The sequence below is a fragment of the Camelina sativa genome, chromosome 18 (assembly GCF_000633955.1).
Source record: "Camelina sativa cultivar DH55 chromosome 18, Cs, whole genome shotgun sequence".
Lineage (NCBI taxonomy): Eukaryota > Viridiplantae > Streptophyta > Magnoliopsida > Brassicales > Brassicaceae > Camelina > Camelina sativa.
In genome coordinates this window covers 6192844-6264577 of record NC_025702.1, presented here as the reverse complement: position 1 = coordinate 6264577, position 71734 = coordinate 6192844, and the positions used below count along the sequence as shown (strand labels likewise).

General features: G+C 35.1%; 7 protein-coding genes, 2 long non-coding RNA genes and 1 pseudogene across 15 annotated transcripts in view; 3 read left to right on the top strand and 7 right to left on the bottom strand.

Moving 5' to 3' along the window:
- Positions 13971 to 16375, bottom strand: LOC104760702. The gene is made up of 3 exons (XR_762993.2): positions 15333 to 16375; positions 14770 to 15249; positions 13971 to 14556 (listed from the first exon to the last, which is right to left on the bottom strand). It is a non-coding gene; the product is annotated as an uncharacterized LOC104760702 (long non-coding RNA).
- Positions 26567 to 27850, bottom strand: LOC104763180 (dirigent protein 2-like). Its single transcript, XM_010486588.1, has 2 exons — positions 27694 to 27850; positions 26567 to 27514 (listed from the first exon to the last, which is right to left on the bottom strand). The coding sequence occupies exons 1-2, from the start codon at positions 27848 to 27850 to the stop codon at positions 27144 to 27146; spliced, it is 528 nt and encodes a 175-aa protein (XP_010484890.1). The 3' UTR covers positions 26567 to 27143.
- LOC104760701 (dirigent protein 2-like) lies at positions 27581 to 29360 on the bottom strand. The gene is made up of 2 exons (XM_010483668.2): positions 29242 to 29360; positions 27581 to 29153 (listed from the first exon to the last, which is right to left on the bottom strand). Exon 2 carries the CDS (start codon positions 28583 to 28585, stop codon positions 28013 to 28015), a length of 573 nt encoding a protein of 190 aa, XP_010481970.1. The 5' UTR covers positions 28586 to 29153; positions 29242 to 29360; the 3' UTR covers positions 27581 to 28012.
- Positions 29816 to 31170, bottom strand: LOC104760700 (annotated as a pseudogene).
- Positions 36576 to 39855, bottom strand: LOC104760699. 2 transcript variants are annotated; one of them, XR_762991.1, is made up of 6 exons: positions 39667 to 39855; positions 39509 to 39560; positions 39294 to 39418; positions 39130 to 39197; positions 37714 to 37779; positions 36576 to 36870 (listed from the first exon to the last, which is right to left on the bottom strand). It is a non-coding gene; the product is annotated as an uncharacterized LOC104760699 (long non-coding RNA). The 2 variants fall into 2 exon arrangements; XR_762992.1 differs by having other exon boundaries at positions 39144 to 39197.
- LOC104760698 lies at positions 40907 to 43691 on the top strand. Of its 4 annotated transcripts, XR_762989.2 has the most exons (10): positions 40908 to 41028; positions 41238 to 41344; positions 41433 to 41502; positions 41629 to 41870; positions 42169 to 42285; positions 42550 to 42598; positions 42707 to 43008; positions 43167 to 43219; positions 43300 to 43405; positions 43499 to 43691. XR_762989.2 is itself a non-coding variant. In XM_010483666.2 (8 exons), the coding sequence occupies exons 2-7, from the start codon at positions 41252 to 41254 to the stop codon at positions 43003 to 43005; spliced, it is 870 nt and encodes a 289-aa protein (XP_010481968.1). In that variant the 5' UTR covers positions 40907 to 41028; positions 41238 to 41251; the 3' UTR covers positions 43006 to 43008; positions 43300 to 43484. The 4 variants fall into 4 exon arrangements, 1 of the variants encoding a protein (XP_010481968.1); XR_762988.2 differs by lacking the exon at positions 43499 to 43691 and having other exon boundaries at positions 43300 to 43484; XR_762990.2 differs by lacking the exon at positions 43499 to 43691 and having other exon boundaries at positions 40908 to 41083; positions 43300 to 43484.
- On the top strand, positions 46688 to 47794 carry LOC104763179 (protein MIZU-KUSSEI 1-like). The gene has a single exon (XM_010486587.2). It carries the CDS (start codon positions 46934 to 46936, stop codon positions 47648 to 47650), a length of 717 nt encoding a protein of 238 aa, XP_010484889.1. The 5' UTR covers positions 46688 to 46933; the 3' UTR covers positions 47651 to 47794.
- LOC104760697 lies at positions 50391 to 53672 on the bottom strand. Its single transcript, XM_010483663.2, has 12 exons — positions 53395 to 53672; positions 53184 to 53320; positions 52768 to 52851; positions 52571 to 52687; positions 52265 to 52502; positions 52070 to 52185; positions 51653 to 51975; positions 51464 to 51566; positions 51326 to 51382; positions 51141 to 51224; positions 50917 to 51033; positions 50391 to 50832 (listed from the first exon to the last, which is right to left on the bottom strand). Exons 2-12 carry the CDS (start codon positions 53292 to 53294, stop codon positions 50533 to 50535), a joined length of 1650 nt encoding a protein of 549 aa, XP_010481965.1. The 5' UTR covers positions 53295 to 53320; positions 53395 to 53672; the 3' UTR covers positions 50391 to 50532.
- On the bottom strand, positions 59312 to 62430 carry LOC104760696 (polyadenylate-binding protein RBP47C). The gene is made up of 6 exons (XM_010483662.2): positions 61932 to 62430; positions 60501 to 60969; positions 60266 to 60324; positions 60044 to 60174; positions 59846 to 59942; positions 59312 to 59718 (listed from the first exon to the last, which is right to left on the bottom strand). The coding sequence occupies exons 1-6, from the start codon at positions 62307 to 62309 to the stop codon at positions 59548 to 59550; spliced, it is 1305 nt and encodes a 434-aa protein (XP_010481964.1). The 5' UTR covers positions 62310 to 62430; the 3' UTR covers positions 59312 to 59547.
- The window catches only part of LOC104760694 (B3 domain-containing protein At5g42700-like), a 1884-nt gene continuing 1601 nt past the window's right edge, over positions 71452 to 71734 (top strand). For all 3 annotated transcript variants that reach the window (XM_010483661.2, XM_010483660.2, XM_010483659.2), the window contains exon 1: positions 71452 to 71734. This exon is cut by the window's right edge and continues 20 nt beyond it. In XM_010483661.2, the coding sequence (XP_010481963.1) occupies positions 71620 to 71734 (115 nt within the window). In that variant the 5' untranslated portion in view covers positions 71452 to 71619.

The window sequence follows — 71734 nt, the reverse complement described above, 5'->3', positions numbered from 1 at the left end:
AACAAACATAAGTATGAATGATCAGAATGTAATGCAAGGTGTTTCAATTCCCTTATGATGTTGTAGCATAAAGGATGTCAATCCATAAAGAGTGTGATATGTAAGCAGTCAAGATGTGATCAATGCATTCAAGTTAAGCCAAATATCAAGTTGATTTGTTTCTAACAACCTAATGACAATAATGAAATGCAATGAACTAAGGCAACTTAAGACAATACTAATGCTGAATTAAACTGTAGAACAAGTGCAATAAACAAGATTAAGCAGAATTAACTAATAAGCAGAAGAAAACATGAACAGAACAATGCATAAGCAAGAAAGTAAAATGGAGCTCGACCTAGCACTCGGTCGTGTGCATGGTCGAGTGGGAGGTCGAGTTTACAAGCGAATGAACAGAAACAAAGCAAATACTGAAAAAAGAGCAAACAACAAGCAATTAACAATACTTAAACAGGGAAATCAATAAATAAAGAAGGTCCTTAGGATGGATTCATGGGATGGACTCAAGCTATGGCTATCTAAATTGGTCAACAAACCTCAATCAACAATGAGCTATCTCTAGACAATGATCTTCTAATACATGTTAATCCATTCTCATGACAATAACAATCAAGCCAAGATACTTCTTAGACCTAGTTCTCACTAGCTATTACATATCAAAGCAGGCATTAAAACCCAGATCATCAATGTCAAAAATCACTTTAAACATCTAATCTCTTAGCATGCTTCATGATAATCTCTAGCATTAGCCTTATCTAACAACTTAGACATTGGTGTGATGCTAAGAAGCTTAAGATCTATCCTTACCCTCTAATTATAAGAATAGCATAGAGCATATCTAATTTAGAAGAGATGTATAAAAATAAAGCTTGATCAATCTAAACAACCATAACCCTTGTCCAGTCTAATCCATCCCTAAGATCCTAAGCCACTAATAAGATCTAAAATTCATCATGAAGAACACAAACCCAGAAATTAATGAAACTATCATGATTAGAAAGATGAGATAAAGATAAACAATTTAATACAAAGAAGTGAAAGCAAATATTCAACAGATTCAAAGTTATGAAGGTTACAAATCTATGAAAATCTAGAGAAAAGATAAGAGATGATGCAATAAAGTAAAAGAAGCTAAAAAAATGGCAAAAACTAGGTTATGAGGTGTCTACATGATCTCCATGGTCTCTCTCTTCGGCCACAAGTGCCAATACACATATATATATATATATAGTAAAGAGAGAGAAGCCCTAGTTAGCTAGAGGATAAAACAGAGAGGTGGCGGTCAGCTTGACCATGTGCTCGGTCGAGTGCATGGTCGAGTGGTTGGTCCGTCACGTAGCTCGAGTCTTCGATCTGGGATGATATCCGTTCAGTAAAATCTGAATAACTCTTGTACTACACCTCTGATTGCCTTTAAACCACTGGCATTAGAAAGTTATCTCAATTTTCTACAACTCTCATGAAGGATGCGGAAGCTGAATCGCAACGGAAGATCTTCATGTGGATCGATCTTTGAGGAGCTCGTTATGAATTCGACCGAGTACTCGACCATGTGCCTGCTCGAGTGCTGTGGTCGAGTTGCCTTGCGAATCCACTTCCTGATACTATCAGTCCTCTTGTTTAGCTCCAGAAATAACACCAAGTCCTTCCTTACCCTTTTAGAGCTCCATAACACCTAATAATACTCCAAATGCACAAATGTATGCAATGCATGCTTCTAAACATCCTAAGTGTATATTTGGACATAAATGGCTATAAAACCTAAGGAATCATTTCTATATGATGCAAAACATGAACTAAACAAGGCCTTAAATATGGTAAAATATAGTAACATCATCGACGATATCCTTGTATACTCCCAAGGTCCTGAGGAGCATGTGGTGCATCTGAGAGAAGTTATGGAGAAGCTGCGGGAGCAGAAGTTGTTGGCTAAGCTGAGTAAGTGCAGTTTTGGCAGCGGAAGACGGGATTCTTGGGTTACATTGTTTCTGTAGAGAGAGTTTCAGTGGACCCATAGCCGATTTAGGCCATTAGAGAGTGACCAAGACCGCAGTGTGCTACTAAGATCAGGAGTTTTCTGGGGTTGGCGGGATACTACAGGAGGTTCTTATCGGGTTTTGCGAGTATGGAACAGCCGATGACCGAACTTATAGGGAAGGAGGTTCCATTTGTGTGGTCACCGGAGTGTGAGGCGAGTTTTGTAAGCATTAAGCAGATGCTGACTACCACGCTGGTGTTGGCACTGCTAGAGCAGAATGAGCCTTACGTTGTGTATATATATGCTTACAGAGTTGGGTTGGGATGTGTGCTAATGCAGCAAGGGAATATTATTGCCTATGCTTCGTGGCAGTTGCAAAAGCATGAGGCCAACTACCCTACCAATGATTTGGTGATTCCGGCGGTGGTCTTCACCTTGAAGATTTGGAGATCCTATCTTTATGGCGGAAAGGTATAGGTATTTACAGATCATAAGAGCTTGAAGTACATCTTCACTCAGCCCGAGCTGAATTTGAGGTAGAGGTGATGGATGGAGTTGGTAACGGACTATGATCTGGAGATAGCTTACCACCCTGGTAAAGCTAAACTGGTTGTAGATGCTTTGAGTCGGAAGTGGGCAGCTTAGGGTCAGGATCATGACATGGAGGCATTAGTGGGGGAGACATTGAGGCTATGAACTATCTCACAGGAGCCTTTGGGCTTGGAGGCAGCTAATCGAGCAGACTTGTTGAGCAGTGTGCGGTTAGCTCAAGAGAGTGATGTAGGGCTGGTGAATGCCTCTAAGGCTAAGGGTTCAAAGTATCAAGTCTCTGCTAATGGACTATTTTTGTGCATGGTCGGATTTGTGTACCCAGGGACGAGGGTCTGAGACAGGAGATACTGAGAGGGGCTCATTGGAGCAAGTTCTCTATTCATCCAGGAGCAACAAAGATGTATTGTGACCTCAAATGGTATTATTACTGGATCAGGATGAAGAAGGATGTAGCCAACTGAGTTGCGAAGTGCGACACTTTCCAGCTAGTGAAGGATGACCATCAGGTTCCAAGTGGTTTATTGCAGAGTATACCCATTCCAGAGTGGAAGTGGGATATGATCACAATGGACTTCATGGTATGACTGTCAGTGTTGCGGACGTATGATGCAATTTGGATCATCGTAGACCAACTAACTAAGTTTGCACATTTTCTGGCCATCAAAAAAAACGATGGAGCAGCAGTTTTGGCTAGGAAGTATGTCAGGGAGATAGTCAGATTGCATGGTGTGCTTGCGAGTATCGTGTATGACAGAGATTCCAAGTTCGCTTCGGTGTTCTGGAGAGCGTTTCAGGCAGAGATGTGCACGAAGGAGCATATGAGTACAACGTATCATCCTCAGACGGACAGTCAGTCGGTGAGGAAGATCCATACTTTGGAGAATTTTCTGAGGATGTGTGTTCTGGATTGGAGTGGCCATTGGGCAGATCACTTGAGCTTGGTGCAGTTTGCTTACAACAACAGTTATGGAGTATTTATTATTGGAATTATTTCATGGATTATTGGTGGTGTTTATGTTATTCGCTGTTGGTGAATGATGCTAGGTTGTTAGTCAGTATGAGACCATTATAGATTTAGATTATAAAAACAAAAAAAATGGAGGTTTTGGATTTAAGAAATAGGACCCATTCAGGTATATTTAAATTTTAGGTTCAATTAGGGTATATTCATTGGGTTTAGATATTTTTGGAGTACAGTAGAACCTCTATAAATTAATACTCGGTAAATTAATAACCTCTATAAATTAATAAATTTCTCCGGTCCCAAGTTGGGACTATTGTAATTTTGGACATTATTCGATAAAATAATAAATTAATAATTTTTTAAAAAATCTCATGTAAAAATATGGTCCCATCAATATCATAAATTAGTAATCAAATAAGCTAGTATATATATATATATATATATATATATATATCTAAGAATATTTAGTGAAATATGAATATATTGTTGTTTGTTTGTTCTTGAATTTGTATTCTTGTTGGAGAGCATCTCTAATCTTTCTGACTGCATCAAAAACTTCTGGTGTTGTCTTCTCAAATCGCATCCAAAAATTGTAGAGAATTCTTGACGCGATAATTGCTTCTTTATGTGTAACTAGTTCTAAAGGTATAGTCATATCTTCTTCAACTTCATCATCACCTTGAAAAATAGTAGCAGCAATTTCTTCTAAACTCTGAATTTCTGATAAAAAATCCTTTTCATAAATTAATATTTTATTAATTTATCGATAAATTAAAACCTCTATAAATTAATAAAATTCCATGGTCCTGACCTTCTTAATTTATAGAGGTTCTACTGTATACTCGAAACCTTAAAATATATTTCGGGTTGGCATAAGGTTTGATTTTTTATCCGAACCAAAGTAAAAAACTTAAAATCATTCTGAATTCAATAAAAAAAAAAAAAACTCCATATTCATTAAAAGAAATACAAATCACATACCAAACCAAATAAAATGATTGTAATCATTAATTTCGAACACCATAAAAAACCATTCTGAAAATATCAAAGTAAACTGAATTCAGGAAAAAAAAAAAAACAATTCGAACACCGAAACACCAAGTTTAAGGTATTTAGTGTTACGATTAGAAAATCAATGAATACAAAAGAAAGAAAAAATTGGATGGTAGAGAGTATCTAAATTAGATTACAAAATTAAATAAAAAATTGAAACCAATAGGAAAAGGGTCTTAAATGATGTCTTTATGTTTTGTATAAGACATTTTCTTCTTCTCTCTCTTTAAAGATGTCTTACCGTTATATTAAAAAGGTATTACCGTATATGCGATGGAGATGGTCTCGTGATTTGAGATAAATAAATTTGGATGATTAGATAAAAGCATCCGATTGGATATTATGGAGGATTTATATCAGATCCGAATTGTATACTTCAGATCAGGTTCGGATTGTTTTGCGTGCAGATTTTTTCCCAGCCACTACTAAAATTAGTTACATACTACCACAATGGAAATATCTGATTATACATACTTCACTAACTTTGACTTATTTATAAAAATAAATCAAAATCTGACTTATTTGTAATTTTGTATATCGTTCAAGTCTGTGTTTGCACAAAAAAAGAAAAAAGAAAAAAAAATATATTGTTTGGGTGTGTCTGTATTTAATTAAACTATAATCGAGATCTCTCTGATGAGAATGTGTAAAAATCAATATTTCTCTCTAATTATTACTTTTATTGGTTATAATAATTGTAATATTCATATTTCAATTATAAATTTAAATTTTGAGTTAAAATAATGAAAATTTACAAATATTTCATAAGTCAGCCGTGTAAGTCAATAACTCAGACATCACTTAGTCACTTTGTCGGAATTTTTTTTTTTATTATTCGAATTTTAAGTTCAATTTTTTAATTATTTTGTATAATATATTTTGAAAAGGCTAACTTTATGAATTTATTACGCGTGTGGATCTGAGCAGACACAGAATTATTGTTTGGGTTTCCCCAACAACACTTTTGTAATATTGAGGCACGGCACGAAAGACCAAACGAAGCCGTACCAAGTACATAACTCAGCCATAACGCAGCCGTACGAAGTACATAACTCAGCCATAACATATATGTTTATTTAATATTTACTTATAACTCAGCCGTCTAAGTACATAACTAAGCCGTAACATTGATAAGATACTAAACAAAGGACTTTCTTATCCAAGTACAATTCATACGAAAAAAAATCCAAATGTTTTCAATATCCAAGTACAAATTTCTACCAAATGTTTTTACATATCCAATTACAAGTCCTACCAAAAGAAATACAAATGTTTTTTAATTAAACTGATTCATAAATTTAGGTGCCTCATCGTAGATTTCTGCTGGCATTTTAACACGTATAACCTAGATATTTTGATCACAAATTCCATCAAAAGTCACACCAAGCACTAGACATTCTATAAACTTTAAAGCGTACACGTCACAGTCACCAACCTATACGTTTTGCGGGACCTTGGCTTTACTCCTCCTCCTGAAGGTAAACTGTTTGAAAGTAGGTGTACGATATTTGTGAGGGACGTTCTCGTTCATCATTGCTGGAATCATCCGCGTAAACGCCCTACAAGCATCCAGCATCTTACACTCACTTTCTTTGGTTACTTGTCCGACGATGCTATCATAGCAATCAATATGCCCCCTAAGCAGATCCACATGCAGCACCACCCAGTGATCGCCTCCAGTTTGTGGAGCAATATACAGGTGATCCACATCTTCAATCCACTTCAAATTAGTAGGTTGATCTGAAGGTATCAAACCTTTAACTAAATATTCATAACTATTGCCAGTGAGTTTAAAGAGCTTGGGTTTCATCTCAAACTGACGATGATCACAAATCATCGTACTGGTGAACCACGGGTCTATAATCGCAATGCGTTTGTTGTGATATGGGAAGGGATCTCAGTTGTACCTTATCCTAAGGAGTCTCATAAACGCGCCCATGTGCTGTAAAAAATTTGACTGACTAAAGAACAACAACTCAGACAATGACAACAATAACTAAGACATTAAGATAAACTGTTTCATCACGACTTCGATTTAACTTACTGCATCAGAAAGCCACCCATAGGTACCATATTCTTCTGGCCTCACTAGCCAGTCCTTTCGCTCGGTGATTAGCTCCCTATAGAATTCAACTTCGATTGATCCCTTGCCTAACGGAGCATTCCTAACAAACAAATAAACACAAGTTTATATATTGTTAACAAGCTGTGATTAACTTGTTAAAAAAAGGGTCTAAAGGGTTCATACTCGGCTTTCTTTAGAAAATCCAAAAGTTTCTGCAACTTGACCGGATCAACAGGTGCCAGAGGATCATATATTCCAGGTCCAGGTGAACAGTTCTTCCTCATGTACATCAGTCTGTTGTCTCCAATATAAGGGAAAATCCTGCTTGGATGAGCTTGTTGTGTATTCAATGCACTCCCATCCAGGGACAGCTTAACACTATCCAACCTTAAAGCTTGAATTCTATCAAGCCTAATCTGTTCCTCTGCATCTTCCTCAGATTCAGGTTCAAGTGCATTGGCTTCAGCAATAAACTGGTCTGTAATATCACATACACTGCTTTCAGCATCTTCTGCACCAGCTTCTCCCTTATTCAAACCTCCAGGTTTTACAGTAGACAATGGCCTTACAGTAGTAGGATTTTTAGGCTTTCTACCTCTTTTCTTTGGCTGAATGTCTCCAGCCGCTAATTCTTTGGCCTTCTTTGCCGCAGCTGCAGCTACTTCTTTCGCCTTCTTTGCCGCAGCTACTTCTTTGGCCTTCTTTACCGCAGCTACTTCTTTGGCCTTCTTTGCCACCTCTAACTCTTTGGCCTTCTCTGCCGCCACTAAATCTTTGGCATTTCTCCTCGTGGAATGCCGTGTTTTCGTATCAGCTGGTTTCTTAGCATTTGGAGACTTCTTAGCAGCTGGAGACTTATGAAGGAAATCAAGAGGAATATCAAAATCATCCATCAAATTCTTATTGATCCCATCCAGACCACTGCTATCAACAACTTTCTTTTCCTGTATAGCATAGCGAAGCCAATTAACGATAATGATAACTCAACTTAAACATTCTGGAAAATCAGCCATAAAATTAACATATATCAAACATTACCGGAGGACTATTGACAGAGTAGTTTTGTTGCATTTTTCCTGGAATGACTGGTGGACCTTTTGGTGAATGTAGTTTTGCCTGAAGGTCCGGTGATATCAGGTCCTTTATTTTGAAATTTCAAAACGCAGATGCTGTTTGTTTGAGATCACGCTCAAAAGTTTGCCCAACACCCATGGAAAGCACGTGATCTTTCATTTGTTTGAGATCACGCTCAAAAGTTCCAAACCTGTTTCCATCCTTTCATTCATCTTCTTTTCCAAACTATCTCCAATCTTCTTCTCCAGACCTTGAGTTTAACCTTGACACCAAGTCAACAAGAGTTCTAACCGACACATCTTCCCCCACATCTACCTCCTCACTAGCCAACTAAAACAAATACACAAACTTTCGTAAACAAGCTAACGAAAGGTTACATAAAATATAAACTCACTATACACCATATAACTTACCTTTTTTCCTTTCTTCTTCCTCTCTTGTGCAGCTCTTGCTCCTTCACCAGATTCACCACCCTGAATGGTGGAAGTTTCATCCTTCTGGACTTTCCGTTTCTTTGCGGGAGGAGATTCAGGCTCAACAGCTGCTTTTGCGTTCTTTTTCTTCTTCTTCTTATCACTCCCCCCTTATCCTCCCAAAAACCTTTAACAAACGTATCCATATGTATGTCTTCGATCAGGCGATCAACAGCTGGGTCGTCTTCTTGATCTGGCCACATATGAAATAGATCGCAACCATTTTCCTTCATAACCATTTTACAGACACGCAGCTGTAACATAAGAGATTATGAAACCCATCAGTAAGTTTTAACTCAGCCATCACTAAACCATAACAGTTAAAAGAACCATAAGTCAGTCAATATAGAACATAAATCAGCCATCAAAGAACCATAACTCAGCCATCACTAAACCATAACTCAGCAATCACTAAACCATAACTCAGCAATTACTATACTAAATAATAACTCAGTCATTACCAAACAATCACTCAACCACTAATAAACCATATCTTAGCCATCATTTAAAACAATAACTCAGCCAGTAACTATCAGTTTATCATAACACAATCAAAACCTTACCTCACCAAGCGCTCTCATCTCTTCAGCAATAACCGTTTCCATCGTTGAACGTGTACGGTTTCCATGCCATCGAAGCAACGAAATGGCATCATCTTCAGCTGATGCATTCCCAAACTGATCTCCAAAGCATTTGATGGACTCATGTGCCCAAGCCTGTAACATGGGTGTAAACCCACTAAGGGTGTACGATTTCCCCGTAGGCCTAAACAATTTTATGCCATCAACAAGGGCTTCAAATGCTGACCGACCCCAAGAATAAGTCTTCATTGCTTCATCATCAAAAACTCTTTTGGCACTTTCATATGGAATTCTAGAGTTATGATGCAAACCATAAAGTCCAATATGTTGAAGAAGCAACAGCCCCAACCATTTACGGGGCTCAGGTTTTAGCCATTGCCAGCACACTTTCAGTCCTTCCCTGAGTTCATTTAATCATGGACCTTCCCCACCAAGCACTTTCAAAAGTCTGAAGAACTCTTTGTGTTTCTCTTCAAGTTCAAACCGCTCTGTCGGCATTGGGTCTACGTTTAACCCCGTCACATGAGCAAACTCATTCAACCCAAACCTGATAGGTTGACCACCGACGACAAACCAAAGCTCCTTCTTATGTACCCTTAACTGGTTCCCTAGCAGGAAATGTACTATCTTACTAGACCATACGAATTGGCTATCAACTAGCTTAGAGATTATTCCAATAGGTACATCCTTTGTTTGATCCCAAGCATCCTGTCCTATTGATTCCCTAATTGCAGGGAATTCTCCCATCCTGAAATTGGTATTAATATCTCTAAACTCTAGATTAGAGTTTCCTTCAGCGTATAATCTTGGGGGGTAATCCCTTGCTTGTTCTTCAGAAATAATCGCCACCGACATCTGATAAATAATATAATTCATAAGTAAATCATAAAATAAATCAGTCATAACATAAAACAAACTCATACACAAAGTATAACATAACTCAGCCATAAATACTTAAAGCACAAGAAAACTCAGTCACCAATACAAAACTCAGCCGTAACTTAGCCGCAAAATAAACCAAATAAGCCATCGAATCAAATAGATCTAATAAATTGTAACATCCGCGAGTTTCTGTCTCATTAGGCGAGTTTAGCCGTTTTTGAGAGAAAAGAGAAGAGAGAAAAGGTTCTTGAGTGTTCTTGGGGGGTTTTGGGAGATTTGAGGCTGTTCCCGTAGAGATCTGTAGTTGGGATTGTTGTAGGAGCTTCCTAGGAGCGTTTTCTTCTTGTGTTTGGGTCGGATTTCTTCTGTGGCAAAAGTAAGTGCATGACCATGGCTTATTTAATGGAGATTACTCTTATCTGTTTGTTTCTGTGTTGTTAGGCTTGTTAGAATGTTATTTGAGGCGTTAGGAAGCTTTCTTGTTTCTTGGGATCGATTCTTGTGGTTGCAGGAACGAAGATCCGGCGAGAAGCTTCGGGGAAAATGATGCTCGGCATGTGCATCGGTCGATGCACCATGTGCATCAGTCGATGCATCATGTGCGTCGGTCGATGCTAGTGCGAAGACGGCGCAGATTGACCTAGGAGCATCGGTCGATGCCATGTGGAGGCGTCGGTCGATGCGATTAGGGTTTCCGCGTGAAGTCAAGCATGCGTCGGTCGATGCAAGTGGAAGCATTGGTCGATGCAAGTGAACCTTGTGTCGACCGATGCATACCCATTGTCGGTCGATGCTCTTCCCTGTTGGTGTCGGTCGATGCAAGCTTTGTGTAGGTCGATGCAGAGTCTGGTTTGTTGTTGATTGTTGTTTGATGGTTAGATTATCTCTATTGCTTGTGTGTATAGCCCAGTAGATGGGAAGATTGCCTTACTGAGTGTTTATAAAATACTCATGCATTGCAATTTGTGTTTGTGGTGCAGGTAAAGGCAAAGTGTGATCGTGGAATCAAGGCAATGAAGAGGAGGATGTTCTAGGGACTCGATTGGATGTTGTCTGGCATTGCTAGGTTGCTAGAGTTGGGTCATTAGAAACATTGCTAGGATTGCCGGTTTGGTGTTTCTTGTTGTTTGGTATTTGGATATTGTTATGATTATGATATTGGTTATTTATTGGTATTGGTTATTCCGCTGTTGGTTGTGATTGTGGTTAGGTGGCTAGTGGATATGGGACCACTAGTTGTAATTTATTATTATTATTTATTATTATTATTATTATTATTATTATTTATTATTAAAAAAAACGTGTCAGGTCGTTTCACAAATCAGCCATAAACCCTAAAATAACTGAGCCGCAACATAAAACAAAAAGTAAATCAGCCATCGAATCGAATAGATCTAACAAATCAGCCGTCATTAACGACGGCGACAATAAGCCGTAAATCATCCATAAAAACCCACATTCAGCCGGAAAACTCAAAACTAAACACTCGACACATACCAGAACGTTTAAACGAAGACGAACACGACGACGAAAATAGAGAGAGAGCGAGCAAAGATGGCGAGAGAGGGCGACAATGAAGAAAGAGCGTGCGACGTTGAAGAGAGAGAGAGCGAGCAAAGACGGCGAGAGATGACAGCGAGAGATTGACGGCGAGAGAGACGACGAAGAAGAGTTTTTTTTCCGCGGTTTGTGAACAGTGAAAACTGTTCACTTTCCCTCTCTTTGATATAAACAAGAACTGTCGATTGATTCTGAAAAAAACTGCTTAGTGACATGGTAAAACAAAAATGATGTGTATTTTAATTTGCTGATGTGTATTTTTTTTTTTTTGACCAAAATCGAAAAACTAAACCCAAAGGGTAAATTGTAATTACACCCAAGGCAATAAACATTTGAGCAATTTTAAGAAAATTGTTAGAGATGAGGAATAAACCAACTTTTGGATAACATTTGAGTAATTCTTTCTATATTTAACCACATCTTCTATTGTGTTTTGAAGATATCATATCTCTTAATCCTTTGCAAACAAAGAAATAACAATTTGATTCTCATTGATTTTCTAAAACTTGTGAGCTTCGATTCTTAATGTAAAAAGAACTTCGATTCAAATTTATTTAAATATTATAATTAATATAGATAAATTTAATAAATTTTAAAGTATTACGAATATGTATGATTAAAAAAGTTTAAAATACTATATACTATGATTATATAGTAAATGAGTTATAAAAAGACATGTTGGAATTAATAAAATGGGTGCTTGCAAAATTAGACCTCTAACTTGAGTCAATTGCAAAACTAACCACCTCTTTTTCTCTCTCAAACATTTGTCATTTTCTCCTAATTAAATATTTCTGTGTTCATTGTATCCACAAAAATACCATTATTTCTAATTTATTTGAATTTCTTGTGAAAATGTTTATTACATCCATATCCTCATCTTCTTCTTTTATTTACGGTTGTGCCACCACCATCAATTTTCCAACAACCATGAACAACCAAATTTGAAGCTCTTAAAGCTTCAACAACCTGAATTTGTAAGCTTAAATAATACCCAATGCTATGAGAACTTCATTTTCTTCCATCTCCTCTCCATTTTAATCCAATAAAATTTGCAAGTGCATTCATCTTGTTATATGTCATGATTCTTGGATAGTGATTAGATTGGTGCTGGGTTTCTTCTGTGGTGACTAAAGACGACGTCCTCGGTGCTTGACATTGCGAAACAACCACCGATAAGATTATTTTCTGGTAGATTTCGTGATTTTCCTTGATTTTTTTGTGAAATTAGACTTCATTTGTTAGTCTAACCGTCAGAATATCATGTAAAGTCTATTATGTGGTCAATTTTGCAATGGAAAATTTATCGAGTTTCAAGCCCGTAGACTGAAATTTCAGCCTCCTTAATTTCATTTGAAAACAAAAAAATATGGTTCAGACTGCATTATAATCTTTCCGTCGGATACTTCTACTAAGGTGTATTTTTGCAATTGACCAAATTCTTGACTTTTTAGTTATGACTGTCGGGCGAAATCTTCTTAGGATAATAAAATAGTAGACTTCTATAGCGATTATTTTTGGGGTTGACCAAAATATAAAAGCATTGACCGTAATATTATTGATATAAATTAATTAGTTGACTGCAAAAGAAGTCTACTAGTTAAAAAATTAAAATGTTGGTCACCCCCAAAAATGATCACGGCAGACTACAAACGAAGTCAACATTCCTCGAGACTTCGTACGTAGTCTAATTGGCGAAATCAAACTTGGTCAATTGCAAAACTAACCACAACGAAGTTTACTTTTTCTACTTGACGGATAGATGAAGTCTACTTGTTAGCTAGAAGTCTACTACAAAGTCAATGGTTTGGTCAATTGCAAAAATAACCAGAGTAGACTGTAATAGAAGTTAACTTGTTGAAATTTTCTAAGAAGTCTACTCTGTTATATGTTTTTAATTGCAAAACTGACCAAAAAATTAACAAAGAAAGACAACAAAAGAAGTCAACTATCCTAGTAGACTTCATATGATGTCTACTTTATTAAATTGTAATTGCAAAAATAGACCACACAAAATAGACTTCAAGGGAAGTATCTTCATAGAGGCTATTTTATGTTTATAATGTTGACATCAACATGAAGTTTTCATAATTTGAAAACCAATTTATTGCAAATTGGTGAATAATTTTTAAGATTTTCTTGTTGTATTCTTTGATATATGTTATGTACTTGCTTCTATATGTTTTTGACATGATTATATATTATACATATGGAGAAATCAAGTTTTTGTTTTCTTAGGTAGTTAGGTCATTAATTTAGACTTATTTTGGAAGTCAACGTGTTGGAATTCTGTGTGAAGTCTATATAATTGAAAAAATCTTTAATCGTCTTTTTTTCTTTTCTTTTTGCGTTTTTATCTCTTTTTCAACTCTACAAGAAGCGAGTATTGGTTTTGTTTGTATTTGGAAAAGTGAAAAAGAAAGAAACTTTTTAACACATTTTGTGGGAAGAAGGTGAAGATAGGGTAAGGCACTGTTGATCGACCTGAACTGTAATTAAGTACAAGAAAATTAATAAACTGAAGAATAAAAACTAAAAACTGTAATTAAGCTATTACTGTAATTAAGCTATTTCTTCTATGTACTTTCACGCTATTATCAAAGGGAAACTGTCACCTCTGAATCCATTCTCCACCGGTATTGACATAATAGGAACTGTTAAACTAACATCTTCCAATAACCAAGACTTACTAATTTTGGGTTCTTAAAAACTTTTTTTTCAATATTATAATATGTTAAGTATAATTTGGTTTGTTTAAAATTTGAAAGATTTTTTAAAACATAAAATTATTGCATTTCATAAAATTTAAAATTACATATATAAAAGCATATTAAAAAAAGATTACAAAAACGATTAATTATCATCCTGGCTGAAATAAGGTGAAGAATCCGGACTCAATAATTGCAATAGCGATCTGCAATAGAGAAGTTGATCTTCGGTTGTCACCCTTAACCTCTTGTAACAGCAAGCTCTTCGGTTGTTACCCTTAACATGAAATAACAGAGACAAGTAGGATTAATGGATGTAGCATCAGAAATACAAAAAAAGAGAAGAGAGAGGAAAGAGATAACTTGTGCTTGTATCCTTCTTAAATCAGGAACTGATCCTTGCAATCCACAATACCCTAAGATTCTGCCAAGATGAAAAGAATCTGAAGTGGAAGTGGTACATAGATGCTTGAAATGTTGTGCCAACATGAAACATCAGATGTGTGAGCAAAGAACCACAATGAGAACAAAGATATTTACGAACAATGATCTGGAATAAAGGTATAACACAACATATTCACACATTAGCTTTTTTAATGTCATCGGTCAGTCTTTTTGCATCTTTTAGCCTCGTAGTGTAAACACTATGTATTTTCGACCACCAACCTATTCCATTCAAGAAAACATCAAAAATTTATACTATCAAATTAAAAAGGATTTAAAATGGAAACCTCACTAGCAGCAACAATATATATCATAAGACTCTCACACTTCCTAAAGAAATCCAATTGCTAGTGACATTAAGAGCTAAATCGCCTAATATTGACATCAGTTCAAGTAATATAATTGAGAATTAGAAAAGGGTAAAAGCTTGAGCACCTGAAGAGTAGCCAAACGAGCATTCTCCATGGAGATATAAAAGACTTGACTCTTCAAGTTTCTTGGCAAAACCAAGTCATAAAACCTCAGTTTGTGAACCTTAATCCTCACTACCAGATCCCCTTTTTGAGTTCTCTTCAATTAGATCTTCGTTTTCCAAATCGGGGATTTCTACCAGATCCCCTTCTCCAAGCAGATCTCTCTCCCTTAATTGTTCCGTAAGAGACAGTTCTTTCTTCTTCTTTGTGCGATTCATCCTGGAACTCGAATATCGACCCCCAAACAGCTCCTCGCTAGTCTGGGTTCTCAATTCGTTCTTGCTTGAAATCTCTTGCCCAAAGCTTCCTTGGATGCAGCGAATCACTTTCCGGACTCCCTGAATGAATTTTAGGGTTTCGACTTGTAGATCTAAGGATCTGAAATCTCGCAGTCACTGTACGGACGAAACCCTAGAAATCGCATTTTTCTTTCTTTTTTCTTCTTTGGTGCACAGAAAAAAATGCAATAGTTTTGAGATATTATTAAGCTTAAAAAGAACAATATGAGGAAGAATAATGTGGTACCTTTTCTGGAGTTTGAACCTTTGAATAAAATCGGATACTCATCAGTCATGCCAAATCCAAAAAAAAATAGAATAATATTCAATTTAGTTGTTTCCTAGTTCAGGAAAATGCATTCCCGTTGTAATTAAAAATATAGTACTAGTTAAGCATTCTAGTTCTTTTTTCTTAATTGAACTCTTTGCTCACGTTTTTTTTCTTCCAATTTTACCGTACAAATTCTCTTGTACATTCCCGTATAAATATTAGTTTCACTCTTAGAATATTTTTTTTGGTCTGAAAGTCCTTTTTTATCCATGTTAGTTTCAAGGAAAAGATGATGATTAATTTGCATCACTATTGGAAGAATCCATTCAGCCTCGCGCGCTCCCTTCTTTTCTCTCTCGAATTCAAGTGGCGAAACCAAATTTTTCAGATCTGCCTCTCGGGTTCGCGGCGGCCCTCGCTTGCGACCGGAGAGGGCCCCCTTCATTGTGTCTTGGCCGATCGGAACTTCAGTCAAGCTCTCCGATGGAGATCCAAAGCATTTGGCGATTTCACCCTCAGCTTCATCATCTCCAGTTCAGTTCAGTTCAGTTCAGTTCTGGACAGCTAGTGTTGGCGGGTAGAGCTCCTCGTCTTTGTTAACCTCCGGATGGCTTCCTTCCCTGAGAAACAGATGTTGCTCCGACGACAGTAACACAACTTTCTCAAAGGAACGTTCCATCGAAGTTCTGGTGAGGCAAGGCAATATCCCCTCGTTTTGGTCACGGCGGCGCTGTAGATTTGGTGTTGTGAGTTTGTTGATCTCCTATAAGTTTTCTGATGTAGATTTGGTAGATTTGATGCTGTTCTGGCAAGGGTTTTCTTAGTGGAGTGGCTCGTGGTGTGGGGTTTTTGGTCGCTCGGCTTTCTCCGAGTAGAGACCTTCCCTGGCGGCACCGTTAGGTGCTCTCTCTCTCTTTGAACCTCTCTTTCGTTGGGCCTGATTTCCCATTTTTGGATTTAGGCTTTTTGTTATTTTGTTGTTTTTAAATTCTGTCTTTAATTTCTGTTTCCACGGCCAAACCCGTTTTGTTTTTTTCCACCTATGATCCTAAAAATTCAATAAATATGAAAATGTTACGAAAGTCAACAAAAATGAAGAACACAAAAGTCACAAAAGGATGTCTATATGTGAAAACTATTACATAACTTTTGTAGAGCTCACTGTCACTATGCAAACACTGTAATTTCTCTTTTTACTTCTATAAATAGAACAATTGTAATACATCAATACAAATACTATTTTACAAAAACTTCAAATATAGAAAAAGTAAAATCTCTTTCTATTATTTCTATTCACCACAAAATCAAATATTTATTTATAACACGTTATCAGTACGATCACTCTACGGTGGGTTATAATTATATATTTATAATATATATGTCATTATACTCTATATGTTATTCTACCAGACGGTATGTCACCTCGTTAAAAAAACAAATTAAATTATTATTATTATTTTTTAGTGGTTGTTCAAAACACCAATATTTATCTGTTACTGTTGTGGGAGGTATTCCGCCCCTATAAGTAATTATTGTAATGGTTGCTTAACGTACCATAACAATGGACGGCTCAGCCGCCGATAATGTGGATGACTCCATCACCATAATATTGCGGTTAAATTACATTTATACTATGGTTAATATATAAGGAGGCTCAGCCACCTGTATATTAATTTATATTTGAAATTGCTAAATTTTAACTGATTGAATGTTCAAATTATGATTTATTTTATGCTTAATACTTTTCACCAACGGTCACAAAGGAAAAATTTCAAAAATCTTACACTTTTAATTATTTGTTTAATTGCAATTATCACTTGTATTTATGGTCTCTTCGTTGGAGAATTTACCCACGAAGAGTTTACCATTAACATCAGTTTACTTTTCTATGCATTTGTGTTCTTTGTAATCGCTTGCATTATAAATATAAACGGTGCATTTTAAAATAAATTAAATTATCTTACTAATAATATTTATTCGCTTTTGTGTTTAGATAACTAATGGCAAACATTAAGAAACTTAAGTTTCTTGCTCTCAAAATTACTGGAGCAAACTACATAGCATGGACGACATATCTGGAACTCTATTTAGAGTCGCAAGAATTGTCGGATACCATAAAATTTGAAAATGTGTCGCCTTCCAAAGATAAGGCCAAGGCAATAATATTCCTTAGAAAATATCTCGATGAAAATGTGACGCATGACTATGCGCACATAAAAGACCCAGCAGAGCTATGGCAAGCTTTAAAAGCACAGTTTGACAACCAGAGAGAAATAACTCTTCCTCATGCATTAGAGGACTTGAAAAACTTGAGATTCCAGGATTTTGAAAAGGTGGAGGATTATAATTCCGCTATGCTAAGGATTGTATCGCAATTGAAATATTGTGGTAAGCCTATTACCGAAGCTGAAATGCTCGAGAAGACTTACCTCACTTCGAGTTCTCCAAGAGATGTATAGAAATTGCGGATACAAGAGGTTTTCTGAGTTAATTGTGACTCTCATATTGGCGGAGAAGAATAATGAACTTCTCCTCAAAAACCACAACTCTCGTCCTACGGGAACAAAGGCATTTCCAGAAGTGAATGCAACGGATGTGAAAAATCCAGAGAGAGGAAGTCAAACCTATCGAGGTCGTGGTCGTCGATTTAATCGCGGACGTGGAAGATCTTTTCACCCACAAAACAAGAGGTCTTATAAATGGGTTCGATCCGAACAAGGTTCTAAGGGAAAAGAATCCCAAGGAAGTAATGCACATAAGCGTGAGAACATCTGTTATAGATGTGGATCGAAAGGGCATTGGACCCATGTGTGTCGAACCCCTGAACATCTTTGCAAACTATTCAAAGAGTCCCAAAAGGGAAAAGGGAAAGAAGTTAACCTCACAGAGCATTTTGAGGGTACATCGTACCTTGATGCATCTGACTTCGTGAACGAGTTCGACGAGACCACTCATGCGGATAACTGAAATGCTTGTAGTTATACTAGTAGTCTCCAGTAAGGCCATTATATAAATATTATGTATTTCNTTGTGTTCTTTGTAATCGCTTGCATTATAAATATAAACGGTGCATTTTAAAATAAATTAAATTATCTTACTAATAATATTTATTCGCTTTTGTGTTTAGATAACTAATGGCAAACATTAAGAAACTTAAGTTTCTTGCTCTCAAAATTACTGGAGCAAACTACATAGCATGGACGACATATCTGGAACTCTATTTAGAGTCGCAAGAATTGTCGGATACCATAAAATTTGAAAATGTGTCGCCTTCCAAAGATAAGGCCAAGGCAATAATATTCCTTAGAAAATATCTCGATGAAAATGTGACGCATGACTATGCGCACATAAAAGACCCAGCAGAGCTATGGCAAGCTTTAAAAGCACAGTTTGACAACCAGAGAGAAATAACTCTTCCTCATGCATTAGAGGACTTGAAAAACTTGAGATTCCAGGATTTTGAAAAGGTGGAGGATTATAATTCCGCTATGCTAAGGATTGTATCGCAATTGAAATATTGTGGTAAGCCTATTACCGAAGCTGAAATGCTCGAGAAGACTTACCTCACTTCGAGTTCTCCAAGAGATGTATAGAAATTGCGGATACAAGAGGTTTTCTGAGTTAATTGTGACTCTCATATTGGCGGAGAAGAATAATGAACTTCTCCTCAAAAACCACAACTCTCGTCCTACGGGAACAAAGGCATTTCCAGAAGTGAATGCAACGGATGTGAAAAATCCAGAGAGAGGAAGTCAAACCTATCGAGGTCGTGGTCGTCGATTTAATCGCGGACGTGGAAGATCTTTTCACCCACAAAACAAGAGGTCTTATAAATGGGTTCGATCCGAACAAGGTTCTAAGGGAAAAGAATCCCAAGGAAGTAATGCACATAAGCGTGAGAACATCTGTTATAGATGTGGATCGAAAGGGCATTGGACCCATGTGTGTCGAACCCCTGAACATCTTTGCAAACTATTCAAAGAGTCCCAAAAGGGAAAAGGGAAAGAAGTTAACCTCACAGAGCATTTTGAGGGTACATCGTACCTTGATGCATCTGACTTCGTGAACGAGTTCGACGAGACCACTCATGCGGATAACTGAAATGCTTGTAGTTATACTAGTAGTCTCCAGTAAGGCCATTATATAAATATTATGTATTTCAGTTGTTTTAAAATAATGTTGTTTCTTAAAATAAGATGATGTATAATCATTATATGTTTCTCTATAAATGAAATAAACTTATATTATTATCATTTATGTTTATTACAGAAATGGATGAGGATTCAAACAAAACAATTACAAGGAAAAATATCAAAGAAATTTGTATACCAGATAGTGGAACAACACACACTATTCTGAGACATAAGAGATTTTTCTCTGAGTTAAAACCGACAAAAATTATTGTCAATACAATATCAGGTCCTACAGACTTGATTGAAGGAAGTGGCAAAGCTAATTTTGTATTGCCTAATGGAACCAAGTTTTCCATAAAGAATGCCTTATATTCTCCGAATTCTAAAAGGAATTTGTTGAGTTTCAAAGACATATACCTTCAAGGATATGAAACTTAGTCTGCCACTGAGAATGGAAAGAAGTGTATGTATATAACTTCTAATAAATCTGGAAAAAGGCATGTGTTGGAAAAATTTCCAGAACTTCCTTCTGGTTTGCATCATACTTATATAGATGCAATAGAATCACATCTTGTGATCATAAGAAATCCAGAAGATTTCACATTGTGGCATGATCGCCTTGGTCATCCAGACACTACAATGTTGCGAAAAATTATAGAGAGATCACATGGTCATTCACTGAAAATTAATGATATATATCAGGGGAATAAAATGACATGTGAAGCATGTTCTCTTGGAAAATTGATCATATGGCCATCGCCAACCAAAATTGATAAAGAATCACCAAAGTTCCTTGAACGAATTCAAAGTAATATATGTGGACCAATACATCCACCATGTGGACCATTCCACTATTATCTGGTGTTGATTGATGCATCTAGCAGATGGTCACATGTTTGTCTATTGTCATCTTGAAATTTGGCATTTGCAAGATTTCTAACTCAGATTATCAAATTAAGAGCTCAGTTCTCTGATTATCCTATTAAGAGAGTTAGACTGGACAATGCTGGTGAATTCACATCCCAAGAATTTAATGATCATTGCATGGTAACAGGAATTAAAGTTGAACATCCTGTAGCTCATGTTCATACACAAAATGGTTTGGCGGAATCTTTAATTAAACGTCTACAATTGATAGCAAGACCATTGATCATGAGATCAAAACTTCCAACCTCTGTATGGGGACATGCCATCTTGCATGCAGAAGCGCTTATTCGGATAAGACCAAGTTGCATATCATAAGTATTCCCCTTTGCAGTTAGCATTTGGTCGAGAACCAAATATAGCCCATCTAAGGATTTTTGGTTGTGCGGTATATGTGCCTATAGCACCTCCACAACGTACAAAGATGGGACCACAAAGAAGGTTGGGTATATATATTGGTTGTGATCCTCCATCAATTATAAGATACCTAGAACCACAGACTGGTGATGTCTTTACGGCACGTTTTGCCGATTGTCATTTTGATGAGAAAGTTTTCCCGATTCTGGGGGAGAAAATAAACAAATAGGAAAACATATCAAATGGTGTGTACCATCTTTGCTACACCTTGATCCCCCTACCAAGCAGTCTGAAATAGAAGTTCGACGAATCATGCATATGCAGAGTATTGCAAATTAACTTCTTGATGCATTTGTTGATACCAAAACGGTAACTAAATCATATATACCAGCTGCAAATGTTCCTGGTAGAATTGAAATACCACAAGAATGTGGAAAATCAGATGATACACGAGAGTCTAGAACACGCTTGAAGCGTGGTAGGCCAGTTGGTTCTAAGGATAAAAATCCTAGAAAACGAAAGGAAGCTGAAAAACATGATATGCCCAAAATAGCAGAAAGCATTTTGGAAGAAACAAATCATGAGTCTAATGAAAGTATTGAGCATCATGAGCATGAAGAAAATCATGAGATTTCTATCAACTATATTCATACTGGAAATATATGGAATCGAAATAAAATCGATGATGTTAATGACACTTTCTCTTACCTTGTTTCAAGCGAAATAGATGAGGAAAGTGAGGATCCAAAACCAAAGTATGTATATGAATGTCAAAAGAGACATGACTGGACAAAATGGAAAGATGAAATACAAGTCGAACTTGACTCGCTTAATAAACGAAATGTATTCAGACCTATTGTACTCACGCCTGAAAATGTGAGACCGGTTGGATACAAGTGGGTATTCGTTAGAAAACGAAATGAGAAAAATGAAATTACGAGATATAAGGCTCGTCTTGTAGCTCAAGTATTTTCTCTAAGACCCGGAATTGATTATGAAGAAACATACTCCCCCGTTATGGATGCAATAACGTTTAGATTCCTAATGAGTCTAGCAGCTGGCGAAAATCTAGAGATGCGTCTCATGGATGTCGTTACAACATACTTATATGGATCATTAGATAATGATATCTATATGAGAGTTCCTGATGGATTTAATATGCCAGAAGCATTAAAAGCTAAATCCAAAGAGTTATGTGCAATAAAGTTGCAAAGATCATTATATGGGTTAAAGTAGTCTGGACGTATGTGGTATAATCGTCTCAGTGAGCATTTAACAAAAGAAGGATATGTGAATGATCCTATATGCCCATGTGTTTTCATCAAGAAAACAAACTATGGATTTGTGATAATCGCGGTATATGTTGATGATCTTAATATAATCGGAACTCAACAGGAAATACAGAAAGCAACAAACTATTTAAAAGGGGAATCTGAGATGAAAGATCTCGGACAGACAAAATTTTGTCTTGGTCTACAAATTGAGCATACTCAAAAGGGTATATTTGTGCATCAATCCACATACACTAAAAGAGTGTTAAAACGTTTTAATATGGATAAGGCAACTCCTCTTAGTACTCCAATGGTTGTTAGATCATTAAATGTTGAGAGTGATCCTTTCCGACCACCTGATGAAAATGAAGAGATACTTGGTCCTGAAGTACCGTATCTAAGTGCAATTGGAGCCCTTATGTATCTTGCAAATTGCACTCGGCCTGATATTTCATTTTCAATTAATCTTTTGGCTAGATTTAGTTCGTCTCCTACACGAAGACATTGGAATGAGATTAAACATGTCTTTCNAATGAGAAAAATGAAATTACGAGATATAAGGCTCGTCTTGTAGCTCAAGTATTTTCTCTAAGACCCGGAATTGATTATGAAGAAACATACTCCCCCGTTATGGATGCAATAACGTTTAGATTCCTAATGAGTCTAGCAGCTGGCGAAAATCTAGAGATGCGTCTCATGGATGTCGTTACAACATACTTATATGGATCATTAGATAATGATATCTATATGAGAGTTCCTGATGGATTTAATATGCCAGAAGCATTAAAAGCTAAATCCAAAGAGTTATGTGCAATAAAGTTGCAAAGATCATTATATGGGTTAAAGTAGTCTGGACGTATGTGGTATAATCGTCTCAGTGAGCATTTAACAAAAGAAGGATATGTGAATGATCCTATATGCCCATGTGTTTTCATCAAGAAAACAAACTATGGATTTGTGATAATCGCGGTATATGTTGATGATCTTAATATAATCGGAACTCAACAGGAAATACAGAAAGCAACAAACTATTTAAAAGGGGAATCTGAGATGAAAGATCTCGGACAGACAAAATTTTGTCTTGGTCTACAAATTGAGCATACTCAAAAGGGTATATTTGTGCATCAATCCACATACACTAAAAGAGTGTTAAAACGTTTTAATATGGATAAGGCAACTCCTCTTAGTACTCCAATGGTTGTTAGATCATTAAATGTTGAGAGTGATCCTTTCCGACCACCTGATGAAAATGAAGAGATACTTGGTCCTGAAGTATCGTATCTAAGTGCAATTGGAGCCCTTATGTATCTTGCAAATTGCACTCGGCCTGATATTTCATTTTCAATTAATCTTTTGGCTAGATTTAGTTCGTCTCCTACACGAAGACATTGGAATGAGATTAAACATGTCTTTCGTTATCTTCAAGGGACTATTGACTTAGGATTATTTTATCCTAACAATTTAAATGGTCAAATGATTGGTTTTGCAGATGCAGGATATCTATCAGATCCACACAAAGCTCGTTCACAAACAGGATATGTGTTCACGATTGGAGGCACTGCTATATCATGGCGTTCTCAAAAGCAGACACTCGTAGCTACTTCTTCGAATCATGCTAAAATTATCTCACTTCATGAAGCAAGTAGAGAATGTGTGTGGCTAAGATCGATAAGTCGACACATTAAATCAAGTAGCAGAATTCATCAGAATACAGAGCCAACTATCTTATATGAAGACAATGCTGCATGTGTTGCTCAAACAAAGGAAGGGTATATCAAAAGTGATAGAACCAAACATATCCCTCCAAAGTTCTTTTCATACACCCAAGAACTCGTAAATAATAATGACATTGAAGTAAGATATGTTCGATCATCCGAGAATTCTGCAGATCTCTTCACAAAGTCATTACCCACGACTATGTTCAGGAAACATGTATATAACATTGGAATGCATCGTCAACAAGACTTGTAAGATAATATCCTGATCAGTCGAGGGGGAGCTTGCGAGGTTGTACTCTTTTTACCTTACTAAGGTTTTTCCCATTGGGTTTTCCTAGAAAAGTTTTTAACGAGACAACATAAAATATTACGCAAGGGACAATAGTGACATTGGTCTCCAAGAGGGAGTGTTACGAAAGGCAACAAAAGAAGGAGAACACAAAAGTCACAAAAGGATGCGTACATGTGAAAAATATTACGTAACTTCTGTGGAGCCTACCATCACTATGCAAGCACTGTAACTTCTCTTTTTACCTCTATAAATAGATAGATTAATCGTTCATTGTAATACATCAATACGAATACCATTTTACAAAAACTTCAAATATAGAAGAAGTAAAATCTTTCTCTCTTGTCTTTTATTTACTTAGTATCCCAATCCTTCTGCGGGTATAAAATCTCTCTCAATTATTTATATTCACCACAAAATTAAATACTTATTTATAATAGAAAATCTTTTGACCCAAAAAAAAAAAAGAGATGATGAAAAGATCGATAAGGTTGTTGGAGTCACATTATTAATTTGATGAAATTAAATGTAAGAACAGAGTTGCAGAAATTATAAAGAGGCAGTAGGTCCAAGATAGGGTCATATCAAATAAATTACAATCACAACCACACACAAAATGATAAAAGAAAGAGAATTCGGATACAAACAAATGGACATATTTAATACAATCCAATATAAACGAGATGGAAAAGCAAAACNAAAGCTCCTGTCCCTCCTACTACCTCCATAACCTCTTCCAATTTATGTGTCATTTCTCTGCTCCTAATGCTAACACTCCCCGTGTACTCGGGCGTCTCCAACGTCAAATATATCACGTTAAAATCCGAGTTAGCAAAGTCTTCATGCGGGATTATGAATCCCNGTACTCTTTTTACCTTACTAAGGTTTTTCCCATTGGGTTTTCCTAGAAAAGTTTTTAACGAGACAACATAAAATATTACGCAAGGGACAATAGTGACATTGGTCTCCAAGAGGGAGTGTTACGAAAGGCAACAAAAGAAGGAGAACACAAAAGTCACAAAAGGATGCGTACATGTGAAAAATATTACGTAACTTCTGTGGAGCCTACCATCACTATGCAAGCACTGTAACTTCTCTTTTTACCTCTATAAATAGATAGATTAATCGTTCATTGTAATACATCAATACGAATACCATTTTACAAAAACTTCAAATATAGAAGAAGTAAAATCTTTCTCTCTTGTCTTTTATTTACTTAGTATCCCAATCCTTCTGCGGGTATAAAATCTCTCTCAATTATTTATATTCACCACAAAATTAAATACTTATTTATAATAGAAAATCTTTTGACCCAAAAAAAAAAAAGAGATGATGAAAAGATCGATAAGGTTGTTGGAGTCACATTATTAATTTGATGAAATTAAATGTAAGAACAGAGTTGCAGAAATTATAAAGAGGCAGTAGGTCCAAGATAGGGTCATATCAAATAAATTACAATCACAACCACACACAAAATGATAAAAGAAAGAGAATTCGGATACAAACAAATGGACATATTTAATACAATCCAATATAAACGAGATGGAAAAGCAAAACAAAACAAAATTAAATAAACGACTGTAGAAACATATGTTTTTGGCCATCTCACGAAGGTGAGTGCTTGCTTCTACAAGGTGATAGTCCACCCGTGGGTCTTGAATGAGGTAGTGCTGGTAAATAATGAAACAAAATTAGTACAGAAATACAAAGATGAGACAACGTCCATAATAAATAAGTTTCAGAAAAATTGCTGGTTTTGGACAATTACTTTCTAGTGACTTTTCGGCCAAATGGCTGAACAAAATTGTCGGGTCGATAGTGCAATTGTATACTCATACGTCCAAAACAGTGTTAATTTGAATGAGAAATAAGAGTGTGAAATGAGATATTTGGGGTGTTTCAAAAAAAGTCCCACATCGGAAATGGAAAAGATTTTTCACTCCTTTATATATGATTTCACACTTTTCTAGTTCCAAAAGTGTGTAGAAGGAAGAGGGAAGGCTCCCACACGCACGCTGAACCGAGCTGGACGTGGGTCGTGGACCATGGCTCTCGGGAATTCTCGCCTCGCCGAGTATTTTTGGACCGCTTCAGGCCCATTTAATTTTTTTGAAAGACTTGGCGTGAACTTCAAGTAACTTAGTCACAACTCCAATGAACTTGTGGAGTACTCTAAGAACATTTAGAGGATATTCTCGCGAGACTCACCTCCTTCCACTATATATAGAAGCGCAGCCTCTCATTATTTCTCACACTCAAAAACACAAAGACTCCTAGTTCCTAAAGATCGTTGTCGCTTCTTCTCTCTTTGGCTTCGTCCAAGCTTCTCTCTCTTGCTTCGTGCAAGTAAGTTCTTAGCTTAGTAGTTTCGAGAGTAAACATAGATATGTTCGCTTGAGTTCTATTACTAGTGTGATATAGTAATAGTTCGTGATCGGTTGTATCCTAAAATTCATAAATCGTGATTGTCCGAAAGTAATTACGGCCGATTTATTAAAATAAAAAAAAAAAGATATCATATATCGCCTTCCTGATTTATTTTATGCTTTAATGTTTTGTCGTTGTAATTCGCTTCTGATTTCGTTTATTTAAGATAACTCGTAATTTTTTCTCAATTCAATTTTGACGGTCCTAACAGTTTTCTCGGCATCCTCTTTTTTTTTTTAACTATTTCTTTTAGTTTATGTAAACTTCGAACTCAAGTACAATAAGATTATGAGCGAACAATAACTGACCATGTCAAATCCTGAAGACCGTGACAGCTACTTATACATACACTTGACAGGTTGGGAAAGCTTGGGCTCGTTATTCTTACGTGATGATCTCTTTATCTTTACCTCAAACATTGAACAACTCCTTATGGTGATGTCATTGATGAGACTATGCATAGTTGGCAAGACTAATACCCTTGATGCTTCTTCTTGAATGGCCATAATATTTAGTCGTTGAATACGATTTGCTAGCTGAAGTTATTCGCAATTATTCGCAAAAAGAAACCAAAAATGATTATTGCTAATTAGAGTTCTTTGAACATATGTAGTGAATCTGTAAAATAACTTTATTTATACACAGATATTGTAATAGAAAATTGTCCATCATTGTGGATCGAGGTGAGAAGTATGTGGAAATCTAAGCAGAAGCTTAACACGATAAGTGGTTACAGCTTCTTCCTCATGATCATCAACCTCAGCAAACATGGCGATTCCGCGAGCAAACGCAAAAGCTCCTGTCCCTCCTACTACCTCCATAACCTCTTCCAATTTATGTGTCATTTCTCTGCTCCTAATGCTAACACTCCCCGTGTACTCGGGCGTCTCCAACGTCAAATATATCACGTTAAAATCCGAGTTAGCAAAGTCTTCATGCGGGATTATGAATCCCTCGGCTTTGCCTACTATCCGAGAATTGTTTTCTGGTCCTTCCGTGAGTGTACGTCGGAAAATCAATGCNCGTTTATTTAAGATAACTCGTAATTTTTTCTCAATTCAATTTTGACGGTCCTAACAGTTTTCTCGGCATCCTCTTTTTTTTTTTAACTATTTCTTTTAGTTTATGTAAACTTCGAACTCAAGTACAATAAGATTATGAGCGAACAATAACTGACCATGTCAAATCCTGAAGACCGTGACAGCTACTTATACATACACTTGACAGGTTGGGAAAGCTTGGGCTCGTTATTCTTACGTGATGATCTCTTTATCTTTACCTCAAACATTGAACAACTCCTTATGGTGATGTCATTGATGAGACTATGCATAGTTGGCAAGACTAATACCCTTGATGCTTCTTCTTGAATGGCCATAATATTTAGTCGTTGAATACGATTTGCTAGCTGAAGTTATTCGCAATTATTCGCAAAAAGAAACCAAAAATGATTATTGCTAATTAGAGTTCTTTGAACATATGTAGTGAATCTGTAAAATAACTTTATTTATACACAGATATTGTAATAGAAAATTGTCCATCATTGTGGATCGAGGTGAGAAGTATGTGGAAATCTAAGCAGAAGCTTAACACGATAAGTGGTTACAGCTTCTTCCTCATGATCATCAACCTCAGCAAACATGGCGATTCCGCGAGCAAACGCAAAAGCTCCTGTCCCTCCTACTACCTCCATAACCTCTTCCAATTTATGTGTCATTTCTCTGCTCCTAATGCTAACACTCCCCGTGTACTCGGGCGTCTCCAACGTCAAATATATCACGTTAAAATCCGAGTTAGCAAAGTCTTCATGCGGGATTATGAATCCCTCGGCTTTGCCTACTATCCGAGAATTGTTTTCTGGTCCTTCCGTGAGTGTACGTCGGAAAATCAATGCTCCTCCTCCTCCTCCTCGTCCGCGGGGACGGGCTATGCGTTGACTGAACCGACGAGAGGAATAGGTGGAGGATGGTATGTGTGTTTGCTGAACGTAGAGGGAGAAGGAGAAGAGTGATCCCGGCGGGTCGTAATCAGGAACAGGTGAGAGTAAAGCGAGTAGAAGGACGACGAGAATAGAAGTGGCGACTGCGGTGAGGAAGATGACTCTAGTTAGCATGATCGGAGAAGAAGAGGAGAGACCAGAGGAGTTTCTAACTGTTCTTTCTAACAAACCTCTTTGGTTATAAAGTTAGACACGTGATTTTGGTATAACTACTACTTCCACAACATAACTAAACCACTGCTTTCTTTTTATCCTCAAGCTTGCTGTCTTTTATTCTCAGTTGGGTTGTTCTGTATAAAAATATTGTAAACACTCGATTATAATCAAAGCTGTTTCGTTCCATTTCGGTTAACAATGTGTCAGTTTGGTTTTCATGTCAATACGCTAAATACAAAAAAAGGATACTAAATTAACAAATGAATTGGAAAGTTAAGGTACATTACACTCATAGACTAACTTAACGGTTTAGCCTTGCGCACATGACCTATGCTATTGACGAGATCTTTACGTGTACACACAGGGAACATGTTGATGTTCTTGAGAACTTTCAATCGCCAAAGAACGTATGGGAAACTTAACTGATCACGCGAAGTGAAGCGGACAACTTCATTGAACCAGAGGCACATGAATAGATTGGTCAATGGGGTGTGTTCCCTCACAATCACTGAGGCTTCAGAGAGAGCTGTGAGAATGTAAAACAACCAAAAGTTACTTCAATCCTCTTAAGTTTAGGAATTTTCCTACAACATAGATGATGAAAAGAAATTTACCCTTTTTCCCATTGAATCTTTTATCTTCGGGTAAATTGTCACTTCGGTATTGATTAATCTGCACTTCAACTTCTTCAGGTTTAGCTTTGTGTTTCTTGACAACAGCTTTTGCCTCGTCANTGTCATTGATGAGACTATGCATAGTTGGCAAGACTAATACCCTTGATGCTTCTTCTTGAATGGCCATAATATTTAGTCGTTGAATACGATTTGCTAGCTGAAGTTATTCGCAATTATTCGCAAAAAGAAACCAAAAATGATTATTGCTAATTAGAGTTCTTTGAACATATGTAGTGAATCTGTAAAATAACTTTATTTATACACAGATATTGTAATAGAAAATTGTCCATCATTGTGGATCGNATTAAAATCTTCATGACAACATTTTATACTATACTCAATTGTGCTCGAGGGCAAAATGGAAACTCAAACATTGTGACTTCAATCATATTTAAACAGTATCAAAAGATGCAAGAAAAAGGATCCCTGAGAGCTAATTCAAATCAAGCAAAGACAAGAATAACATGGAGTACCAGGAACTCATAATCAGCAACAGTTTAAACCCGAGAGAATAATATAGCTACATGCACTACCAAGAATAACATGTGCTCCTGAAGTAGATGCACAAATACCTTTGGGATCTTCCCATTAAGCCTTTGGTCTGTAAAAGGCAGATCCATTACGATCACAATACGCCACTTTCCAATGTGCTCATTCTCATCAATCTTATGACCCTCTCCTTCTTGTGTTGCGAGAGTAACTTCATCCCAAAACGCGACATAGCAAACCTGCATCCACAAACATTTATTCAGAGGACTGAATGCAGCAGACAAAATAGTTCACAACAAAAACTAACACTCATTCAAACCTTTTGACTGGATGCCTTAGACATTCCGATAGGCTCATAAAGGTTATCGCCACCACCAAACGCACACGTCGAGACTACTACCTCACATGTCTTCATAAACCTCTTATCCTTGTCCGAAATCCTAAATCCCCCATTTTCATTGAAAAATCCACAATGCACAGAAATTGTTTCCTTTACCTGATCCAATAATTAAAAAAAAAAAACAATCTACAGATTCAAGATTCATCAAAAAAAACTTCCTAAAAATCACAGGAAAACTCAAGTTCATAAGCCTTGTAGAGTTACCAAATCATAACCTGATAACTATCCTCTCTCTCAGCAAAAGTCTGGTTCCCCGTAAATAAATTAAACCGCGTCTCATTACTACGAACAGCTCTCTCTTCTTCCCTCATAGACAAATCAGTATCCCTCATATACACAACTCTCTTAACCGGAGAGCCTGAATCTTTACGCTCCAATATATCAAGATGTTCAAGCTCCTCAGGTGGCAGAAGCTTCAAACAACCTAACACAAATCCATAAAATCTATCAATACTCATAGTTTTAACCAATCCAATAGCAACTTCAAGAAACTACACAATCAAACCTAAGAGAGTGAAACTTACGTTGTCTAACACCACCTATAACCTTGGTAGTCGGATCCAATCGATTCAAGTTTCCTTCATTTTTCTTGCTTGGACTCTCTTTACCACTCGAATCTGGTGGATGCTTCAGCTCACTAGATTTGATACCAATCCTGGTAGATTCAAATCCAAGCAATCCAACTGCGAGAAGAAACACCAAAACCACCCAGTATCTCACGAAAAGCCTTAGAACGTAACGAGGTAGCTCGTAGCTGGTTCTGTGGCTCAGTTTCTTCCGCTTTCGTCGGGTTCGAGCTCGGATCCGATTCAAATCGTTAGACTCTTCGTCTGAGACTGAGATCGAGACGCTGTTGTTGTTGTTGAACATTGTGCTTTTGAATTGGTTAGGATCGATCGATCTCTCTCTCTCTCGAATTAGGTTTGTGAAATGAAACGATCGATTAGACGAAAAGCTCTAAGGTTTTGTTTGAGCTTGTCGCAGTAGATCTTGGTTTAGAAACATGTTCGGTTTAGAAATTAGAATTTCAATTTCAATTTCGGTTTAACAAGATAAATGTACATGTTTAAACAGTTTTAACCAAATCTTCGTTTCATTATATTTTATCCTTGTTGAAAAAAGTGGTTTTGTGCATGGTAAAATTTTATTCATAACATAATTCCAATTTTATTCTTATCATTTCAATTAATTAGTAAAATTTAAACGATGTGGCAATATTTCTTTTTTTTTTTTACTATAGTTATTTTATTTTCAAAGGATCTTTTTTAAAAAATTATCATATTTATGACTTAGTTTGAAACACACTTCTTTTAAAGAAATTATACCTTTTTGTATCTAATATGACATCAAATAAATTAAAATACCCTAATCATCTAAGACTAAAATAAACAATCACAAACACTTTAAAATGATGTGTCAATTAAACCTTTTTGTGTCTACTATTTCTATGGAATTGACACATCATTTTAGAGTTTTTGTAATTTTTTATTTTAGTTTTAAAAGATTAGGGTTTTTTAATTTATTTGATGTATTGTAATTGTGTGAGCAAATAAAACTTATTAATTTTATTAATCCATATAAATTTAGTTTTACCAACCTTCTAATGCAGAACATTTTCTACACATTTTTTTTTCTTAGAATGACTAATATATCTTCTTCTAAAATTTTAGATCATAACATATGCAAAAAAAAATTATATATTTATTAATTATATGTAATATATGATAATTAAAAAATCATATGGTATAATATCAAGGAGCATATGAAAAATACCCTTTTCTATATTTTTTTGCAAAAATATTCTCTCTTATTATCCATTTTCAATAATACCCTTTTCTATATACAAAATAACTAATTTTAAACTATAAACTTCAAATACTAAATCCTACCCCCTAAATGTAAAATAAAGATTCCAAACCTTAAAAAAAATTCTAAAATTTAATTATGTAAAAGAAGATCAAAATAAATATGACAAAAAATGGATATTTTTGAAAAAGGGATATATACGCAAAGGTATTTCTAACAATTTCTCTAACATCAAATCTTAGTTTTCTAATTTTGATTAGTTAACAGATTTTTAAAATTAATTACTAATTTTCATCTATAATTAATTAAAGAGATAAAGTGAATATCCTTTAATAATAATAATTTAATTATTTTTTAATTAAGATTTAATTTACATTTTTACAGTACTAAAAAATATGTAACATGGTCTTAATTAGTTGGGTTTGGTATTGGACCTTGCTTAAGGTGTAAATATACATTAAAACCTTTATAAATTAATACTTTTTTTTTGGTCAACAAAGTACAATATAAATTAATAAACACTATAAATTATTAAATTTTACTGGTCCCAAATTGGACCAGTGTAGAAAAATAACAAAATTCGTTAAGATAATAAGATAATTTTTTTTGGAAATCTCCATGTAAAATATGATACAAATTATATCATAAATTAATAATTAAGTAAATTTATGCTGATATAATAATGTATGCTTTAAAAATTTTATATTTTCTCATATCATATCTATCAAACAATTGTTATGTTGTATTTTCAAACTATAATGATATACAATACTCTATAACATGTCATAAAATAGCTTTATTTTTTAAGTTTTTAATTTTTAGATATTCATCATTTTATTTTGATAGTTTTATAGGCTATTAAAATATGACAATTTATATTATTATTCATAAATTTGAATTTATGTATGTCATGAGTATAAGTGAATTTGTTTATAGGATTTGCGGTTTATTGTCAATAATATTTTCTAAATATTACCAACTCAATTCTAAAACTATAAAATTTATAACATCCGAAAATCTAGTCTTATTTTCTAAAGTTTTCTCAATTCATTATTTTAAAAAAATTAAAATATTAAAATATATATCTGTAAATTAATAATAATTAATTTACACTACATATAATAAATATTAATTAAATAAATAATTATTAATTTATTCAGGTTTTACTGTATTAAAAAAAAGGCTTACCAAACAAAAATGAATAGAAGAAAATGTACCTAATTCAAAAAACTATTTGGAGAATTAATAGAAATGAAAAAGAACGAACATCAAAGAATTATAATACTTGGTATAATACTTATGGTGCAACTCATATTCAATTCAAAATTTGGGATGTTAACCAATCTAGAGTGATACATTGTTTGTTGCTAAATTAAAGATCATTTGTCGTCTTCTCTTTATTTCTTTAAAACGATTCTTCAGTTCTCATCTCCAGCTCATCATAATCACCTCTTTTTCTATGTCAAGATCCCTCTTCTTTATTTATTCCTAGTTTCTTCTTTAAAATTCACAAACATTCGTTTTGACCTTAATGCCTCAACAAAGAAGAGAGATCTTATACTTCACATAAACCCTTCCAAAAGAAATGATCAGAAAATATATTGAACAACTCCCTATATCTAACCATCCTATAGCCTCAAAAGTATCAAAAGACCTTTGTAGTTACATCAAATAGAAGCAAAATTTACCACAAAAATATAAAGATTATTCATTTTGAGCATGTTATACACGTAGGGTTACTTCAATTTTCTCAGTCTTTCTGTTGAAAATTGATATTATTATTTATAAATTAGAATTTATGTATGTCATGAGTATAAGTGAATTTCTTTATAGCATTTGCAATTTATTGTCAATAATATTTTCTAATTATTACCAATTCAATTTTAAAACTAGAAAATTTATAACATCCCAAAATCTAGTCTTATTTTTCTAAAATTTTCTCAATTCATGATTTTAAATTTAAACAATTAAAATATATATCTGTAAATTATTAATTTACACTACAAATAATAAATATTAATTTATACAAGTTTTATTGTATACTATATGCAATAAACCCTACCGGAACGACTACGTCTTGCGTACAACTTCTTTTTTTTTTTTGAAAAAAACTTTCTATTTAAATACATAAAGAACACAATATGTATAAACGCCAGCCCAGCTTTAGAGTTTGTTGGGGCGTAAGCCCATTTACATAAACACAATGGTAGGAAAAACTTGATCAAACTTAGATGTAGGTTAAGGTAGGCGATGGAATAGTGAACCGTCGTAGGGTGTACGGCTGCTCAAGGGGATGTAAACTAGAGTGCAAACATCGACGACGCCAGAGAGAGATTTAAAGTCCGTAAGCCAGTTATCTTGTTCCGGATGATGGAGTCTATGAGTCGGAGGAGAGAATCCGCAGATCTAAAGCTTTGGCGATGGAGCCGATTGTTCCTCTCATCCCAAAGAAGGTATAGAGAGCACTGCCAAGCGAGTAGGGTGAGTCGTACGTTTTCTTTAGGCATGTGCCCAACTGTTGTGTTCCAAGAGGCATTAGGTTGGATCCGACATTTAGATGCAGTGGGAGCCCAAACTGACCAAGCAAACCTGAAATTGAAGAAGAGATGGTCCCGACTCTCAGGGCAAGAGTTTCAGGGGATACAGGTTGGATCAGTCTGAAGACCCCATTGTAGTAGGCGATCGCGAGTAGGGAAACGATCCAGAATTAGAAGCCAAGTTACGAACTTATGCTTGGGGATTCCACCGGAGAAGCAGACGGCTCTGAACCAAGGAACTGTATGGGAGTCTTCACGAAGACAATGGTACATCAGGCCTGTAGAGTAGTTTTCGTAGATCCTACCGTCTTGTTCCCATTCGTAGTAGTCCTCTTGGTTCGTGAGAGTCAGAGTAGTGAGGTATGTGAGAAGGGAAACCTGGTTATCTGTTGTGGCACGTGGAAGCGTCCATCGTCCTTGGCAGAATAGTTGATGCAAGTTGGCGTTTTGTGGGAACCCCAACCTTGCGTCTCTAGAAGATGAGAAGAAGTCCAAGAGTTTACCGAAGGGTGACGAATTGTCTGACAAGAACTTGCAAGTAAGACCATTCCCGACACGTAGTTTTATCCAATTGTATACCTCTTCCCGAATTTTCAGTAGCTTATTCGCCATCCAAGAGTAGTTAGCCCGCTTCTTCATTGTCCAGAAATTGCTTAATGAACCTTTAAGGAAATGTTGTCTGAACCATGCGACCCACACTGAACCTGATTGGAAAAATACAAGCCATATACGCTTTATGGTGCATGCTCAGTTCTAGTAGGTGAGGTCTCTAATCCCTAACCCTCCTTGTTCTTTTGGTTTAGTGACTGTCCCACGACACAAGAGCCGAATGATGACCCTCTATGTTTCCTTTCCATAGATAAGCACTGTAGAGAGAGTGTATCTTGGTTATGCACTTTTTTGGAAGTACAAAGGTTGAGCACCTAAAGTTTGATATCCCTGCAATGACTGCGTTGATTAGGAGTAACCGGCCCCGCAAAAGATAAGTGTTTAGAACACCAGTTGTTAATTTTTCCTTTTATTTGTTGTAGGGGCTTACAGTCCTGGATAGTGAGTTTTTTGGTGCAGAGGCGGACTCCTAGGTAGCGGATAGGCAAGCAGCCATGGCTCAGACCAGTAGAGGATTTGATCAGGTCCACCTCCTCATCTGAGAGACCTCCAGCATAGATGGATGTCTTCTGGATACTGACAGCTAGACCAGATCTTTCTTCAAATTCTTTTAGTACTTGAAGGATATTCTAGACTGACGATAGAGAGCCATCCGTGAAAATGAGGAGATCATCCGCAAAACAAAGACGAGTTAGTTTTGCCCTGTCGCAGTTGGGCTGATATTTAAAGCGTCCTTCCTCTGTCGCTTTATTTAGCATTAAAGACAAGTTGTTCATTGCGATTACAAATAGGTAAGGAGACAGAGGATTACCCTGCCGGAACCCTCGTTTGTCTTTGAAGTATCCATGAACCATCCCATTGTACCCGATGGTGAAGTTAGTAGTGCATATACAAACCTGGAGCTATCGAAGATAGGAGTCGGGGATTGAGATCCCCTTCAAACAGTTGAAGAGGAAGTCCTAGGAGATTGTGAAAGCGTTGGCAATATCCACCTTGATAGCTATGCGCTTGGGACCTATGCCTTATGACAAATGTACAACTTCTTATATGTTAGATGTTACATGTATATATTATGCGGTCAAATGCTACATGTCGTAAAACTCTAATTTAAAAAAAAATAATAATAATCAAGTTTCAAGTGAATTATACTAAATTCTTTAAATATCGTTAGCCGAACCTAACCGATTCTTGAATCAAAATTTTATATAGATTTAGTTTAAGAACTAAACCAAATTACACTTTAAACAAACCAAAGCAAACCGAGCTTCTGTTTAGTTGATTTTGAGTACCTTTAGACATATTCTCAAATCCTAACTAAACCACGCATATTCTTAAATCCTAAACCTGAGTACCATTAGGGAATGAATGAAATATTTTTATATTTCCATCGCAATTTTTTAAAATTAACTTGGCATTATCTATCTATCTATATATACATTTTCAGAAACATTTATAAAAAAATTTCTGTAGTTCCAATTTATTTACAACTCTGTCATTTTGTATATTAATTATTCTGTAAGTTATGGGTCCAACGATTATCTATATATACAAGCCCAAGTCCGATTATCTATATATACAAGCCGAAGCCCATCCTATTCGACAAACATATAACCCACAAATGTTTACATAATCCACGATTATCTACTTGCCTTCCACGATTATCTTATGAGATATTAGTCTTGAATACTGATTGATTCCCAAATATTTCCTCCACCAATTACGCAACTCCTATATCAATCAACCAAAACAGAATTAAATTAGAGAATATATCATATCCCATAAAGATACCATAAAAATAAGAACACATAATTATCTCTCTACTAATTCGGTTAATCAAATCTTTTTCCAAGATGGAAACAAATGTGTAGGGCGACCTAATCGGTTTCCCTATAAATATTACTCACCTAAAACGATCTATATACACAAGCAATCACATCTATACATCACTCACATTATGGCTGCTACCTTTGCTTTCTTGAAAGATGTTTGTCCTTTTAAAACCTCTAGGAGGGTTCAAGTAAAGGTCATTCATTCATGGTAAAGATTCATGCATCAGTCAAGAAGTACTTGGTAAAGAAATATGTGAATAGGCTTCCTATTGGTAACTGGGTTTTCATTGAGACGTTTGCTCTAAGCTATGCAAGTGGTCAATTCAGACCAACCTCGCATTTGTACAAGATGTCATTTACCAATGGAACTATGGTCATGGATAGTGACCCTGTTTCTGATGCTAGCTTCCTGACCTTAACTAAATTCAAAGACATCCACAGTGGTCAAGCTAATCCCCACATATTTGTTGGTAAGTATCTACTTACCATTGTTTTAATAACGTTCAATATATATTTATATTGTTCATTTTGCAGAGGTTATTGGTCAAATTGTGAGTTTGGGTGAATTGGAGGACCTCGAAGCCAATAATAAGCCTAACAAAAAAACTCAGTTTTGAGCTACGGGACGAAACGTAATGCTTATCTGCTAATATGTCTATATTATTTTTATGTGTGACAGAATATGCAATCACTAATCCAACTTACTCATTTTAATTAATAGAGATGATAGAATGTCATGTACCTTGTGGGGTTCTTTGGCCGAGTACGTTTTTACATCCTGTCAAGACTCTGATGGAAGCATCATCACCTGTGTCCTCAAATTTGTGAAGATAAAATCATTCAAGGGTAAAAACATTTAATTATTATGCTTTGTTTATCATTTAACATATGCATTATTCCACATACTTATGAGTTTACTTAATCAGGTGTAATATTTCTGACTAATTCGTTTGATGCTTCTCAAGTCCATGCTAACCCACTATTCCATGACGTTGATGTTTTCAGACAAGCGTAAGATTGATGATAAATAAAATAATTTCTGTTTATTATTTGTCTTAGCATAATTATAGAGCATTGAATCTATCTAACAATTAAAATTGTGTGATAACAGGCTTCCAGATGATGGACTCTCTCTTATATGCCGTCAGACACAGCCAAGGTGCTACCTAAGTGTTGATAGTATAGATCCTACAGATTCAGATTCACTGAACAATCCGGTGATTCCTCCAGATTTCTTAAACAGTATCAAGCTATCAGGTTTGCCACACCATGCTTTACGTTTGAAAATTGGTGTGCCGGTTATGTTGCTTAGGAATATTGATCCAAAAGGTGGTCTGTGTAATGGAACTAGGCTACAGATTACTCAACTAGCTAATCACATTGTCGAAGCTAGAGTAATAACAGGTGACAGAAGTGGTGAGATCGTTTTAATCCCTAAGATAAATCTAACACCTTCAGATACTAAACTGCCATTCAAGATGCGTAGAAGACAGTTTCCACTATCTGTTGCATTTGCTATGACCATCAATAAGAGTCAGGGACAGTCTCTAGAGAAAGTAGGACTTTACTTGCCTAAACATGTGTTCTCTCATGGCCAATTGTATGTGGCATTGTCTAGGGTGACATCAAAAAAAGGTTTGAGAATACTAATACTAAACAAAGAGGGAAAGATTCATAAGCAGACAACTAATGTTGTTTTCAAGGAGGTTTTCCAAAACATACACTTAGTTGCCTACTTCTTCGAAAGTATACTTTACATCTCTTATATTAGTAGAGAAAATAGTTTCTTTGTTGTACTATGACTCAGAACTATAGTTTTCTTATAATTTAGATGTTTTTTTGATAATGTATTTGCCTCATTATCAATAGGACCAGTGATTCGACACCCTTCAAGGAAGTATATCAGAACCGATAGAAAGGACTTATATGAATAAATGTCTTTATAAATTGTATTTTTTTATTTAGTTTCTAAACACGGATTGAAATATTCTTTTACTTCCATTTTCATAACCAATACACGAGACAATTTATTAATTTTTTGTTTCATAGGCAATGCATTTTTCTCTTAAAGCATCAATTAAATTTCTAAATCTCAAAGCAGTTAACAGATAGAAACATTTAAATACTAATTGTACTGAGTGCATATATAGATACCAACCTTAATCAAATTACCTTCAAGCCGATTATTGCTGATAGCACCCCTTTGTTACATTTATGCACTTCAACCTGAAGGTAAAAAAACACAATTAGCTATATATATGACAGTATACTTTAAGGTTGGTTATTGTAACACGAATAATAATATACTTCTTACCATCTTACCTTCTATAATTGATGAATCATATTAAAAAGAGTATGAGTGAACCCACGGTTCAAATATCTCAGATCTTCGCAAACCAGAATGTCGAAGATGTTAACAGGAATCTAAAAGTGACGTTTCTTTTTCTCTACAGACAATCATATTTAGACGGTGGAGTTAATTTATTTTTTTAATATTTAAATAAAAATTCAACATCGATTTAGATTCAGAGTCTAACCTTTGAAAGAAGACCCATATTCGTTTATAGATTTTCAAGTTCTACAAAATCGCTGGAATCATACATAAAAAAACAATCAAGCAGGAATCTTATCAGTTTGTGAGCTATAATCAGAAATAGAAAGAATAGATCGGAATCTAAACAGTTTTCAATGTTACCTCACTTATCAATTGAAGAAGACATCGGAAACTCCATTAAGACAGATTGATGATGGATCTTACTCTGGGTTTTCCAATTCGAAAATAGCAATTGTCTGATCCATCGTCGACTGAATCTGATCTATTTTGTCGAATCACCTTTTGCTCTCGAGACAACCATTTTTTTCTGTTTTACGTTTTTCATTTGCTTTTGTCTTTTTTTTTTTTTGGCAAGCATATATTATTTTGGGGAAGCAAAAAAAAAACTCAATGGGCCAGACCCTTAATAAAACCCATCAACTATAACATTTTTGATTCAATTTTTGTGGTCCATTATTATTTTAGAACAGAGTCTTCTTTATTGAATTATTTTATATTTAATTTCAACAAATTTTGCAAAATCTAACAGAGATTTATGTGAACAAAAATAATAATGAACCGGCACGTGGCTGCGGCTTTACATATATGGTTGTCAAATTGTGGCGAAATCATCTAATTATTTAAAATAACAGTATTAAAAATATATAAACTTTTGACAAAAATATATATATATATATATATACTACATTGTAAATGCAATTACAAAAAAACAAAAATAGACTAATAGTTATTCCCATAAAATTATATGAACAATAATGATATTTCACCCGTTTAACCCGCGGTCAAACAATAGATATACATAATATGAATTATACAATATATTAGACATTAAAAATATAAAACTAATTATTTACATATATAGAAAAAATAAATAATTAATTTAATTTATGTACTCCTAAACAAAAAATGGCTCCGCGGTGTACCGCGGGTGTATATCTAGTTAAGCTATAAAAATGTATGATTAAAAATTTGTTCATGTTGAAATTGGCACTATGTCAAAGTTGAGGTATAAAAATGTACGATTAAAATTGTTTCCGGGTTGAGTTTATATATATTCTCCTCTCTTGATCATTTTGTTGTGTGAGGACATTAAAAAAAAGAGATATTTGGCAAAATAAACAGTTTTTTAAATTTTATTAGGAAAGTAGTACAGTCCTTATTCACAATTAGTAAAATAAACGATTTATATTGTAGTATGACTCTTCAGCCCTCGACCAAATATAATATTTACATATAGTGTCATGGGTATTAAAAAAAATAAAAGTTTATCTTTTGTAAATAGAAAAGCCTGTATTTCTCTTTTCTAAGAATTCAAAGAAACCCAAAAAAAATAACAAGAATTCAAGCTGTCCGTACTAAAATTCAAAGAAACCCAAAAAATAATAACAAAAGGACAAAAACAAAAAAAAAAAAAAAGGGAAAAACCCCAATTTCCTTAGGGTTTATTCGAGCTGTCCGTGACTGACGCGATTTCATAGAGGAGCTGTTTTGAAACATTTCCAGGTCTGTTTCTATACATTTCTGGGGATTTGTGTACGACTCGCTAGTTTCAATTTTGGTATGAGACTTCCATTTTGTTTGTTCTCTGATGGTACAAATTTATTAAAAAGCGATTAGAGAGATTAGGGATTTGAGATTTTAATCTGTAGATTTAGTTTCCGATTTCGAGTTCTCTGATTGGTAATTTAATACAGTCTGATTACTAAACGCAGTTAATGATTTGAAGATGAGTCAAATCAATCTACCATTTGAAGTTGATCATACTGTAGAGTTAAGATCTTTTGAATCTGGGTATCGTGGAGCTTGGTTTCGATGCAAGGTAGGTACTCCCACCTCGATCTCAATTGCTTTTGTTTCTTTTGGTTACAGAACACAAAAATCTCAAATAGTTTTTGCTTTCTTATCAGATTCTGAAGATATTCCACAAAAGGAGAGCACTATGCTATGATGTGGAGTATCTTGATTATCCCGGAGAGAGTAATTTCCATCTTACAATGTTACAATTGAATATTTATGGTTTAGCATTGTAACAATGTTAAAATGTTACAATTGAATAAAAATGTTACAATTAAAATGTTTTTAACGTATTCATATATCCCTCAGGAATACATACAACAAAAGTGTTTCAGCAACTCGATGGTGGGAGCGAGAAATACCTAATGATTCGACCTGTGTTTCCAAAAAAGTTTCGTGAAGACCAAGTCCTTAACGAGGAGGGTGGTGGTCTGGAAGAAGCTCTTGTTGTTCATGATTCTTGGAAGGTTGGTGATTTGGTCGACTGGTGGGAAGACTATTGTTATTGGTCTGGGACGGTTCTAGAAGTGAGGGAAAATGAGTCGCTACAGGTACTTAAAGAAGTCTCTTTTTTCTTATGAACTGCTTGTGTTTTTTGTTACTTTCTTATCAAAATTAACAAATTTACGACAGAAGTTTTAGAGTTCTTGTTCTGCTACCATGCCTTCTCTTTACTTACTTTTAACAATGGATGATGAGATACGACTACTATATGGTCATATCCTATGTGTTTATTTTCATATCATCTTTGCTTCCTTTTAAGCTTTATTCTGTGGCGTTAGATGGAGGAGGCTTTTGAACTTTGTAGTAAACAATGAGTGTGTGCTTCTTTTTCTATCTATTTTGCAGATTGAATTGTTGGCTCCACCGTATGGCGAAGGGTGTATCTATGAGGCTCTGTCTAAGGATGTGCGTCCATCATTGGAATGGTCACTTGAAGATGGTTGGACTGTGCCTTTTTCTAAGGTTAGTATTTGAGAAATCATGGATGAAACAACTTATTTAAGCCTCATGACTAATGCGAATATAACCTGTTCAGTCAAGGCAGATTCCCTTTAATTAAAAACCCTAAAATCTTGTTAGTTAAGTCTCATGTATATTAACACCTTAACTATATGTAAGTGACCCAAATGGTATGTAAGTGGTCCAAAGTATCCTTTGTATATTCTAAACTTTGTTGTCTCGTTGTTGTTGTAGCTTATCTTGTTTTATCATCCATCTTTCTTGTAGGTTGGGGAAAAGAGGCAATGTGCTAAGCTAATGAAACATTTGAATGAAGGTTATTCTTTTACAACGATGCTATTTTTCCCAATGTTTGATCTGTCAACTCCTTTTGTTTATCTTGATAGTTTGGTTTATGTGGAAAATGAATGTTTGCCTTGTGTAGTTACATTAGATGAAGTTAGTGGAGCTGAATCTATGGAAGACGAAAAGCAGGGACCTTCAGATGAAGTTAGTGGAGCCGAATTTAAAGATGAAGAAAAGGAGAGAGCCACAGAAAAGTTGATTAGCGATGGTTATCTTCGGTTGAACATCATGGAATCAGAGTCTGTGGAAGCTGCTGTCATGGACTTGGAAGAGCTCATTGTTCGTTTCGAGTGGCTGAAAGGCAAGTTAGGTCCTAAATCTTTAGAAAAAGCTTCCTGGGTATATGAGGACTACCGTCCATCTTCCTCAAGAAAGTGACAGGTATGGTTTCTTCGAACTTGATAAAAAAACAATGCCTTTGGGATTGCTATTAATGGAATTAATGAATAGATAGTATCACGAAAAACTTAGATTATAAAGAAAGACCAAGATTGTTTACCTTTTAAGGCTGTCTAAAGTTGCTGTTGTAACTTATTCAGGTTCTGAACATAACAGACTAAAAAATTCTCCTCTAGATCAGAGTTTTGTACAAGTAAGAATATATTTTTCTTTTAGCCATTTCTTATGGATTAATCTTCCACTATTTCTAAGATACATTTTGTCAATCTTCAGGTGGAATATATTGAGTAGAAGATGTAAATGAGCAAAAGTCCTCAGGTGGAGAAGACTGGAAACTGAACATAACACTTTGTTTTTGAAATATCTGTCTGTCTTTTAGGTATTTTGGTTTACTTTTGTGGTTTGGTTGTTGATACATTTGCAGTACTTTCCTCTATCTAAGTCACAGTTGACTCCGACCCAACTTTTGCAGTATAAATATCAACAGAACATGAAGTTTTGGACCAAAACAAGAGTGATAGAATATTACATTCATCAAAGACCAATGAAACTATTGAGTATTGGAAATTTCACTCACAAGATTGTTTGCTATTAAGGTAATAAACTATAAACTATCTAAAAGACAGCGATAAAGACTAACAATGTAGTCTCGTGATTCATCACGGCCTAATAATCCAGATCACTCAACGAGTTTACTCTCGTCCTACAACTTCTGTTATTCTCTATGTTAATGAATGAAGACTTAGTATCATGTAACCGAGAACAAGATAAGGTGAAAGACGGAGAGACTAGACTCTTGTAAGCGACAGAGCTTAATATCGTAGCCTAATATGTTAGTGGTAAGTTGTTGGAAATCATTGCTAAGACATAGATTTATAAAATACTCATATCAATCTTTGTTTCTCGTTGTTTCGATTGCGTTCATTTTCAAGAATTCGTGGTAATTTCGTAAGCTGAAAATTTGGTATTTGACTTGGACCATTTGGTGGACTCAATTGGTGGTATTATATTTTCAATAGATTAGTGTTTGACACAATAACCTTATTCATACAACTAATCTATGGTGATGACTTCAAAAGGAAAACATATATATTGCAATGAAGTGATTTGGATTAGTACAAGTGTCTCAGTTGCAACTACTAAACTAATTGTGGTCGTCGGTACTGAGTGAGGCCCCCAATAAAGGTAAGTAAGGTTTTTGATAAGTTGGTGCCCATACTTGACGTTATTATCAAATAAAGCTTATGGATAAAAATTGAAAGAAATAATTCGAAAAGATGACTCTCCACACAATCATTAGTGGATTACTTTATTGAGTTTAATTGAGACATTGGCACATGTCTTTGGCCAAACCACCGTTCCTTTTTCTTCTTCTCCCTTTCATTTTTCATTTTGGCTTCGTTTTTCAAAATGTCATACGAAAAGGTGCTCTTTCTCGTGAATCAAACCTAATATTTTTCTTGCTTGGGGCCTTTGGCGTATAGGGTAGTGTAAAGTCACTGAAATATATGCAGTTTAATTCGTTGAATGTATCTTTCAAAATGTATTTATTTGGTATTATCATGAATATATATTGTGCCAAGTAATAATATAGAACTCTAACAAAATATATCACATGCTTGTATGATGGAAATAAAAGTTTCGGATAAATTAGATGTCTCGATTGGTAACATAAATGAGAAGTATAATTGTCTATTACATTATGCCATTTCCGCACATATATCATCCCATCAACATAAATGAGAAGTAGAAAAAATCGTCTAAAACTCTAATTTTGTCTCTCGTTAGTTTTACTTACATGACAAGAAGAGTTTTTTTTATACATGTTCTATATGTCAAAACTTGTGCTTGTTCATAAAAGTATCGATGTGATTCGAGGAAGTATCTCAATAACGATAGTATACACTGATACACATGTGTAGGTTTGGTTCTCTTAATGATGACCCATCCCCCACCCATGAACGTTTCGGGTGTGTGGTCTCCCCTCACGCTATTCCACTATCAAATTTCTTTAACAAAAGTGTGAATTTCTATAATTTTAAAACAAGACATATGGTCCGTATTAAAATTATATTATAGCATATGTTCACATCCATGTTTCATTCGTTGCCATTGTTTTCATTAGCTTGACCTGTATGTGTAGCCCCCCCTCCTTTGCTAAGTTATTGTACTCTTTTCGTTAAAAGTTATAACGCTCTTTTCATTGAATGTATATCATTATCTTTATCTTGGGAGTGATTTTACACATGAAAACGAAAGAAGAAACATACACACAAATAAAACATAATTATTTTTGCAGCCAACAACATGTATAATGGGTTTTGAATCTTGATAGTACTAATAAAATGATGACACTAACACAAATCATGTATTTATCAAATATATTTATTTTAAAATTGGAAATGGTGGTATATATGATTATTATTATAATGTCTGTTGAAAATTGAAACCACAAATTTAAAAGAAACTTGCTCATTAATAATCATAAACTCCCATTTTGGTAAGTTAGGTCGTTACCGATGAATGTCTTAGGGAAGAAAAAGATAAATGTGTTACGAAATAAACTTTTTCAGATCCCAATATCAACCAAATATTTAAAAGGTAATACTATTAAATCTCAGTATTAATATTTTTTGTAATTTAATTTATAACATTTATGTTGTACTAAGACCACTAGGTTTACTAGTTACTACGATATAAAACGTCTTGTTTGAAACAATGCAAAAAAAAAAAAAATTTACTACTCGAAAAGTCTAATAAACTATACATATGTTCCCGGATCGTTTAGTACTGATCGTAAAACATTTCTGAATCGTATTCTATTCGTCCCCATTTTCCTCCCCTCCCAACAAAAAGAAAATAATAAAATTCAACGTAGGACATCTTAAATAGGGCCGAAATATAGTTCGTCCAGACCATAGAAAAATCAAGACTCAAACCTAGATATGTAAAGAATAAGGTTTTCTGAACCCGACCAATCTCCAGGCAACCAACATATATAACCCCAAAAATCTTTTTTTTTCATCAGTACTTCGTCGAAATTCTTTTAACTGGGGTTAGTGTAAATTTTTAACTTATGTGTTATTTTTATTTTATTTTAACATTTGGTTTAGTTATAGTATGTTTGCAAAAGTGTATGAAATCAAGCACACACCATAATTAAAGTGTAGAAGTTTATGAAGGTTTTATAATCCGAAATTATAACTGTCCCTTTGGAGATATCCGATAAAATTGATAATATAGAAAGAAAATTAGCAAGACTTTGCGCGAATCGAAAAATGATCCAAATTTAACTTTTCTCTAGTTAATAAAAAAAAGTTACCAATAACTTTTCATTAAAACATAGACCTGTGATACTACTGTTGGAAGCAGCGGTATGATGAGTTGAATAATTCGAATAACCTGTAATGTTTTTAATGTCCTAATAAGTTAAAATCCCATTAATTTTTATATACAAATCTTCGTTGTGATGATTATTATACATAGAAAGTGTAGGTTTCTTAATTAACTACACTATCTAGATTTACGCATGTTATAACTTTTCCCTTTTTGTTTGTTAATACAAAATTTGGATGTAAACGTAAAACGCCGAAACTAACGCTTAAAACATTCGAAACAAAATGTATTGTATGGCTTAGCTACTACACATGATTGTCTAAAATCATAAATAAGTAACAATGTGGAATAGTGGTTTCTCCTTTTTATCTTCACACATGTCTCCAAAAACCAATTTATTTTCTCTTTTTTTTTTCAAAGATTCCCAAAACCAAATGACAAACCATCTTTCCTAACTTAGTACTAGACACCCCCCCCCCATATGCCTTCATATATGTGGTGTCTCTTTATATGCCTAACCTTATATTCATCCACAAAAACACACAATAAGAACAACAAGAAGAGGTGAGTTATGCCGATCCGATCTAACCCCTATTTCAATATGGATAGCTCCGCTGTGCTCTCACTCTTGCGGCACACGGGACATTCAGTGGACTCTAAACATTCGAAGAAATCTTCTGGAAGCATCGGTGGTGGGGTTCTCAAAATGTTCAAGCTCATACCAATGCTATCATCTGGTTGCAAGATGGTTAACTTGTTAAGCCGAGGGCATCGAAGACCCTTACTTAAAGACTATGCAACAACGGGAACCATATTCGGGTTCCGCAAAGGAAGAGTCTTTCTTGCAATACAAGAAGATCCTCATTGCCTACCAATGTTCATCATTGAACTCCCGATGCTGACTTCAGCTCTGCAGAAGGAAATGGCCTCGGAGACTGTGAGGATAGCGTTAGAAAGCGAGACGAAGACATCGAGGAAGAAGGTGTTGGAGGAGTACGTGTGGGGGATTTACTGTAATGGCCGAAAGATCGGGTATTCGATTAGGAGAAAGAACATGAGTGAGGAAGAAACGTATGTGATTGATGCATTGAGAGGTGTTTCTATGGGAGCTGGAGTGTTACCATGCAAGAACCAATATGATCAAGAGAAAGAAGGAGAAATGACTTATATGAGAGCTCGATTCGATAGAGTGATTGGTTCTAAAGACTCTGAAGCATTGTATATGATCAACCCTGAAGGTAGTGGTCAGGGCACAGAGCTTAGTATCTACTTTCTCAGGTCTCATTAACTGTTTGTTACACTTTTCTTTTTGACGTCCTTTTTACTATGTTTTTAAATATAGTTACAAATGGTGATTAAAATATTTTGTCTGTAATATCTCTACGAAATTAGTTGATGATTTTTCTAAATGGGGAACTTTTCCATTGAGCAATTATTAAAGTATGTAGAAAAAGGAAGTAGTTGATGAGAGCTTCCCTGTGGGTTGTGGACCATAGTTAAGGCTACGGCTAAGTGTTCATCCTTTTTCCATAGGTACCTCTCTCACAAAAAGGCTACAAAAAGCTAAAATATAAAAACACTTTTCTGTATAATTATATAGGAAAAGACATGAATGTTGATCATGATTTGTATCCTAATGGTTAATAATGGTGTAGTTGAACAAATATTAAAATTCGTTTTAATATTTTATAATAAATTAAAAATATGTTTATTAATAATATTTCAATTTTCTAATATAATAGTTTTGATATAAATTTCATGTTAAACTAATTTTAAGGCTCTATTTGAAAATTATATGAATAGTAAAATAAATTAAAGAGACTCATGTTCATATCGTAAATAAAAACTAAAAATATTTTAAATTACTTTTAAAACTGTATTGTAGGTGAATATTAAATATTAATATTTAATATGACATATCTAAAATTTTATTTTAAAAGTAAATGTAAAATTTCATTATATATACATTATAAGTAGTATTAGTATTATATTGAATATGATTTATTTAATATTTAATATATTTTAAAAAATATTTTTATTGTTTGGTTATCATTTACTATTTTGTTTCTTTTCTGCACATAGATTCTGAGAAGCAAACAGAAGAGTGAGATGCTGGTGGGATTACGAAAACGCATCACTTCCACATGGATTTGATGTTTCTCGTATCAAACCAACTATGGAATTTTTTTGAGTAGGCAGGGTTACACTGGCGGCGAATTGTCAATAAAAATGGTAGTTGTCTCAGATTCCAAGAACAACGATAAGATTAGTTGGGAAACTTACACGAACCTTCACCGAGAACTAGACATTGATGATTACGATTGCGAATTATTTAATTCCAATTAATTTGTAAATTAAATAAAAGAACGATGATAGGAGAATGATAATTTGAAATCTTAATAAAATCTTTGAAATTTAGTTATTAAAAATAATTTTATTGTCTACTTGGATATAAAACCTTACTTTTTGAAATTCTGATTAGTTTATATTTTTTTTAAAAATTATTTAGTAATTTTCGTCCATAATTTTATCAGAGAGAGAAAATAATATTTTTTAACTAATAATTATTTGTATTTTTAAAAAATCTTAGTAGTTAATTTTTTTATTTCATTTTTTATTTTTTCAAGTACAAATTAGTTTTGATTTGAATAGATTTTTTTTATTTTTCTAGAGTTTTTTATTTTGATCTGTCACCGTTATTTATTTTTAATTAATTAGTTTTATTAATTAATTTCAATTAATTTTTTCTAATGGTAATTGAATGTAATGTTTTACACATTTTAAGTTTACATTCATATTTGTACTTCTCAATTAATATAGTAGGATATGCTTAACTATTTACGTATATATACTTTTTATTAATAACTTATTTGTACATGTTTCATTACATCCTATCCTATGTTATTATGTCACTATGAGATAAACTAGACAAATTAATGACGTTAGTTATAACTTATAAGTACAAATCGGGGGATTAAAATAGCATTTCACCCTGTTTAGCCAATGCGGTAACAGAAACGGCCCATATAAGCAAGGTCATTTCACTGCGTGCCAGATGTGCGACGGTATGAGCTCCAATGATAAATGAAGGCTAATACTGTACTTTTTCACTTGAGAAAAGTGAAGAAAATATAGAAAAATTAATACAATACTTGTTTAAGTTAATTTTCACAAATGGATTTTATAAAATAACATATGTTTCTTGTTTTTCTATGTTGACACCTACTTAATAATAAAGATGTCTACTTACGCCACATAATTATAGCATTAATATTTTGAAGTCTATATAATTATCTAACGAGTTATATATTGATGTTATGTTGTATAGGTACTGTTTTACTCCACTCCGTTTAATCCAGCTTAAACGAAAAATACACCGAATAATCTATGAACTGTGACCCAAAGATGTAAGTCTGATGAGTTCGGCACTGACCTAACAAAGAGAAAAGATGAGATCGAATCCGAGAGAATATACAACAAATCGTAAAAAGAACATATTATCCCTTAGAAATATGGAAATCAAACATATTTTAGAATGACTATCTCTTCATATAAATAGAGAGACGCCTCTTTGAAGATCAGGGGAATTTCTCATGGAGAATTTGACGAAGACCTAAACACCTATTTGGTAACATAAACTACGAATGGTTTGAGACGTAGACAACCTCCACAATTCCGAGAAAAAAATTTAAACTTACTCTCAAGATTGTTAGAATGTTCTTATAATCTTTGAGCTTAAGTCATCATTAAAGAAATTCGCTTTCTTGATTCCCTTGTTAAATTCCGTAAATCAATTGTGTGCTGTACTCGCACATATGTAAATACCAAATGAATATATTTTCATAAGCTCATGCAAAAACTAATTAACATGTTACATTTTGACTCATATCATAAGTTGGTACATTTTTGCTTTTTTAAAAAAAAAATCTAATGACAACTCTTGCAATTTCCATTTACTTAATTAATTTTTCATTTCTTGCCATCTATCTAACTAGCTTACAAATGATTTGGATAGGAAACGAGCACAAAACTAAACCGAACACTATAATTTCAATTTCTCCTTATTTGTTAAACCAAACACTATAACGATGTACATTTTCTGTCAACGTAAACAAGAATCTAAAGACTACTAAAAGAGAGAAAACAAACCCCCTTAAGAAACAAATATTTTCAGATGGCAAAAAGGTATCTAAAAGTGAAGTCATAAGGGACAATATGGACAAGAGTAGAAGGGGGTAGAGACATCCCTTGCTGAAGACAGTTGAGAGCATCTTTTCTCAACTCAGTAGGCAACTGAAGGAAAATCCAATCAAGCAATGATCCAGTGTCCTTTGCAAAGTCATGACTATACCAATCCATCAGTTTTGGTATCCCCATTTTCGCCACGGATATCCCCACCGATGCTTCCAAATACTCTCTTTTCGCCACCTCCAATTCATCCTCTACTTTACCAGCAGTGTACACCCGTACCTTCATTACATTTCACCTCAGTCGTCATTTAGTTTTGGAACATATTAAGAAGTATAGTAATATGATAGAAATATATATACTTACAGCGGGTGAGGACCAACTACCACATGAGAGAGCAAATGTAACAAGTGGCTCTGACAATTCCAATCCAAATTTAGTCCTCGCTGCCATTTCATTTTTCTTTGAACTCTTAGGGGAAATCTGGTAGGTCAAGCCAAGAAAAGTATAAGCAAAAACATCAATAATAGATTATTATAATGACAACTCTAGCTAGAGAAAGGAAAAGGACCAGCGAACAAAGAGTTTACATATTTTGAGTGGTAAGGTAAGCGTAGGATGAAGTGCTCGATCGTGAATGCGTTGAGAGAGTGGCCTCCCACATTTATAGTCGCCTACAAACACAAGGGACCATCTCAATTAGAAACACTGATCCTTTTACTTGTTTTGTTATCTTTTCATTTTCCATGTAGAAAAATTATAATCTTAGGCATACCTTTCGCATTAGTGACACCATATCAGGGCTCTCTGGTATTCCATGTTCAAGGAAACCCTAATGTTTCAATACTGTAATACTTAGTTAATAACCTCAAGATAATGTAACATTTTCATATAGATATTGGTTAGTGCTTACATTCATCATGCAGCTGTTATAAATGTTAATCCAGAAAGCTAACTTCTCCTGCTGATGATTAAGTTTCTGCAAGTTGACTGAAGAAAGTCTTCCAAGCAAACGTCTGAAAAGAAAAAAGAATCCATGAACACACAAAATCAACTAAAGAAACTGTCATTTCTAGAGTAGGATTTTTCAAACCGTGCTTACTTCAGTTGTCGGATGAGAAACAAAGAGGAACTTGACGACGTTATTCTATTTCGTTTTACTGAAGCTGCCTCAACATCATTAAAATACTTATATGGACCAATATCTCTTCTTTTAAAGCTGGTGCAAGTTCCATAAGGATCCCTGAATGTAGTATCTTTATTGTTTTCTTGAGATTTTGTAACCGCGGCTTTCTTTACTGAGCCCATTCTCATGAAAATGTTAGACAAACATTTAACTAGCTCCTCCGAAATGTTATTTGGATCGTCAGTACCACCATAAGACCTCATCTCTGCACTTGTTTTGTAATGCCTATGACTTTCTTGCTGTATTAATGTAAGTAAACTGAAATCTTTATTTGCAAATAAGAAAAAGAAAAAAAAACAATGCAAAGATGGAGACTATTGTTATGTATGTTACCTCTAATTTCTTAGCATCTAAACTCTTATTCAATTGTGTATAAGCAGCTGACATAATCTTCACCGGTGTTTTGATAGAATTAGCACTCAACTTGTTCTCTTTACCCCTACGCCTCTCTGAAAAGAAAACACTAGCTTCATCATATATCAGTCTAAATTACACCAAGACACCTGACGTAGAACCCTATAAGCTCACCTGAAACAGAACACGGTTCCCGCGAAAGAGGTGATTCTGAATCAATAGCATTACTGGAAGCTGACTTGGATTTGTTCTGCCAATGCTTAGGCAAATCAGCCGAGCATTTTAAGTTTGCTATCAGTGAAGATGTAGAAGCTCCTTCTTGATACAATTCTTGTCTACAATGCACAATATGTTCTTCTAACCGAACCATTTCCTCTTCGAGTACAGCCACTTCCGCAAGTAACTCCAAAATCTACAAGAATAAAACCAAAAATCAAGATTTAGCTGGAAAAGAAATGCGCTATGTTTGTGAGCACTAACCGGTGGAGGTAGAAACGGAGGAAGACGAGGAAGTGCTCCAAGAGGTCTGTTAAATCCTCTTTCCATTGCTCGGTGAATGTTCTCTTCAAGTCTCAGCTTCTTCCTCAGCTTTTCAACCTTTTAAAACCAAACAAAATCTATAAACTGAGTGTTTTGACTGATCATAACTGAAAACAAAAACTCGAAAAAGCGGTTACATCTTGTTGCAGAGCAATTATCTTCTCTCGATTTAAGGCCTTTCGGTTTACAACACCAATGTCACCACCTTTTAATTTCTTCCCCTGCATCAATCAAAGAGCTCATGGTCAGACCAATTTCACAGCATACTAATGGATCTAAATTTCTTGACAATATCAAAAACAAACGAGACATAAACTCTTAGATAAAAAACTTGAAAATTCTATAATATAAAAATGAAAAGTCCACGGAGATTGCATAGGATTCCATAAAAGAACCTCAAGAACTTCATTTTTCCAAGATTCACTTTCAAGATCATAACAAAAACAAAACAAAACAAAAATCTAGATTCACGTTTTGTTTGAATCTAACAATTAAATTACACCAAGACGACAAAAAAAAAAATGGATCAAAACGATTGAGATTCCTCACTCACAATTTTCGTATTTGCAGATGAGTGATTTGTTCGGCCTCTTGTATAACTACTACTACTACTACTAGTAGTACTGCTGCTGTTGTTGCTGCTGCTGGTGCTACTCATCATCATCTTCGTCTCCTAATAAAAACAAAATTCTGTAGATTCCAAAATTGAAACAAATTAATCACAGAGATAGGAGAAAGAACATTAAACCACAATTCAAAATTACCTTATGAAGAAGAAATTGTGAATTACGGGTTTTGCGGATCAGCGAGGTAGTGTGATGATGATCATTCTGAATTTGAAAAGTTTTAAAATTACAGAATGGTACAGCTGGAACGTTGAATCACCTTCGTTATGTTATGTAGAGAGAAGTGTATAAATAGTTTTTTAGATGGAGACAAGACCAGACGATGAAGATTTGGTGATGTTTCGTCTTCAGCTTCGGTGCGTTTTTTTTCCTGATTTGTTTATTATGAGAGCCCAAAAAAAATAAAAAATAAGTGAGGGATATCGAAAGGAGCGGTGAATGAAACGGTCGGTCATCTTCATTTTTTTTATTGTTAAATTGTTTTCTTGTCCTTATGAAATGACATCTTTAAATTGTTTTTTATCAGTATACTAAAAATACTGTTTCCCCTCTACTTATTAAGAAGTTGAGAGTTAGATTAACATTGAGATGAGAATAAATTAACATTAGGGGAACTTATACGCTGGATTTTATTTCAAAATATGCGGAAAATAATTATGAAATAAAGATAAAGTTGTAAAATGGAGTAACATTTTTTGTTATAAACAAAAGCAAATTGTTATGTAAATACTCTGCAATACCAATAAAATAATTATGGTTTGATTGGTAGGTAATCACATTTTCATTAAGGCGATTAGGAGATTATTGGCTGTTAAAGAAAAAGAATCGTATTATAATTGGTAACTATAGATTCTCTTATACACGTTAGCATTGCATTTTTAGAAAATTAATATTGTAAAAGTACTAATTGTTTTAAACTACATTTATGGTTTGATAATCACAGTTTTGTTGATTTGACCCCCCCCCCCCCCCCCCCCCCNGATTTTATTTCAAAATATGCGGAAAATAATTATGAAATAAAGATAAAGTTGTAAAATGGAGTAACATTTTTTGTTATAAACAAAAGCAAATTGTTATGTAAATACTCTGCAATACCAATAAAATAATTATGGTTTGATTGGTAGGTAATCACATTTTCATTAAGGCGATTAGGAGATTATTGGCTGTTAAAGAAAAAGAATCGTATTATAATTGGTAACTATAGATTCTCTTATACACGTTAGCATTGCATTTTTAGAAAATTAATATTGTAAAAGTACTAATTGTTTTAAACTACATTTATGGTTTGATAATCACAGGTTTTTGTTGATTTCGACCCCCCCCCCCCCCACAAAAAGAAACAAAAATCACTGTGTCAAAGTGATTATGTGATATTTTTGGCCGTTACGTAAATAGATAATGACAAAAGAAAAGTCGATGTGGATTAATGGTTTAGCTTAAGTCAATCTTTTGGTAGAATAGATTCGAAACTGGTTTGGGATGAACTAACCGGCAAAAGAGAGAGTAAGGTGTTTGAGGTGTTGTTAAGATGAAGTGAACACAACAATGGTTGAACACGACTTTGACACAATTATAAGACATGTGTGACGTGGAGAACAAAAGCGAAGCATCATCATAAATGGAAACCGCCGCTAAAAGCTTCATTCACGCGAACATTTATTTTTTGTTTTTTGTTAAAAGGATCATTAAATACAATCTCCACAATATTATTTTCTCATCGTTAAAACGTAAAACTAGTTCCAAACTCTTGAGTCTTGACTATTACATAAGCTTGTCTCTTTTGAAAATTATGTTCATACCATAACAACACCTCAAATAAGATCTTTTGTTTTAGATATTGATGATTGATACCACAACTATACTATATACATTTCTACCTAATCGGACAGTTTCCTTTTCGCTTAAAGAATTCTTCCACTAAATGTTACTTTTCTCTCTGTTGAATAATATTATGAACTGAGATGTTGGTAATCTAACTACTATATACACCACATGCACTATAAATTAAAATACTAGTATTTTTTTATAGTCAAACCCCATATATTAAGTTATCGGAGATGACTCTCTTCAAGATAGAGCCAGTTAGGAACCGACGAGCTTACATGGGAAAAACAGAAACCTTGTGCTCTTGGCACAAAACTTATCCTCTCTAGGAATATATCTAATACTAAACTTAGCAAATCTATCTCTCAAGTGAGTAAAATCCTTCAATTCTGATGAAAAGATCGGTCAATCCTCGATATTAGACGTCATTCTTAGGAGGTCTGAACAATCTGTAGCAAAAGATACATCATCAAAGTCAAACGCTACCAAGCACTCCATAGCCCAAATAAGGGTGTCTAGCTCTGCATGTAAAGGGGATAGGCTCCTACGCGATCCCTTTATCCCCATATGCAGGATTCTGTTACCGATAGACGCAATCCAACAAAGCAAGATTAAATTCTTCTAGTGTTCGGAAGCCTAGCCCACCTTCCGCTAGTTTAGTACACAATTGCTCCCATGAGATCCAGTGTAGTCATTTACTATTTGCTTTCTTGCTCCACCAGAAATCGGCTATGGCGCTACTTAACTTTGAGCATTTAGCTTTTGGTAAGAGAAAACACGACATTATGTATGTCGGAATTGCTTGCGCCATTGATTTTATCAGGGCTTCCTTGCCTCTTTTAGACAGGAATTTTAAGGTCCATAAGTTTACCCTTTTATGGAGTTTATCCCTCACAAATGCAAAGACTTTTGCCTTTGACCCATGAATCTTCTCGGAGAGACCCAAGTATGTACCCATGCCTCCTTCTTGTGCTATCCCAACAATAGATTTGATCTTTTGACGTATATGGGGCAGAACCACGATTCTAAACATGATGGAGGATTTGGAGAAGTAAATTTCTTGTCTAGATGTCTCGCCATAAAAGCGGATTATATCGATAATTGCCTTGCATTGATGAGGATCGGCTCTACAGAAGAATAAACTGTCATCTGCAAAAATTAAGTGGAACACCCTTGGGCTTACGTTCGAAATGCATAATCCTTGTATCTTCCCCTCCTTTTCAGCATTCTTAATCTGAGCGATTAGCGACTCTGTACAAAGTATGAATAGATATGGGGAGATTGGGTCTCCTTGGCGAATCCCCCGTGTCGGCCGAATCCTTCCCTTGGGATCTCCATTGATCAAAATACGGTAGGATAAAGAACTAATGCATTGCATTATCCAACCCACCCATTTTTGATCAAATCCCATTTTTTCCATCAAAGCTCTTAGGAAGTTCCATTCCACCATATCATAAGATTTAGTCATGTCCGTCTTGATTGCCATAAATTTTTTCCGGTTGGCCTGGTTGGTTCGGAGGGCATGAAAATTTTCTTGAGCAATGAGGATATTATCTGTAATTAATCTTCCTGCCACGAAGGCAGATGACTATCGGAGATAAGTTTTGGCAAAAACCTCTTGAGTCGTAAACTGAAAATATTTGAAATCACCTTATAGCTCATGTTACACAGACTAATTGGGCGAAATTTTAACATTTCACGAGGTCGTTCTCCTTTCGGGATTAAGCATATATTTGTTTCATTTAGCTTGCCATCAAAGATTCCAGCGCTAAACAAATTCTTCACCATCTTAGTGAGATCGCCTTTTATGGTTTCCTAAAAATTTGGAAGAACAAAGTAGTCATCCAATATGGACCTAGAGCTTTTCCTGGATTCAAGAAGAACAAAACTCGTTTGACCTCCTCTTCTGAGTCACTCGCATTCGAGGATGAAAAGAGATTGATAAAATACTCCACCACCACTTTTTTTTATTCCTTCTTCTGTTTAACCCAGACTCCAAGTTGGTTAAGGATGCCAGTGATTTTGTTCCTTGCGCTCCTTTGTTTTGTGGAAGCGTGAAAGAATTTTGTATTTTAAGACACATGTGTGACGTGGAGAACAAAAGCGAAGCATCATCATAAATGGAAACCACCGGTAGAAGCTTCTTTCACGCGGACTTTTTTTTTTGTTTTTTGTTAAACGGATCATTAAATACAAGGGGAATTACACTCTATAACCAACAAAAAAACTATATTTCAATAACTAACTATTCTAACGATAATAAGGTAATATACTCTAAATAAACTACAATATATACCATTTTATCCTTATCACTACCATCCACCACCCCTATCCCCCCCCCCTACCACCACCATCCCCACCCCTTACAACCACCATTCCCTACCTCTATCACCACTTCCGGACCGCCGGCGACCATCACCTCTCCGACCATCGCCGCCGGACTCTGGGCACCACCGCCGGAATCCGGCCACCACCGCCGGAATCCGGCCACCACCGCCGGACTTCGGCCACCGCCGCCGGACTCCGGCCACCGCCACCAGACTCCGGTCTTTGGCCACCATCACCGGTCGCTGACCTCTGGCCACCATCATCGGTCACCACCATCATCCCTATCTTTAAAACACTAAAATAGTAATTGTGCATACCCTTCATCCTATTCTTCAAATTTCTTCAATTATAGTGCTATATTCTTAATTATATTATTGATTTTGGTTATACACCTAATTCATCCTAAATACAATCTCCACAATATTATTTTCTCATCGTTAAAACGTAAAACTAGTTCCAAACTCTTGAGTCTTGACTATTACATAAGCTTGTCTCTTTTGAAAATTATGTTCATACCATAACAACACCTCAAATAAGATCTTTTGTTTTAGATACTGATGATTGATACCACAACTATACTATATACATTTCTACCTAATCGGGCAGTTTCCTTTTGGCTTAAAGAATTCTTCCACTAAATGTTACTTTTCTCTCTGTTGAATAATATTATGAACTGAGATGTTGGTAATCTAACTACTATATACACCACATGCACTATAAATTAAAATACTAGTAGATATATGTTTAAATACAAAAAGAAGTATTATGGGAAAGAGAGATCGATAGATCCGTACAGAAAATAATGAGGGGTGGTGTGGGCATGTGTTTCAACCATCATGAGTGAACGTGGTGCGGTGGATTTAAACCTTTTCGTTTCTTCTGCTTTTGTGTGTCGTTAAAACAAATCTTATGTGTCAATTTAATTTTTGTTTATTTTCTAGATACAATGATATTTATGTTAGGAACATGGATCGGTGTGTGTATTATCTCGATCGACATCACAAGATAAGATCTTGACCAAGCACTGATAACAACGACCAAATTATTTATGCAAACTTTGATATAACTAATATATGTTCAATTTAATGTTTTAGCTAAAGAACATTCTAAATTATTGTTTTACAACTCTGTATTAGTCAGAAGTGGATCATTGCTTTATCATTCTTGCACACAAAACACTTCTGAACAAAACTCAGTGGTCAAAACACTAGCACATTCTCAGAGAAGCTGCCCCTTCGTTCTAAGCGATTCTCGTATTGAGATGTATACAACGTAACATAATGAGTAAAATTACATGATTCACATCAACACCTTTTGACTTTAGCTTTTGATACGATGTTGACGTGGCAGTTGGGCCGGCAGAGTAAAGACTAAAGGGAGACTGCGATTGCCGCAGATGGTTTGCTGTTATGGATGTCTACCTTAAGAAGTAGCTATAGAGATGTTTGTATTTTTCCTCATGCTTAATGTTGTGTATGTCGTCCTAACTCGTAAGTGTCAGACATGAGAGATGAGACCTTCGTATCTGATCGCCATGAGATCGTGAGAAAGCTTCAGATTAGGATCTGGTCATAGTTCTGCATCTTATGTAATAGGTGTTGGTAGAAGAGAATAAAGAGGATACGGTTCTGAAACCTAACATTTGGTGCAGTAAGCTACACACGTTTCAGGAAATGTCTGGCGCTTATGTGTTTTTAGGATATGTGAAACCCCATCCATGTTGGCTTCAAAGACAACACTTCTGAGTTCTGAATCAACCACTCACGATTTACAGTAAGTAGTAAATGGGTGTCTTCACTTACCTTGTTTTTGGTGTTATAGCCTAATGATAAACTAATCGTGTTCAAGACTATTCTAACTCACTAGTATGAGAAACCACATATAAAGAGCAGGACTTATCAAATGACCAAACCACAACTCAATCATCGACCACTTAAAGTTCCATAATATAAGCATCTGAGAATCAAATCGAATAAATCAATCCAATCAAAATCCCTAAATAAAAATTAAGTAGCACTATGGTTTTATCAAAATTCATTGCCCAGGGAGCTAAACCAAGGAGAGAGGATAGAGAGAGAGAGAAGAAGAAAGACAATTCTTGTTGTCTTCCATACCTACTAACTTCTTTTATTGTTCTTCTCAGCTTACTTGTTGTTGCTGATGACCACCGTAAACCGGATAACCTCCATAAGGTGCAGCAGCATACATTCTCTGGTCAACATGTGGCGGTACCATGTATCCATAACCATTGTAAAATTGTCCTCCATAGTATGGGTGGTCAACCCAATGCTCTGCATACTCACCTCTAGGCTGAAAAAAGCACCAATACATCTTTGGTCAGAGATTAGAAGAAGCTACGTCGGATCATATAAACCAAACCAAACCGAAATGACTATCGAACAATGTAAAATAGTACACAAGGATATAGCAGAGTTACCTGTTTCTTGCCAGTATTATGACCCCAAGAAAGGCGAACAGTTTGTTTACCAATCAGAGACCCATTTAATTTCTCTAAAGCCTCCTCTGCATTTTCTCTGCAACAAAATGTCAAGTACCAATATCAAATCAGGTGACATGTCAAGGAATAGAGAGTCAACATCCACATTCATAGCTTCAGTGCTGCATAAATGTTTACCTGTTCACAAACTGAATGAATCCACATCCTCTGCCAATAGGTATCTTGACAGAGACTATATCACCAAAAGCAGCAAAAGGTTGTCTAAGATCTTCGTCTGTGACACTAGAATCAAGTCCTCCAACAAATATCTGCAATATAAACATGCAAGGATGAAGATCATACCCATCTTTCCACAGTCACAACCAAGACAAAACAGGGAAACCAAGGAAAAATAATTACTGTTGTGTTCAATGATTCACCATCATGTCGGGGCAAGCCACCATTCGACATATACCCACCTGCAAAGTCCAAACAAATATTAAGAGACTGGAAAGGTACTGGAAGTAACAAGAACATGTTCCTCACAAGTCACAAGCAATTGTTGATTAAAGATGAAATGCAAGTAGTCAGGACACAACCATTAGATATAAAACACATGGTTTGGTAAGGAAAGATAAAAGATCAGACAATATACCTTGGTGGTGATAACCACTTGGCTTCCTAGGGGTTGCAGGACCAATTCGCATAGCGCGGCTAGAACACTTCACGCCATTCATCTCCAACATAGCTTTGCTCCTCTCACTATCATCTCCAAATCTCACAAAGCCATATCCCTTTGATCGACCAGAGATGCCATCAATGACAACTTTTGCATTCTTGACAGATGGATATTTCTCAGAAAATAGTTTTTCCAACAAAGTATCAGTGACTTCTGGCGCTAAGTCTCCCACAAAAATCGAGAGATCAGGACCACTCTCTAAACGCTTTTCACCGGTGCTAAAACTAGCCCAGTTTAAACGGAAAGGTTGCTCGGCATTTATCATAGTTTCACCATTGAATTCCTGCAACACCTTCTCCGCAACATCGTGGGAAACAAACTCCACAAACCCATAGCCTTCAGATAAACCATGGTGCTTATTGCGGATAACCTTAACCGACGAAATCTACACCATAAAAAATAGGATCAATGTAAAATAACCAAAAAAAACATGCTTCAAGTGATAACATTACATATTAAAGAATGAAAATGAACTCGAATTCTGTGACACCATAAACAATTCACTGGACAGTTTCGGGTTTAATATACTTCACATTAGCAAAAACAAAGAGTCATACTTATGCTGACAAAGACACACACACACAGGAAAACAGGTGGAAGTCTAACAAAGCTACCAAAGCATCAAACTTGCAAAAGTCAAACACATCAAAAAGAAGATACGATTAGCATATCACACTCAGACAAAATTAGAAAGGAAGATAGACTCGAGTACTGTGACACCATAATAGGCCATTATTCACTGGGCACTTTCAATATCAGTATACACTACAGCAGCAAAAACCTTCAAAGATAAATACTTTTGATGCTGACAAAGATAAACAGGAAAACTGGTAGAAGCAACCAAGCTCTAACAACATTGTATTCTAAAAAAAGCTACAAAAAACATCAAAATTGCAAAAGTCAACACATCAAAACGAACACTTGAATAACATATCAGACTCAGACAAATACTGTGACACCATAGACAATTTACTAGATACTTTCATGAAAACAAATTCATTAAAGAATCATACTTGATCCTGAGGAATTAGACAACTTTAGCAAACTAAGATACACCAAACAGTAGTGGTAGCAACCAAGCTTTACTAACATCAATATAGCAAAAGTCAACACATAAAAACCAAAACTTTAGATAGCTTTCGTAACAGACGGTTTTGGGAAGGTAAGTAAATAGAGAGCCAGACCTGGCCGACAGAGAAAACACATCAAGATACACTAAACCAACTAGTGCAAGCAACCAAACATTACTAACATCAATATTACAAAAGTCAAAACACATAAAAACCAAAACTTTGAACAACTTTAGTAACAGAGAGTCGAGAGATAAAAAAAAGAGTGAAACCAGACCTCTCCAGAAGAAGAAAAGGCAGAATTAAGATAATTCTCATCCATCCAATGAAGCAAATCACCAACCCAAATAGTCTTATTCTCAGTATTCGAAGCATTCTGATGCTTGTTACCACGAGACTGATGATGGTGGTGATGATGATGCGGGTGATGAAACGGATGATGAGGGTGAAGATGATGATGATGATAAGGAGGATAAGGTGGTGGAGCATACATCATGTGATGTGGCATTACCATAGGAGAAGGGTACCTCATCCCTTTCCATTGTGGTTGTTGTGGTGGTGGTGGCGGCGGCGATGTTGTTACCCGTTGGTTCTCGTCATCAACCACCGTGGTTGTTGTTTCTGGAGATTGAACCTTGGTGGTGGTGTCTGCCATTATTGTGGTGGTTTCCGTGTGGTTGGAATAGTGGCGGAATTAGGGTTTTTTTTTTTTGCTATATATGTTTCAATGCAAAAGTGCAAAGACGCGGCTTTGAAACTCTTGTGTTGCCCTAGTTTAGGTTTATATGACTTGGTTTGTGTATGTTAAAAAACATTAGGGATTTTATTGATGATTCATCTTTTGTTTAATCTTGACCGTACGATTAGATTCCACGCACGTTCTATTTCCACTTTTTACGCGCTCACTCGCCCTCAAGATTTATACTTATTGCTGTTTTGTAGTGTAGTATCCTAATTTATCCCAAGTGCTACCGGTTTTGTTTGATTATTATTCGGCTTAGATTAGGCTAGTTTAGAAATTAGAATTGGTAAGAACCACTTAGGATGATGGCCCAAGTAACCTCTAACCAAGTTTTTTTTTTGTCGGCCAACATTTCTATGGTAAAAGGGTATAAATACATCAGTTTTACAACATTAACAAATCTAACAGATAACCAGAGAAGAATTCTTAATTCTAGCCTTTTTTGCTAATATATCAGCCAATACATTGCAATTTCTACCAACAAATCTAAACGGATGGAGACTATCACTCAAATCAAGTATGTCCTCCAAGTATCATTGAACTAATGCAATACCTTCCAGTAGAAAGTTTTGTTTTTGAACATTTTCCAAATATGTATATATAACCTTTGAGTCTCCACAAAAGGTAATTGGATGGTAGTCAAGATGCTTGATCTGAAGGAGTGCTTTTTGTGAGTTCAGAGATAGATCTTCTCTTATAGGAGTGACTTTTGGGACGGATGAGCTTACCACCGTCTTAGTTCCGAACTGTTAGACTATTATTTTGATTATGATGCGCGAAGTGACTAAAAGTTCTTATTGAGATAAAATTTTCGATCACTTACAATTTTTTCTTTCCTTTTATTTATACTACTACAAGTCTATCAATGCGTAATCAATTTACTCTGTCAATCACGCATGTCATTTATGGTTGACAGTCCGATGGAATCTTTGACTACTTCTCTGAACTCCAAGGTGACTTAAGCATTCTTTCCTAGTTCGACATGGTTCCTGCTCTACCAAAAGTGTTTTATCTTCGGCAGAGTATATAAAGACCACAAAGAGCTCCATACTTTTTTAACCATTGGATCAGCTTCTGAGCTTAGTTTTGTAAGTAGGTGGTAACCCGACCTTACACTGTAGTGTCCATTCTTTGTAAAGATCCAAGTTGGAGTGTCAGGTACCTTAGAGATGTGTGGTTGATCTTTTGAATGTGACTGCTGTGTTCTGGATGTATTAACTCTTGAAGTCTCTCTGAACTCCATCGTGATGAGTTAGGTGTCATGATATCTGCCACTTTTAGAGAGTTGAGATCTTGTTGGTGTTGGTGTACACTCCTAGCTAGGTGAGGAGGATTGTCAATCCATTGATCGCGCCATATCCTAAAAGTATTGCCATCCCCTGTTCTCCACTTTAATCCTTGTTTAATAAGTTGTATACCTTGGTAAATACTTCTCCAGGCGTGGCTAGAACGATGTCCCAAATTTGCATCCATCAATTCAGATTTTTAGAAATACTTTGCTTGGAGGACTCGTCTAAGGAGAAACTGTGGTTCTTGGAGCATCTTCCAAGCCTGCTTCGCTAGCAAAGCAATATTAAACTGATAAAGATCTTTAAAACCCAATCCCGTATATTGATTTAGCCTGGTCATCTTACTCGAGACCAACAAAACTTCTGTATTTGTCCTGTAAGATGAGTGGTAAGTTTTTTAGGTAGCAAAAAAATAGGGACATTGTAATGGCAAGTTCAAACAGTGTCGGCACAACAAAAAATGAGGCCCAATACGTAACCATTTTAAAATAAATTTTATAAGGTAAATTTTAAAATTTAAAACAAAATTTTAAGAGTTCATAAAATAAAGGCCTATTTTTGGAATAATAGATAGATAAATATTAAAATTTGAGACCAAATCTTAAATTTTTTGAAAATGAGGCCTATATTTGCAATGTAAATGTTTAGTTGGGCCTAACTTTTTTACTAAAATTTTCAAAAAAAAAAATAGAGGCTCAATACATTTGTGTCATAGGAATGTGCGGCGGGCCGGGCATGAGTTCAAATTATCTTAGATTCTTAGTTGGTACTTCACGTGATCATGAAATGTACTATGTCCATCCACTAAGATATTTTAATAAAAAACACATAAAACTAAAACAGTTTTCAAAAAATTAAGATTATTATAAGAAAATTATACAATTTATTATTATAAGAAAATAATAAAATATATTACTAATTCTAAAAGAAAATGTATTTTTTCTTAAAAATATTTTTTAAAAAGTATAGACAAATTGTTAGAGATACCCTTTCATAGATACTCTTTGTAAAAAACACTTTTTTTGGTTATTTTCATTTTTGCCCTTTTATACACAATTACAATATGTTAAATTAACTTTTATTTTTTTTAGATTTAAATTCTCTATTTTATATTTATGGTATAGTTTTAAAGGGTATGATTTAGTATTTGGAGTTTAGCGTTTAAAATTTAGTCATTTTGTATATATAAAAGGTATAGAAGAAATGGTTTTTTTCGCAAATGCCCCTAATAATTTTACCTAAAGTGGATATTTTATCACTATATTTCTGAAAGCTTTTAAAGAAATTAATGATAACATTAGTCTTAAATTATTATTTTGAAATTAAGTGATAGTTGTTAGGAAAATCAAAAATAGGAAGAACTCACAAAGTCACAAAAGGATGAGTGCATTTGATAAATGCAAGGTAAATTTTGTGGAGCCCATCGTCACTATGTAAGCACTGTAACTTCTCTTTTTACCTCTATAAATTGAGCGATGAATCGTTCATTGTAACATACGAATATAACTTACAAAAACTTCAATTATAGAAGAAATAAAATCTCTCTCCCTCATCTCTCTTTTACTCAGTATCTCAATCTTTCTGCGAGTATAAAATTTCTCTCTATTATTTATATTCACCACAAAATTAAACACTTATTTTATAACATGTTATCAGTACGATCACTCTATGGTGGGTTATAATTATATATTTATAATATGTATGTTATTATACTATATACGTTATTCTACCAGGCGGTACGTTCGCCTCGTTAAAAAATATATATATATTTTTCGGTGGTTGTTCAAAACACCATTATTTATCTGTTACTATAGTGAGAGTTATTCCGCCCCTATAAGTAATTATTGTAATGGCTGCTTCACGCACCATAATAATGGACGCCTCAGCCGCCGATAATGTGGATGACTCCGTCACCATAATTTATTTATTGTTCTTATGTGGATGACTCCGTCACCATAATATTGCCGTTAAATTATATATATATATTATGGTTAATATATAAGGAGATTCAGCCACCTGTATATTAACATATCTATGAAATTGCTAAATTTTAACTGATTGATTGTTCAATTTATGATTTATTTTATGATTAATACTTTTCACCAACGGTCACAAAGAATTTTTTTTCAAAAATCTTACACTTTTCAAACGGCTATGAACAGTAATTTTCAATCTAGAAATACACTCATATTTTCACTCTTTTCATTCATCTAAAATCGCATCACTCCTCATAAAATTCTCTATAAAAAAAAGTTGTTTAAGTTTTCATTTTGGAAAATGATTAGCTTGATTTTAATTGTTTGTTTAATTGCAATTATTACTTGTATTTATGGTCTCTTCGTTCTAGAATTTAGTCACGAAGAATTTACCATTAACATCAGCTTACTTTTCTATGCATTTGTGTTTTTTTTTAATCGCTTGCATTATTAATATAAATGGTGCATTTTAAAATAAATAAAATTATCTTACTAATAATTTTTATTCGCTTTTGTGTTTAGAAATAACTAATGGCAAACATTGAGAAGCTTAAGTTTCTGGCTCTCAAAATTATTGGAGCAAACTACATAGCATGGACAACAGACGTGGAACTCTATTTAGAGTCGCAAGAATTGTTGGAGACCATAAAATTGGAAAATATGTCGCGTTCCAAAGATAAGGCCAAGACAATAATATTCCTGAGAAAACATCTCGATGAAAATGTGACGCATGACTATGCACACATAAAAGACCCTGCAGAGCTGTGGCAAGCTTTAAAATCACGGTTTGACAACCAGAGAAAAATAACTCTCCCTCATGCATTAGAGGACTGGAAAAACTTGAGATTCCAGGACTTTGAAAAAGTGGAGGATTACATTTCTGCTATGCTGAGGATTGTATCGCAATTAAAATATTATGGTAAGCCTATTATCGAAGCTGAAATGCTCGAGAAGACTTACCTCACTTTTCATAAAGAACATCGAGTTCTCCAAGAGATGTATAGAAATTGCGGATACAAGAGATTTTCTGAGTTAATTATGACTCTCATATTGGCGGAGAAGAATAATGAACTTCTCCTCGAAAACCAGAACTCTCGTCCTACGGGAAGAAAGGAAGTCAAACCTATCGAGGTCGTGGTCGCCGATTTAATCGCGGACGTGGAAGATCTTTTCACCCACAAAACAAGAGGTCATATAAATAGGTTCAATCTGAACAAAGTCTTAAAGGAAAAGAATCCTAGGGAAGTAACGCACAGAAGCGTGAGAACATCTGCTATCGACGTGGATCTAAAGGGCATTGGGCCCATGTATGTCGAACCCCTGAACATCTTTGCAAATTATTCAAAGAGTCCCAAAAGGGAAAAGGGAAAGAAGTGAACCTCACAAAGCATTTTGAGGGTACATCGTACCTCGATGCATCTGACGTGAACGAGTTCGACGAGACCGCTCATGCGGATAACTGAAATGCTTGTAGTGAGACTAGTAGTCTCCAGTAACGCCATTATATAAGTATTATGTATTTCAATTGTTTTAAAATAATGTTGTTTCTAAAAATAAGATGATGTATAATCATTATATGTTTCTCTATAAATGAGATATATTTCTATTATTAATATTTATATTTATTACAGAAATGGATGAAGATTCAAACAAAACAATTACAAAGAAAAATATCAAAGAAATTTGTATACCAGAAAGTGGAACAACACACACTATTCTGAGACATAAGAGATTTTTCTCTGAGTTAAAACCGACAAAAATTATTGTCAATACAATATCAGGTCCAACATACTTGATTGAAGGAAGTGGTAAAACTAACTTTGCATTGCCTAATGAAACTGAGTTTTCCATAAAGAATGCCTTATATTCTCCGAATTCTAAAAGAAATTTGTTGAGTTTCAAAGACATATACCTTCAAGGATATGAAACTCAGTCTGCCACTGAGAATGGAAAGAAGTGTATGTATATAACTTCTAATAAATCTGGAAAAAGGCATGTGTTGTAAAAATTTCCAGAACTTCCTTCTGATTTGCATCGTACTTATATAGATGCAATAGTATCGCATCTTATCATCAAAACAAATCCAGAAGATTTCACATTGTGGCATGATCGCCTTGGTCACCCAGGCACTACGATGATGCGAAAAATTATAGAAAGCTCACATGGTCATTCACTGAAAACTAATGAGATATATCAGGGGAATAAAATGACATGTGAAGCGTGTTCTCTTGGAAAATTGATCAAAACACCATCACCAACCAAAAATTGATAACGAATCACCAAAGTTCCTTGAACGAATTCAAGGTGATATATGTGGACCGATAAATCCACCATGTGGACCATTCCACTATTATATGGTGTTGATTGATCCATCTAGCAGATGGTCACATGTTTGTCTATTGTCATCTCGAAATTTGACATTTGCGAGATTTCTAACTCAGATTATCAAATTTAGAGCTCAGTTCTCCGATTATCCTATTAAGAGAGTTAGACTGGACAACGCTGGTGAATTCACATCCCAAGCATTTAATGATTATTTCATGGTAATAGGAATTGAAGTTGAACATCCTGTAGCTCATGTTCATACACAAAATGGTTTGGCGTAATCATTAATTAAACGTCTGCAATTGATTGCAAGACCATTGATCATGAGTTCAAAATTTCCAACCTCTGTATGGGGACATGCCATCTTGCATGCAGAAGCACTTATTCGGATAAGACCAAGTGCATATCATAAGTATTCCCCTTTGCAGTTAGCATTTGGTCGAGAAACAAATATATCTCATCTAAGGATTTTTGGTTTTGCGGTATATGTGCCTATAGCACCTCCACAACGTACAAAGATGGGACCACAAAGAAGGTTGGGTATATATATTGGTTGCGATTCTTCATCAATTATAAGATACCTAGAACCACAGACTGGTGATGTCTTTACGGCATGTTTTGATGATTGTCATTTTGATGAGAAAGTTTTCCCGGTTCTAGGGGAGAAAATAAACAAGTATGAAAAGATATCAAATGGTGTGTACCATCTTTGTTACACCTTTATCCTCCTACAAAGAAGTCTGAAATAGAATTTCGACGAATCATGCATATGCAGAGTATTGCAAATCAACTTCCTGATGCATTTGCTGATACCAAAACGGTAACTAAATCATATATACCAGCTGCAATTGTTTCTGCTAGAATTGAAATACCACAGGAACGTGGAATAGCAGATTATACACGAGAGTCTAGAACACGTTTGAAGTGTGGTAGGCCAGTTGGTTCTAAGGATAAAAATCCTAGAAAACGAAAGGAAGCTTAAAAGCATGATATGCCCAAAATAGCAGAAAGCATTTTGGAAGAAACGAATCATGAGTCTAATGAAAGTATTGAGCATCATGAGCCTGAAGAAAATCATGAGATTTCTATCAACTATATCCATAATGGAAAGATATGGAATCGAAATAAAATCGATGATATTGATGACACTTTCTTGTACCTTGTTTCAAGGGAAATAGATGAGGAAAGTGAGGATCCAGAACCAAAGTCAGTATATGAATGTCAAAAAAGACATGACTGGACAAAATGGAAAGATGCAATACAAGTCGAACTTGACTCGCTTAATAAACGAAATGTATTCGGACCTATTGTACTCACGCCTGAAAATGTGAGACCGGTTGGATACAAGTGGGTATTCGTTAGAAAACGAAATGAGAAAAATGAAATTACGAGATATAAGGCTCGTCTTGTAGCTCAAGGATTTTCTCAAAGACCTGGAATTGATAATGAGGAAACATATTCCCTCGTTATGGATGCAATAACGTTTAGATTTCTAATGAGTCTAGCAGCTGGCGAAAAACTAGAGATGCGTCTCATGGATGTCGTTATAGCATATTTATATGGATCATTAGATACTAATATCTACATGAGAGTTCGTGATGGATTTAATATGCCAGAAGCATTAAAAGCTAAATCCAAAGAGTTATGTGCAATAAAGTTGCAAAGATCGTTATATGGATTAAAGCAGTCTGGACGTATGTGGTATAATCTTCTCAGTGAGCATTTAACAAAAGAAGGTTATGTGAATGATCCTCTATGACCATGTGTTTTCATCAAGAAAACAAACTCCGGATTTGTGATAATTGCGGTATATGTTGATGATCTTAATTTAATCGGGACTCAACAAGAAATACAGAAAGCAAAAAAACTATTTAAAAGGGGAATTTGAGATGAAAGATCTCGGACAGACAAAATTTTGTCTGGGTCTACAAATTGAGCATACTCAAAAGGGTATATTTGTGCATCAATCCACATACACTAAAAGAGTGTTAAAAGGTTTTAAGATGGATAAGGCATCTCCTCTCAGTACTCCAATGGTTGTCAGATCATTAAATGTTGAGAGTGATCCTTTCCGACCACCTGATGAAAATGAAGAGATACTTGGTCCTGAAGTACCGTATCTCAGTGCAATTGGAGCCCTTATGTATCTTGCAAATTGCACTCGACCTAATATTTCATTTTCAATTAATCTTTTGGCTACATTTAGTTCGTCTCCTACACGAAGACATTGGAATGGGATTAAACATGTCTTTAGTTATCTTCAAGGGACTATTGACTTAGGATTATTTTATCCTAACAATTTAAATGGTCAAATGATTGGTTTTGCAGATGCAGGATATCTATCATATCCAGACAAAGCTCGTTCACAAACAGGATACGTGTTCAAGATTGGAGGCACTGCTATATCATGGCGTTCTCAAAAGCAGACACTCGTAGCTACTTCTTCGAATCATGCTGAAATTATCGCACTTCATGAAGCAAGTAGAGAATGTATGTGGCTAAGATCGATAAGTCAACACATTAAATCAAGTAGCGGAATTCATCAGAATACAGAGCCAACTATCTTATATGAAGAAAATGCTACATGTGTTGCTCAAACAAAGGAAGGGTATATCAAAAGTGATAGAACCAAAGATATCCCTCCAAAGTTCTTTTCGTACACCCAAGAACTCATGAAGAATAAAGACATTGAAGTAAGATATGTTCGATCATCCGAGAATTCTGCAGATCTCTTCACAAAGTCATTACCCACGACCATGTTCAGGAAACATGTCCATAACATTGGAATGCGTCGTCAACAAGACTTGTAAGATGCAATCTTGATCAGTCGAGGGGGAGCTTGCGAGGTTGTACTCTTTTTACTTTACTAATGTTTTTTTCATTGGGTTTTCCTAGAAAAGTTTTTAATGAGGCAACAAAAGATATTACGCAAGAGACATAGTGACACTGGTCTCCAAGGGGGAGTGTTACGAAAGTCAAAAATAGGAGGAACTCACAAAGTCACAAAAGGATGCGTGCATATGATAAATGTTACGTAAATTTTGTAGAGCCTATCGTCACTATGCAAGCACTGTAACTTCTCTTTATACCTCTATAAATTGAGCGATGAATCGTTCATTGTAACATACAAATATAACTTACAAAAACTTCAATTATAGAAGAAGTAAAATCTCTCTCCCTCGTCTCTGTTTTACTCAGTATCTCAACCTTTCTGCGCGTATAAAATTTCTCTCTATTATTTATATTCACCACAAAATTAAACTTTATTATTTATATTCACCACAAAATTAAACACTTATTTTATAACAATAGTAACATTTTTTTTTGTTTTGAAATTTTGGTTGTAGATACTATTGGGTTTATTTTATCTCTAAAGACAATTGTTCCTTAGTCCATAGCCCACTATAAGGCCCAAACATTTGTTTTGTTTCGGTAAAAAGAATCCTTCTTTTGACTCTTGATGTTTTTTATGGAACTCAACTCAGTCTCAGTATCAGAACCCACAAATTCAAATCACTGAGCTCCGAACGGTCAGTTAGGGTTTTTGCTTCTTTTCAGAGAAGAGGAAAACAAAAACAAAAACAAAAAAAACAGAGTTGAGCTCTGAATCTGTGAAGAAGAAAACCCAAAAAAATGGTGGTCGCGAAACAATCAAACTACGAAGAGTTTCGTCTGAAAAGAGTGGAAGAGAACAAGAAACGAATGGAAGCTCTGAATCTTCCAAAACTCTCTCAAAATCTCAATCCCA

Excerpts from the sequence above, each read along its gene's own strand:
- LOC104760701 (XM_010483668.2), bottom strand. The coding sequence starts at position 28,585 with ATGCTAACTAGAGTCATCTTCCTCACCGCAGTCGCCACTTCTATTCTC.
- LOC104763179 (XM_010486587.2), top strand. The coding sequence starts at position 46,934 with ATGCCGATCCGATCTAACCCCTATTTCAATATGGATAGCTCCGCTGTG.
- LOC104760698 (XM_010483666.2), top strand. The coding sequence starts at position 41,252 with ATGAGTCAAATCAATCTACCATTTGAAGTTGATCATACTGTAGAGTTA. Across the intron at positions 41,345-41,432 it reads GAGCTTGGTTTCGATGCAAG|ATTCTGAAGATATTCCACAA; the intron begins GTAGGTACTCCC and ends CTTTCTTATCAG. Across the intron at positions 42,599-42,706 it reads AATGAAACATTTGAATGAAG|TTACATTAGATGAAGTTAGT; the intron begins GTTATTCTTTTA and ends TGCCTTGTGTAG.
- LOC104760696 (XM_010483662.2), bottom strand. The coding sequence starts at position 62,309 with ATGGCAGACACCACCACCAAGGTTCAATCTCCAGAAACAACAACCACG. Across the intron at positions 60,175-60,265 it reads GTGAATCATTGAACACAACA|ATATTTGTTGGAGGACTTGA; the intron begins GTAATTATTTTT and ends TTTATATTGCAG. Across the intron at positions 59,719-59,845 it reads ATAATACTGGCAAGAAACAG|CCTAGAGGTGAGTATGCAGA; the intron begins GTAACTCTGCTA and ends TGCTTTTTTCAG.
- LOC104760697 (XM_010483663.2), bottom strand. The coding sequence starts at position 53,294 with ATGATGATGAGTAGCACCAGCAGCAGCAACAACAGCAGCAGTACTACT. Across the intron at positions 52,503-52,570 it reads CTCCGTTTCTACCTCCACCG|ATTTTGGAGTTACTTGCGGA; the intron begins GTTAGTGCTCAC and ends TTATTCTTGTAG. Across the intron at positions 52,186-52,264 it reads GGAACCGTGTTCTGTTTCAG|AGAGGCGTAGGGGTAAAGAG; the intron begins GTGAGCTTATAG and ends TTTTCTTTTCAG.